Raw genomic sequence first — 60,948 nt, 5'->3', positions numbered from 1 at the left:
CACTAATTATTTTTTTGTTAGAATTTGGTAGAATTTTTTTACATAATTATAATTTTATACAAAATCAGACACTTGAACGGTTACTGCTGTTTACAAAATAGAATATCCTCACTGTCCAATGAACAATAAGTATCTACAAAACAGCAACTTTACAGGAGAGACAAAAAAAAACTTCTAAAATTTTAATGGAAGTCAATGTAAAATGGGTTAATTTCAGGTCATTTTTTAAGTATTTCTATTGGTCTATTTTAGGGGCAGTTTGTCTGTTCAAATTATGTAGTAATCAAAAAATCGAAAAAACAAAAAATGGAGATACTTGTTTTTCATTGGACAGCGATGATGCATGAAATGAAACATGAAATAGAACTTAAGCATTAATTTAGTTGCAGTAACACATTCTTGAAATTAATGTATATTTGTCAGTGTATCGATATCGCAATATTTAACGATGCACTGTCAGTATTCACTTGTATCATAAACAATATCCTAAAAGAAATATTGTGATAATATTGTAGGGCCATATTTCTCACCCATATTTACATAATGTGTAACTTTTTACCCTTTAGGAATCAATCTAAGAGTCTCTACATTGATCATCAGCACTCACTTACAACCTGTTGCGAGTCGGGCTGTTGTGTCTCTAAGTGCAGGTCAGGTGAAGGTGAGGCGTCATATGTTAGCTGTTTGTGTAGATAGAGAGTATGGCTGCAGGGCTAGACAGTAATTAGTCCTGGTAACACAAGCATGGGCACCAGATTGTGGCAGTAAAAGTCCTCCCCAGGAGCTCTCACAGCACGCTTCTGACCTCACGCGAGCTCAGAAAGCAGTGGCACAGTCTGCTGTGCACAGCTTTTACTTCTCAGCCCTCTCAGCTTTTGTTTTGGTGGCCTGGTCTAAGATGCTGCAAGAAGGGCGCAATATCGGACAGCTATTTCTGCTCACTAAAGATACACTGAATCCAGTTTAATGTGTGTTTGCTAAACTCATAGTCAGCAGTTTGGCAAAGTTTGAGTTTGAGTTTTTGAGTCAAAAGTTTACAGTCAGGTTTAGAGCTGTACAATAAAAAAATAATGAGGAGTAAGATTAGAAAAATATTTTCCACAATAGATTCTGGGTGGATTTATGACAGAATTTCATCAGTAAAAGTTACTGTATAACATGCTTACTGAAGTATATTTTAGTTGTTGTATCTTAGCAGATTTTACCTAAAGAATGTAGCACGACATGAACCTATTAACCCAACACATACAGCTCTGGAAAAAAGAAGCAGAGCTTTCAGACCTCAAATAATGCAAAGAAAAGAAGTTCATATTATAAATTTTTAAGAGTTCAGACATCAATATTTGGAGGAATAACCCTGTTTATTAATCACAGTTTTTATGCATCTGGGCATGTTCTCCTCCACCAGTCTTGCACACTGCTTTTGGATAACTTTATGCCACTCCTGGTGCAAAAACTCAACCAGTTCAGCTTGGTTTGATGGCTTGTGATCATCCATCTTCCTCTGTATTATGTTTCAGAGGTTTTTAATTTGGTAAACTCAAAGAAACTCATCATTTTTAAGTGGTCTCTTATTTTTTTCCAGAGCTTTACTTTAGTGTGAGTTATGTTTAACATGTTTTGCATGTGGTTGACTGTACTCATTCTTTTTAGTACATAAAGTGCACAATGTTTAACATCATTCCTGATGTATGTTTTACTAGTGAACATGAGGCAACCCAATATTCTACCCAGTTGCTTACTCAATGTTTTTGTGTTATGTTAAACAATTTACTCATATCATATTTACTAATTTAATGCAACTTTTAACATATTTAATATGGAACATAATTTAATATGGAACATAATTTAATATGGAACATAATTTAATATGGAACATACAGAACACATCATGACGTTAGAGGTACTTTCTGTAAGTAGTGTAGTATTATATGTTTAAAAATATGAAGACACCTTCTAAATTTTTTTTTTCAAGTATTTAAAATAGAGTTTATCTTGCTTTGTTGGAGGAACTGCCTCTACTGTCCAGGAAAGGCTTTCTACTAGAGTTTCTCAGCTCCCCAAGTAGAATTATTATTTTATATTTCGTCGCTGTCCTATGAAAAACACTTATCTCCATTTTTGTCGATTTTTAGTTTACTACATCATTTAAACAGACAAACTGTTCCTTACACTGTGCCAACATTTCTTGATTAACTTTTGGAGATAAGTGTTTTTCATTGGACAGCGACGATTTGCTCTATATGGTCCTTATTCTACTAGCTAATACTACTCTATCAGGACTTGACAAGCTTTGAGGGGTCATTAAATAGATTGATCAGGGTGAAAATTATGTAAATCCAATGATATGTTCTTTGGAATCACCACCTACAAATTAATGACTGATATGATGATGATTAAACTTTTTTTAAACTGGATTGCACTCTCCACCACCATCATCGTAAAAGTGTTGGCTGTTCTTTAAACCTTTTTTGAAAGAGATTATTTGCAGCACTTGCCTTGCCTACTTTTGTTCATTTTACCAAACATGCAAAAAACATCTGTGACTTGTCAGGATGCTGACAGCAATAACATGTCACATGTTTAAGTGATTGATTAGGGTCTTCTTTATTACATACACTCCTTTGATGTCATTAATGCGCAGGCCAATGTTGAATTAATGATAAAAACCTGTGTATTGTGGAGCACTACTTGATATATTCTGTAACTGTCTGCAAAAAAACATTATTTTTATTTTTGACATTTATTTTACATTTTGACATGTTGAGAATATGGCAGTCATGCTTTACTCTGTGTCCAAATTTCATGATGAATGGACCAATAGAAATGCTCCAAAATTTTGTCTTTGTACAGTGACTTCCACTGAATTTCTCCAGGACAGCTGTTTTTTTGAAGATACAAGTTTTTAGCATGAAAATCATGATATGAAAGTACACACTTCTTTAAAAAAAAAAAAAAAGCTGCGCCTATAAGAAATCAACCAACAGAAATGTAACTTAATGCTAGACCATCATGCATTTATCACTTTCTGTTTAAAAAATAATTCAGCATGTGTTCCTGTATAGCTTTAGTGTCTTCAATATTACATTTACATAGTAAAACAAATATACAAAAAGAATGAGAAGGGGTGTGTCCAATCCTTTTACTGCATGGGTGGATTATCACAGAAAACCATTAGGAACCTCTACAACTTTAATTCAAGATGCCAAGATGTGTTGTATGTTGTGTTAAACATGCGTTACACGCTATTTCTGTATGTGCATATCAATAAATATGACCAAAAATTGCACATATAAGTCTACATCTTTAATTATTTACTGTTTCTCTTTCATCACTTCATTCTGAATATTTGCAAGTATTTTTGCTGCTATTTATTTGATGATGAGTGAATATTAAAAAAAAAAAAAAAAGAAATCTTTGCACTTCACTCTTTTTCCTCTATTTTTTTTGTCCACGGTAAATGGATGAAAAAGTACTCTAATTAAAACGTACTCTGAGCGCACGCAGATACAGGTCAGATAAGCTGTAGTAGGGTAGAAAGGATAAAGCATTGCCTCCAGCCTTCCCAGGTTTCAGCAAATTGCAGTGAGAAATCCTCACAATTAGAGAAAGGGATTATTTCAGGAATGTGCTCTCTTTAATGAAGGTGATTCCAGTATTTGCCAAGATGGTGTGGTGAACTGTGAAGAACCTAATTTAAATAAGACTACTGGATGTGCACCGGTGCGCACTAATGTGGCCTTTCACTCTGCGTGCTCTGCTCCTATGTTAAAAGCTTAAAAGAATACAGGGCCCTGTACATGACGCACTCGCAAGAATGCAGATTACAGCACAGCGGAGGACTTAAACAGGCTTTAGGGACATGGAAGGATGTTGATACAGGAATAGAGAAGCATAATACATCTATAGAGATATACAGCACTGTGCCAGAATCCCTGGCATCTGAGAAAACAATAGGTAAAGCTGTTGAAACGGACAGTAAGCATGTTATTGTTTCAAGAACTCATCACATGCCATGGATGTGTAACCGACAGTAGATCTCTCTTAATAGCTGTTTTCTTTAGACAATATATTGTTTCTGAAATAATTGTGATACACAATATTATTGTCAAGACCATTTCATAGCTCTTATATAGTGATATACTGTATATACTAATGTCATAACATAATGCAATGACTTATTTTTGAGGAGCATTGGATTTATTAATAAAAAATATTTTTAAAATTTAGGACCGTATTTTAGAGATCTGTAGCACACTGTGGGCAAGGCACTCCTGAATGTCTAAAATAGGATTGGTCAACTGACTGTTGACTGTCGTGGTTTTAATCAGTCAGTGGCGCACCAGTATTTCCTGCCGCCAAAGATGGAAACATGCCAGAAATGTACCTGAATACTCCTCACTTCCAGACTACCATGCTCATCAGTGTAAATATATTACTTAACTACAACACTATTGTAACTGTGTGGGTGGAAGGCCTTATACAATATACAAAATTGTGTAAAACCAGTTCTGAACATTACAATTAACATTCTTAACGTGTTCAATCTGTCAAGTTTTCTGGAGATCTATCTATCTATCTATCTATCTATCTATCTATCTATCTATCTATCTATCTATCTATCTATCTATCTATCTATCTATCTATCTATCTATCTATCTATCTATCTATCTATCTATCTATCTATCTATCTATCTTTATTCAGAATAGAATACATAGAGATGAACAATTTCTTGTGATTTGATGTGTTTTAGCTTAAACAGGTCAACACCCATCTTGTTACAATACAATACCTAGTTTATTTAATTTTCAGAAAGAACATAAAGTGGCTATAGTGTACCGAGTCACAAACCAGACCAGGTCTGTTTAGATAGTTTTCTTAGTTTTTTTATTGTATTAACACTGATCAGCCAAAAAATGAAAACAAGGGAACATACAGCTGAGGAAGTTGACTTACTGCAAACAGGAAAATTAGACCAACCTAAGAATCTGAGAATATAAGATGCATGTTATAGCTAATCAGTGAATTTGTTTGTATATTGTATGATGAATTGATAATATACTTAAATATCTGACAAAAAAAACTTAAATATCTGACTGAAACAACAATTTTTGGAAAGTAGAACCAGTTTTGAATGTTCTTCTACATTCTTAACATTTTCAATCTGTTAAGTTTTTGGGTGTTCTTATTTAACATTTCTAAATGTTCTGGTAACATCATTGCAATGTCATCACAAGCAAATGTAACAAATGTAACATTATTACAAACAAAATGTGGATTTGTTTGTAATGAGGAGTATGAGATAATGAAAATATAATAACTTTAGTATTATTAATTTTACCACTAAAGTTAATAAATCTTCCTGAAATGCCATTTCTCAACCTTCACAAAGCTACTGGCAGGTCATGGCCATTCTTTACTTGAATAGAACTCCATTATTTTGCTTTTCTTTTACTGCAATTTAACCGAATAATAAGCCTTAGTATAAGGATGGCCGTGAAGTTTTAAGGTCAACTTCAGACTCGCTAACTTAAACACCTCGTGAAAAGCGTTGAACAATGTGTATTCACAGCTTTAGGCAGAAGGTAGGTGTATAAACAGAGCCGGTCTCTCCCGCATTCTCACCATCAGACTGACGTGATGAGTAAAGGTGACTCGTGTTTGGGAGACAGTAAACTGGTCATTGTGACCGGAGCTGCAGCGTGTCCTCACTCTGCATGCAGCCTCTCCAGCCAGTCTCCAGTGAACGCAGCCTACTAACCAGCACAGCCACTATTCATTAGCGCTTGACCACAGGAGCTCTGCTCATCAAAGATTAACACCAGCATGCTGAATTATTGATTCATCAGGCCTACTGATACAGCAGCTGTGCGAGGCTTCCTCACAATGAGGGGCATCAGTGAAATCACAAGATGCAGCCCTCGTCCCAGGTACCCCGAGCACAGAAAAAACACGGAAGAACCTGTAGAAGTAGGGTGAGGATGTTGAATGATTACTACCCCACCCCAGCTCATCCCAAACTCACTAACTCATCCCAAAGGTAAAGGGTTGAACAGCAGCATTATTTCCACAGCTCCACTGACTCTAACAGAGATTAATGCTTGGGCATTAATGGTGTGCATTTTCACACCTGTGTCACCAATGTATGCAATGTTAAGAAGTGGAATAATGCAATTATTAGCTGGGGTATCCACAAACATTAGGATATATAGCGTAGTTGTTCATTACACCAAATATTTAGAGCAAATTACAAAGCAAAGATGCCATTAATGTACATTATAGGGCAGCAGGCAGCACTAGGAGAGTTTTCAGTAGGTAAATAAAAGAATTAAGCATTATTACATATAACATCGGAAACTATATAAGCTGTCTTTTACTGGCAGGAGAATGACACTATTTTCTTTGTTTTTAAACCAGCACTAAAATGCTTATTCAGAACTAAATGGAGGCTAATGCTAATGCTAATGTTAATAGACAATCAAACTATAAAAAACCCAAATCAAAATGCTTTTACCTCAGTATACAACAATCATTTCATATAAATAGACAGACTTCAACCTAGAGTGTGTACTACTACACACACATAAACACAAAATAACTTGACTGCAGTGTTCTAAAATAACTGGGAGCTGAATTGTAAAGAAGGAGATTTAGACTGGATTATAAACTATTAAACACACTTACAGTACCAGTCAAATATTTGGACAGACCTTCTCATGCAATGTTTTTATTTACATCTTTTTTTCCTAGTCTTGTTTCATCCAAACTATGAAGAGACACATAAGGAATCATGTAGCAAGCTGTAGCAAATTGTTAAACAACCCAAAATGTGAATGATGTGAATCATTTAGGTGGGGTCTTATCTGGGGTTGTCACACCTTTCTGAGGGTAGTGCCTCAAAAAGGTAGTGGGATATGGAAAAAAAATACGTCAATACTTCAAAAATACGTCAATACTTCAATACTTATACTTCAACCAACCATACCTGTGACAAATTCGAAAATAAAGCCTTAAATAGGCTACCACTGGTCTACCCAATCCAGCCAAAATCAAATATTTTTCCTCTGCAGGGGAATACACTACTACACAAACAACCATAGGCCACAATCCCATAAAATAAACATGGACAAAAGGAATAATTAAAATATTATAGCCCCAAATAACTCCCCTCTAAATGGTATGGCCCAAAATGGGGCCTATTCAGCATGCCTCATTTTGCCCAGGCACTATTTAAGGGCAGCTAAAACTAATTTTGGGCCCTTTGCCAGACCAGGAAGGGAACACAGGAGCACAGGTGAGCATGTAAGTGTGATTAATTGTACCTGCAGCTATTAAAAGAGAAATGTATAACCCAGAACCATACCTGTAATTGTAAAATGTGATAAATGTTCCAAGCTGGCAAAATGTTCAACTTTTTAATTGGGATATAATATTAACTGAGAAAATAGCTGAGTAAATGTTTATGCACTGAGCTAGTAGAGAATGGACAGAACAGGACTGAAAACTTATTTGCTAGTTCTGCCACAAGAGTGCTGTTAACTCTGATGAACGTATCCTGTGCAACAGAGGAAACTCTTTGTCGTCCTCTTCTGGGGTGGTCCTGATGAGGGCCAGTTTCATCCTAATGTTTTTCCTGGTCTTTTTTTTACTTCTTGTTGAGTAGTTGAGTTGAGTAGTTCCTGACATAATATGAATTAAAGCATAACTCAAAAAGGGCTATTCACTGTACACCAACTGTATTTACAACACAACTGATGCTCTTAAACACTAAAAAGGCAAAAAATGTAAGTTGTGAAACATTATGCAAGAACTATAGAAGCTTTACTTCTATTGGTAGCATAATTTGGTAGGACACAGCATGGCTAATTGACCCCCAATGCTGGACCAAACTGCAGTGACCCCTTTTGGCACCTTATTTGCCACAGCTGGTTGATTAGTTAAATTTAAATTGGTGCAGAATTAAATATTAAATGTTTAAATCAAGTTTATTTGCATTGCACTGGCTGCAATATACTTCCATTAACTGCGTATATAGTATTCATGCTAAGCGTAGATAATAGTCACACAGTGGTAGGAAGTTCTAAAGTTTCAAAATCCGTTTATCATGTATTCAGATGTAGCATATTTCCAAGTTGAAAGTAGACTAGATAAAACTGAAAGTCTGTATGTCGTAACTGACAAACCATCATTATGTGCAATGATCTGCAATGCTACGCTACATGCGATATGCCCAAGCGCCTCTTCAGGGCTGTGGGGCTAATATGGCTCCTGTGGTGGGCTAGTGCAGACCCGGAGAGGGTCATTAACTTCTGGAGGTGACCCACAGAGAGGGTCCTAATCTGGCTGCTCATGCTCAGAGAGAATGTGTTGTGCTGTGCTTGCTCTGTTGCTTTTGTCCCTTAGCCTCCTATAGGGAGGACATCTGTCCGACCAGCTGCCTTCACTTCTTTTTTTCTCCAGCACATTACCTTCTCTCAGTGTGTCTAAACCACAGCCCCTGCTTCATTAGGGATGTTATTGCTGTATGCTTTAACAGCCCACACCGGACCTATAAAACACAGCGTCTACCTGTACAACCTGATTAGCTGTATGCTTTACAGTAGATTCACATTTATCTTTAAAGGTTCTGTATTATGAATTATTTCTACCACATTAGATATCACACTATAGAGCACTATAGAACATTTTACACCAAAAGTAATGTTTCATTTTTACCCACACACTTCCATTCAACCACACCTCCCTATAACTTGTAATATTGGCACGTAGGCACGAGGCGGTGCCAATATTACATGTTATAGCTTGAACCTCGAGTGTATTATTGTAATTATACCTCAGTTTCAATATCGCTGTTTATTGTAAGATTTTGAGTTAAAGAGGACGAAAAAATGATCTGTTTGGTTATAAAACTCTGCAAGTTTAAGTCGTTTCATTGCTGCTTTGTTTGTAGCTGCGATGTTTGGTTTGTAAGCGCTGCATCATTGCTAGGTTACCTGTATGTGGAGGAGTAATACATGGAGAGCTTTGGTTAGAGTGCATTACCGGCTGATAACGGCACTCATAAAGCGCCTGTCAGCCAATCACATTGCAAGGTCAGAACTGTGGTATAATTACAACTTGTATAAACAGATTTTTTTTTCTTATTATAAAGCACTATGACATATGAGCACTCAAATGATGCTTTGGGTGTCTTTGGAATCTGTGTTTCAATTTTTTAAAGGTTTTGTTTCTGTTTTAATGGTCTGATAGATGTTTTGATGTGGTTGGCTGTGTGTTCTTGGGTAAAAATAAAATTATTTGCTTTTATGATGGTAACAGCATTGTGTGTTTGGAGATGGGTCTGCATGGGTTACCTTAATATTAGTGAATCTATATAAGAACTTTATTTTATCATCTTTACTCTAGAGATTTGTATTGTTTATCCCTTTCTTGTTGCGTCTTAAAACAGGGGGTGCCAGAAAATGTTTGTAAAATGCAGATGTTTTTTTTTTTACAAATGCCATCAAATTAATCTTATCCACTTTTTTCCCAGCTCAGGGCTTTAATGGGTCCAAAACCTGGATCCACAATGCTGGAATACTCCTGGATAGGGCACCGGTCCATACACGCTCACACATAGGGGTGAATTTAGGTATGGTCCATTTACCTACCGTGTGTACTTGGGAGGTGGGAAGACACTGGAGCACTTAGAGGAAAAATGAAAACTGGTAAATTGGGAGAAAACACCTGAAAAATGACAGGATTGGACCTTACACCATTTCCAAGCTATCAGAGAATGCTTTTTAACTAATGTTAGGATTCTTTATATAATTATCACTTGTATTATTATACTATTTTCTGCTAGTGGATTTTTGTTAGCACTAAGCCAACAGTCATTCACATTTACTCCCTCACTAAATAACTTACATTATTGCAGCTGTGGTTTAGATCAAATAATCTAATGGTTGAAAGACAATGAAAAACATTATTTTCTGTATACTGCAGCTTTATAATGAATTCTTTGGGAAATATTGGAACTAGTAACCTGTTGGCTATTGATCAGTTACAGTATTGTCCAGATACAAGACTACAGCCCAGATTATAGTATATGCATGTTGTATAGACATATATACTAGTTAGAGGATGGTCATGTGATGTAGTGTTTACGTCTCATAGAGCCCAGAGTAGGCGGGGCTTAGAGTGAAGCTGGGAGAAGGAGGCTAACAGCAGCGGGCTACACAGCAGCCTCACGTGTATCTGTGCTTGTAAAAAATAAAGTATTAAAAACTCACAAGCTAATGCCTACAAGAGGTCTCTCTGTGCACACCACCAACAAAGCAACATATGATACAGATAAACATATTTAAATTGTTAAAGCGCATGTTTTTTTTTTTATACGTATGTTTAACAGTAACCTATACATTCATGACATCCTGCTGGTTTGGGTTTTCTCTCCTCCAACAAGGCACACAAAAGCACCACCTTAGAGCTCCTACACCTGTGCAGCACATTACAGCTGTGTAGCATCTTAAAACATATTATTCAGTAATTATTACAAATTATTATAGTACCTACTCTAAAACTATATACTGTACTTACAAGATTTATTACAAAATTGATTCAATTTTAAATCCTAATTGCATTAAGCTTATGTTTAGCATAAATTCCATGGGCCCTAAAATAAAACCTACTTAAGTAAACAAATGCATTCCCACATTATTTTAATGGATTCTATGTGAGGACTAATGTCTGATTAAATATCCTTTAGGGATAAAAGGTTAAATACATGTTTTTTCAAAAGTCAGAAGTTTCAAAAGTAAGAAAACACCTATATAAAATAAAGTTTGCCAAATATTAATACATATTGAGACAAAAGGAAACATGGGCTAACGGTTTTCCTCCTTCAGCCACAGCTTATGTCTGAAATTGGGCCACCATCTGGCAAACTGTTTTATTTTATATAGGTGCTTTCCTATTTTTGAAATTCCTGACTTTGGAAACAATCTGTACTTAACCTCTTTAACCCTGAAGATTAATTATTTAGTCATTTGTCCTTGCTTAAAACATTATAAATTATTTAAAAACTGTTTAGCTCCATAAGGTTCTATTTTAAGGCACATTACATTTATGCTAAATATGAGAGTAATGCATCTGTAAGCATTGCAGTATTTGAAATTGTATTGTGGTGCTAAATTCAGGGTTTAATAGATCATTTAAGGAGTGTTTGTGCCCATATATCAATTTTAACTTTAAATATGTTTGTTTTCTTATTTTAAACCCCCCCTCTACAGTATACTGCAATGAATAACAGTTGATTATAACATTTTTAAACCTTTTTAGTTAAATCACTGTCTTTCACTTCTTTTACTGTCTTTTCTTGGACTATCATCAGCAGGGCTTTACACTCTGTGCTTCACAGTGGACTTGACTGTAGTGCAGTGAAGCTCGTGGATGAAAGATCAGCAGCACAAAAGGGTGTGAGGTGGTTTTGTCTCTGTCTGAAAGTGTGAAGGCGTGTGGGAGTGGTTTGGTGTGCTTCTGGGGTCAGAGAGAGGAGAGGAAACAAATTCCCCAGGTTTGGCTCCAGCCTCTTTGATAGTGTCACTCTTTTCTCTTAGTGTGAGGAGCACACAGAGAGCCGCAGAGATGTGGGCTGCAGATACATCCTCAATAGAGCGCTGCAGTCACAGAGGTAATGGGGAAAATGTCACACTGGAGAGGAGGCTTCAGGACTAGCTTCCCTTTTACTGGCTAGCTTTTGTGAGTGGAGGCATTTACAGAGATATTTTATTACACTAAAGATGATTTAAACAAAGGTGTTCTGTTTATAAATTTACAATTCCTTTTGTTTTGTTCAAAATAAATCTGTATATGCGGCATCATGAGTCATGGTTTTACTGTGAAACATATTTCAGAATGCTTTTTATTCTTAATGCAGCAGTCCTTCCAGATTTATTTCATTTGAATTGAAATGAGTAGTATTTCTAAGTGTGAAGGGGGAAAATTCTGTTTAATGGTATCAGTGTCACAACCATCCCCTTTCCCTGCAATATATATATATATATATATATATATATATATATATATATATATATATATATATATATATATATATATATATATATATATATATATATATGGATGGTCCATTTTAAATGCCTAATAGATGCTAAACTTACATTCAACGAACGTTGATCTGTGTATCTATTAAATGCAAATGAACTCTAAAATAAAAATGTGACTGATTCTCTATAGAACACTTAACATGAACTCTAAGCCTAACCTCAACCATATAACCAAACCCTACCTCTAACCTTAAACCAAACCTTAAATGTAACCTTAGACCTGACCATAAAATGTTTAGAAAAGATTAGAGTTTGGATTAGAGTTGGGTGTCAAGTTATATTCTATAGAAAATAATTTACTTCCTAATTTAGTTTATATCTGTGTGAAGTTTACATGTTCTCCTTGTGTCCCTGTGTGAGTTTCCTCTGGGAACACCGGTTTGCTTCCACAGTCCAAAAATATAAAGATCAGGTAAATTGGGTACTCTGAAATTACCCCCAAAAATTGAATGATTAAATGTATCTTGTCTGTGTTATGTTATAAGATTGTGTGTGTAAATGCATGTATGACTGTGTGCCCATAAATGGATTGTCACTCTGTTCTGGATAAAATTCTGTAGTGCTCAATGCAGTGGATGGTTGTTTCCAGGTGAGAGTGCACTGTGTGCTAAAAAAAAAAAAAAAAAGGTGCTATATAAGTATAACTTCAATTAATGAACAATTAATTCATTTATTAACATTAATCTGCAATAAAACACTACTACTACTGTATGTAGTTTTAGAATTGTCTTGTATTACAGCGGCTCTGGTTTAGTTACTTGTGTTTTTGCTTTATATTAAAGACACGACAGGGTATGAGATTCTCAGTTTGTCCAGGTACTTCCATGCAACGAACTGTCATTAATTAACTATGTCAAGAAAAATACAGGTCACATTTAATATGACATATTTCAGAGAGCATGGGAATGTATAAATGAGAAATTATTGTGTGCAGGAAGTTTTACAATCTATCAGGATTTGACTGAATGGTGAAACGAGGTCATTTCAAACATTTTAGACTGTAAACAAGATTTTAAATCACAGTGATTGTGTCATTTTGCACAAAATTAAAATCACAGTAATCACATGGCCTTGCTGGGATTATTGCTTTAATTGATGTCTGAATAAACTGCAGGAATAAATTCAGCTAGTTCGGGAAGTTCGTAAAGGCAAAGTAAAGCCTTGGATACAGTAAAGTCAGAGCAGATTATAAACAGCCTGAATGTACAGTGCAAGTCAAACGTTTGGACATACATTCTCATTTAATGTTTCTATATTTTTTATTTTTCTACACTATAAATGAATACTGAAGTCATCCAGACTCTGAACACACAAGTATTAAACAAACCAATATACTCTGTGAAGCATTTAGGTGCTCTTATCTGGGGTACTGTTTACTTGTGGTTTCTGAGGTTGGTAACTCTGATAAACTTATTCTGTGAAATAAAGGTAAATAAAGGTTTTCTGGGGTGGTCCTGATGAGCGCCAGTTTCATCATAACGTTTTTGATGGCCTTTGCGATTGCACTGGAGAATAATTTCAAAGTTTTATTTTTTTGTCATTGTTTGTGCTGCTATTTGTGTAGAAGCAAACAAAAAAAAAAAACTCAGAAAAATGTTGGGTAAAGTTGTGCGTTGCCAGATGTGGTCATCATCATGTTCTCTACACATTGCATGAGGAGCTGGATGTAAGCAAAACACTTGGCAGCTATAAGTGTTGCAACAGTAGAGACTCCAGCTGCTGCAATCGTGCTAACGTTATGTGATTAAATGAAAATACAAGAATAAAATAAAAAAAAAAGCAATGTAATCCCTTGTAATCCATTTATTACAGATAAATGGTTACTTCTCTAATATAAATCATGCATCTAGCAGGATTAATGTCTATGATTAGACCATATATAATTTTACTTTTGTTTTGGCTGGTTCAGAATGGAGTTTGTGAAGAGTTTACACTACCAGATCCTGTTGATAAAATAAATCACACATTTCTCACATAGTCAACAACATACTGATTAAATGTACAGTTTTGTACCAACTCCTTGGAGCCCATCTCAACTAAATATTGATCATGCTAAATATGGATTAAGATAAAATACTGATTATTAATTAAATTGAAAATAACACAATGTACTATAGAACAAAACATCCCTGTAATTTCAATCGTAAGCGAATTTTGGGAAATATGAGTCTGCTAAATGAAATTCATTCAGTTCACAAACACAAATGTGTTTTTTCAGATGTGCTTACTCCTGCCTTTTCACTTCATCACAGGAGAAGTAGAATAAAAGAGCAGAAGCACACTGATCTGTCAGGCCTGCTGATTGTGAGGGCCGTGCCGACTGTTGCAGAATCCGAGTGATTGGTTATCTGTCAGATCTGATGAAGCTGGAGAGATCTCGGGGTTCAGCATAAGGTACAGTGCAGTTCATTATCCTGCCGCTTAATATTTAATTCTGCGATCTGAAAGAAATGATGTAACATTTATGAAGCGATCTGTCTCAGAGTTGCACGGACACATTCATTTTCATGCGCAGCGCTCTCCTCTGATGTGGAGAGACGTTTCCACCACTGAAGCTCCATTTCTGCTCACATCCAGATGACAAAAGCACTGGCCCAGTTTAGCTCTCGGATGCTGAGCGTGACACATAACAGTGGACAACACAGAACAAGCACACATACAGTACAGTATACGATGCACTGAATGTCTTTAACCTGCAACTTTCCACTTAATATTAAACACCCAATCTTAAAGGTGTTCTACTCGAGCATTAGCATTACTCAAGCATAAGCAACTACAGCAGAGACAATAATCATCATGGGGATCAGCCATGTGAGATTAGCGTGGAGGTAAACTCTGAAAGGTGGTCCAGGACAAGGAATGACCATCTCTAAACGTCTTCAGAATCTCCCAATCTCTCCAAAATGTAAATAAATTTGACTAAAGTCAAGCCCATAAAGTTGATACTAGATGGGTGGGACTTTTACCGTTCACTGATACACAGTGTCACAAGTGTGCCAGGGATAAATCATAGGCATTACCACCCACAGTGGACAGTACAGATGCATGGGACCGGCGGCTAGAATGGCTGGCTAGAAATGTCTGGGCAAACAGAAAAACAAGTGTTAGCTTATCTTTTTTAACGTTACTTCCATATTCTACTAGTACCGATGCTTTCATTGTTCTACCTATATGGTTTTTGCTTTATAATGCAGTCACAACAGTGTTTGAGGTTTAATGTTTGTGTCGTCCATGTAGCAAACACTCATTAATGAACTATGTCTAGAAAAATACAATTTTTATATTTTCTGTATTTCTTCAGGACTGGGAATGAGGACTTTTGGACTACTCCAAGGCTCCTTTTGGAGTCCCCAGAATCCCTGAACCTCTCTTTCATGCAATAAAACCAACCATGTATTATTTACATTGCTAGGCTAATGCATTTTAACAGATTAAGTGTTGTTTAGTAAGGTAAATGGTTCTCTACAGTCATGTACCTAGGTCCTGGATATTGGGATGTAGCATTGGATCTTTCCATTTCTTTTTTTAAGATTTATTTCTACTTTTCTCAAATTTTTCTCCCCAATTTAGCTAGGCCGATTGTTCCTCCCATTTTACTGCTAGTGAGCTGTATATCCTCCAACACAAGAAGTGTGAAGACTAGCACATGCCTCCTCCAACACGTGATTTCAGCCACCGCCTCTTTTCCAACCGCTGCTGATGTAGCATTGTTGAGTAGCCAGCGTGTTTGGAGAAACTCAAACGCACAAGATTGACATTACCCTAAGAGTGATGAGGGGAAAAACCACCATCTACCCACCCAGAGAGAGAGCAATTGTGCTCTCTCAGGGCTCCGGCAGCTAATGGCAAGCTGCATGACTGGGATTTGAATCTCCCAATCATAGTGGCAGCGCTTAAGACCACTGGACCACTTAGTGGCACATTGAACTGGGTCTTTTCTAACACCAAATTCATATTATTAGATTAGGTTTTGGGAGAGGGAAGTCTTTTAAGTTTTTATGATATGACTCTTGCATCACAGAGAATCACAGAAGAGCTGCAGTGTAAAGATGCTAACCTTTAAAAGTAAAGTAACGTCTGCTGTGTTTGTGTGCTAGTTTTGTGCTGCATTAGAGTATTTCTGTAATGTGGGTCATAATGTTTATTTAGCCTGTTTGTTATGCTAGAAACTCTTAGTCTCAGTCTCAGACGGCTTGCCCATGCTCTGTAGTTGGTCATCTTACACGTCAAGTAAAAGGCTCTGTACACTGAATCCAGCCAAATTGTGAGAACTTTACATGAGTATCATATGTATCATATCATACCTCTATTACCTTTTGTAAAATGTATATGGAAATATGTCACTTAAAGGAAACAGCAGCAACCGGTTGGATATATTCATTGTTTCCTCTGAAATTAAGGGCATTAAAAAGAGTTTGTCCTGATTTCGTTTGAATTACTGTCTCTAATCTCCAGTGAAGGTTTTATTTTACTATATTTTGGAGCATTATTGTAAGTATGGACAGGATGTGGGATACCATCAAATCACCTCTTCTTCCCCAACTCATCCCAACCAGAAGTAGTGAATGGAGCATCATAATTGCAGAGAGCTCAGTTCCACTTTTCCGCAGCTCAGTGCTGTTTTTTTTTTTTAACAACTCTGACCCATGCCTGACATTATGCATGGTGTCAGTATGTTCATGTTTATCTGCTTCAGAGAGTTTTGTATGAACATTTGATGCAATATAAAGAACAGCCAGATACAGTTCTATCAGTCTATAAAAAAATAGATTTTTCACAATATGTTGCCAACAATGATGAAGATATTACAATACTGTGATGCTGCGAAATTCGATGTATTGCCAGACAATTCTCTATGATACTGTACAGCACCTGTGTTATTGAAGAGGATAAAATAGAAGACTTTTGGTTTTAGTTGACAACCATATATTAACGTATAATAACCAATATTCTGTACCACAGGTTTACTTTATTAATTTGATTTGCGCAGAAATGTGGATTAATGAAGCAGTAACTTTAGTACCATAGATCTAATTGGGGGTGACTCTTAAGGAGTTCACAGCATCTATGTTTTAATAAAAATATAAATATTTGATGGCACTTATTGATAATGTATCAAAAAGAAAACTATGCGATATATAGCTATATTGATATTTAGTCCCACCCCTAACTGCAACCATTTATAGATTTATACATATGAAATTAACATGGGTGATCCTATATCATTGCTGTCCAATGACAAAACCTTCTATACTTTTAATGGAAGTCAATGTAAAAATAATTTATTTCAGGTAATTTTTAAGTGTTTCTATTGGTCCATTTATAAATACATTTTGGCACAGTGTAAAAGACCGTTTGTGTGTTCAAATTATGTAGTAAACTAAAAATCGACAACAATGGAGATACTTGTTTTTCATTGGACAGCCACAATACATATATCTGATGAACTTTCCTTCATGCTCGTCAGTTGGGAAGCATGTCTGACCTGCTGTCAGTGTGTGTGTGGAAAGCATATGGCTAAATTGATGAGTTTGTTTCAGAAGGCTAGTTCTCACTGATCGTGTGTGTCTGTGTGTGGGTCTGGGAGCATGTGATACTGTTCTCAGGTCTCAGATGTCCACTCGGCGGTTGTCCGCAGCGTCACTGCTGTATCCTCTCATCTGAGAAAGTCACTCACACACTTCGGCACACTCGGCTAATTAAACGGGCTAATTACCCTCTCTCACTGCGCGCCTCTGGCCTCCGCGGCCCTCGCGCCACGCCAGCGTTTCATCCCTTCTTCCACTCTTCCGTCTCCTTCATTTCAACCAGAGCGAAAGGAAGGCGAACAGAGTCAGTGCACTCTGCAAACTCCAACTTTAGATCAGAGTCAGAGTGTGTGAGGGGACCGGCCTCATCAGCGCTAATGTGCTAATGTGAGCGGAACACTGGGGGTCTGATGAAAATCTGATTTCGGGGCTGTTTATCTGTTTCCAGCTTGGCTCGTCTTCCTCTCTTTGCAGAGTGATTATAGGCCCTCCTGTTATGGATTTAGGTGGATGGCAGTGAAAGCGGGGAAGAGCGCATCAGAGGAAACGTTCCAAACTGACAAGTGTCCAGTTATCCTTGTGAGTGAGTCAGTCACACACTCGTAAACACATACACACACTATGTAAAGCTTGCCACGGGTAGTGCACATACTAATATTGACAGTTGGCCTAGGAGTTGCAATGTGTGTTCCCCCCCCCCCCCTTTTTCTCTATTGCGTTAATTGAATTGTGGAAAGAACTCATTTAACATGAAGTAGCATTCTTTCAGAATAAGGCAGTTATGCTTATTCAACATTTACTACAATAATTTCTACAACTTTTTTTCTAAAAATATATATTTTTTTTCCACATGCAGTTTAAGCAACACTAATGGGCGGAGTATAAACTTCCATTACATATTACATTTGGCTGAATGAGTCGAGTCAAATCGTATCCACAAAGGGCAGCCGACTTTCATTCCAATCAAGCTGGAGAACACCTGATTCCATTTGTGTAATCAATCGGTCACAGTCTTCAAGCAGTTGATCAGGTGTGTTCCTGCACTGTAGGATGAGATTGGCCACCCCTGGTCTAATCAATCGCTTTAAAGTCCATATCCATATTTTAAGTGGGGTCAGGAAGGCTATATTCCAAAAATAACAAGGTTCCTCTCTCAGCTTGAACAGGACAACTCAATATGATACATGCACTCCAAAAACTACTTGTTTAAAAAGTTACTACTGATTTTTTTTTTTTTTACATCTGTGTGGTGACTGTCTTGTGCAGATTAAGAAATCTATAAAAACTCCAGATCAGAGGATACATATTTAAACAGGGCTTTATCTGAATAACCTTTCCAAAAGCCATAACACATGGTAGCTATGTTTTCAAGGTTCTCAGTAAAGCTCTTGCTATTGCTATTATAGAAGACCATGCCAATGTAATTCTACCACAACAACTCTAGTGACAAAAATAAACATTTTAATCTTAATAGGTTATAACAATTACATATACTGTAGATTACAATTTACTTTAAGTTAAAGTCTTTGGTGAGCGTACAGTAATCCTGCTGTCCATGGATGACACGGACAGAGCCTTCCATTAAATAAATGATGGAACCATCCTGGAGCCTTCCTGACCCTATTTAAACATAGGTATAGACTATAAAGAGAAGGAAAGAAAAATGAAATGTTGCATCAGAAATCAGTATAATGAGCATGTATGTCACATTCTTTTTAATGCAGGTGGAAGCTGATGATTTGTTTGGAAATGAGTGAGGTAGTATTAGAGTCTCCTGGTAGAACTTTCTAGGTCTAGTTTCTAGTTTTCACAGTGCTTGGCAAGACTCTACATTCACCTTTCTCTTTATTGGGAATAAATTGTTAGCTGCTGTGGAGAGAGGGGTCTGTTAAATTCTGTAAAGCTATAAAATTAGTGGCAGTCTTTCCCTGTGTCTTTGTATAAATACTCACTAATCTACAGCTCTGGAAAAATAAGATCACTTAAAATTGATAAAAACATCTGGAATATAATCAAACGAAAGATGGATGATTACAGCCATCAAAACAAGCTGAACTACTTGAATGTTTGCACCAGGAGTGGCATAAAGTTATCCAAAAGCAGTGTGTAAGACTGATGGAGGAGAACATGCCAAGATGCATGAAAAATGCAATTAAAAACCAAATATTAATCTTTTGAACTCGTAAACCGTTATGAATATGAATTTGTTTTCTTTGCATTATTTACGATCTGGAAGCTCTGTATCCTTTCTCATTTTCTGCAAATAAATGCTCTAAATGACAATATTTTTATTCGGAATTTGGGAGAAATGTGGTCTGTAGTTTATAGAATAAAACAACAATGTTCATTTTACTCAAACATATACTCAAACACAAACTGATTCAGAAACTGAAGTGGTCTCTTATTTTATTTTTTGAACAATCAATGCAAACCTATCAAATTCAACCTATTAAAAGCATAAGTGTCTGTATACTGTAATTTTTTTCTCATTTTAATAAAAATAATTTTTACTCATTCATCTTACCTGCAGTCCGTCTATAAGTCCTCTCTTTCTCTCTCTCTGTCTCTCTATCTCTCTCTCTCTCTCTCTCTCTCTCTCTGCTAGCTAAGCCACTCAGTGTGGAAAAGCTGACCTCTCATGCCTTTGTGAAGACTCAAGCTGCTCGGCCTGAAAAGAGCCTCTTCAGGGCGGAAGAAGAGAAGGGCCTGAATCCTTCTTTCCCTCTTTCCCTCCTTCTCTCTTGCCCGGCTCTGCCAGCCTCCCAGCCCGGCAGTGCTGGACTCCTTCCTGTCTCAGCGTAAGCCCACAGTGCAGTGAGTGTGCAGTGCTGTTTCTCTGGAGATATCTCCTCAGTGCTCCACTAAAACACTCTCCATTTCACACACACACACACACACTGAGGAAACACCACACCAAGGCTGCCCTGAGTAATTTATTGGCATATGGAATCCCATGGGTAGTTGAAATGCTGCTAAAATGGATGATTGATGGCAGGGTGTGTGAGGAAACAGCTTGTTCACTCATATTTAATGATAGCTGGACTGAGTCAATCATGCAATAATAGAGCGCTGCATAAAAAAGGCCTCTGTGGCAGCGCGCGCGCACACAGATGTCACTACTATATCCTTTGATGGAATAATAATTAATATCCAGCACTATTTTGATTGATTTCTAATAAACTCAGCACTTCATTATCAGCTCTGTGCAAGGCTGGGCGGCGGAGGTTTCATTTCCTGTGAAGTGTCAGTTAGACAAAGTCAAATCTGAAGCGTTTTATGAATTTTCTCCTGTGTAATGCAATGTGAGATGACAGACGAGGGGCTTAACTCAGTTGGCATGCGTATGGCTCAGAATGGGATTGTAGACTGGCACTGGCTGATACAATGTGTGGCCGTCCGCACACTGCTAAAAGAAGTCGTAAATCATTTATTTTTTTAACATGTATTTGTCTTTTTTTTTATTATTTAAACATAAATAAATTATAAGTTTACATTACATTACATTACATTTGGCAGATGCTTTTGTCCAAAGCGGCTTACAATATTCAAGTACAAAAGTAATAGAAGTTAAAGGTAAAACATCTTTAGATAGGGCCTAAAGGAGGTCAAAGGGAATAATAGGGTAGAGGAGTAGATGAGGGGAAGAAGGAAATGAGGTTAGAAGTAGTTAGTGTGTTAGAGGTGTTAGGAGAGTAAGTGCTCTTTGAAGAGCTCTGTCTTCAGGAGTTTCTTAAAGATAGTGAGAGATTCTCCTGATCTGGTAGTGGAAGGTAGTTTGTTCCACCATTGGGGAACTCTGTATGAGAACAGTCTGGATTGCTTTGTGTGAATGTTTGTTTGGCAAAGTGAAGCGACGTTCATTGGAGGAGCGCAGTGGCCGGGAGGTGGCGTAAGCCTTCAGGAGTGAGTGCAGGTAGAAAGGAGCTGTTCTGTCATCACCTTGTAGGTGATTTGTGATTGTAAGAGCTTTGAATTTGATACGAGCAGCAACTGGTAGCCAATGGAGCTCAGTGAGCAGTGGGGTGCTTGAAGACCAGACGTGCTGTTGCATTCTAGAGCATTTGGAGTGGTTTTACTACATAGGCCGGGAGGCCAGTTAGTATGGCAAGTTGAACATAAGTTAAAAATAATAATTTGTAAATGAAATTTAGCAACAAGCAGAAAGCAACAAATCGATTGATTGGACTTAGTACAGTAACATTTTAGCAAATTCTTTGGACCAATCATAGACATGGTTAGATGTCAATTTCTGCTCTCTAAACTTTTGGTTCATACCAGCATTATGTTCCTGTTATTAAGTGCGGTTTTGAACATGAAAAAGGGACTCATAGTCTATTTTCCTTCTTCTCTGTTTTTTTTTTTATGACAATGTGAAGAAAAAATTAAGCCTGGAAGAAAGTTACAGATATTTTTGGTGTTTTTGGTTGATAGATTAGTTCTCAATTAAATACACTTGAATTGAGAATTGAAGGGAAGTGTTTATCACTGTTATAATTTGTATTATTTTATGTACTATTGCATGTAAGTTGGAGTACCATTAAATGTGTATCAATAATATGAGAAATGTTTACATACTGATGTAGCCTGTATACAGCATTACACCCACATTGTGTTTCTGTTTGTTTTTGTGTGTTTATCTAAATGTGATAGTTATACATTGGGAAATTTAATAAAATACACTCCATGTTTGTAAGTACACCACTATGTAATTTATTGTCTTGAAATGCCTGCATCTCTATAATACCTGATTATTAGTATTATCTGTTTGTTAAAATGTACACAGCCTGCATTTACCTCCTTGAAATACCCCTTTAATAATCACAAAATATGTCTTTATAAAACACATTCACAATTTAAAATTCTAAAAAAAAAAAAAACAATACTGGGGGATATTAACACGTGGGTAGTTTGTAAAATTTGCAGAACACAACTAGCAAAGAAATACTGGCTGTGTCATTTTAAATTAAAGCTTTCTTTCTGCTCCGTTTACTTACATGGGATTGGCTCAGGTTAAAAGCTGTACTGCAACCAGCCACCAGTGTGTAAAAAACATAAAGCTTTTCCAACCACCGTCATCCAGTCCATGCATTAGCAATTTTACCTCCTTTATTCATTATTCGTTTAGTACATATTGTTTCTTCATGACAAAAACAAGGCCCTAAACAGTAATAATAAAGCTAATAAATCTACCTGAAACTGCGGAACGTTCATCATGATGACAGCTTCCCATCATGCCCTTAGATTGAGGAGAAATGTTGAGATTTTATAGGAGAGAATTGGGAGGACTCCTTTTAAATTGCCTATGTGTGCCGACCTGCCTGGCTGTCACAGTTAGATTATCTCATATCCCAGTACACACCATTAGAACTCATAAGCCTGCCTCCATCTTCTAAACGCTCAATTGAAAGCGTGGGCTGTTTGTTTCCGAGATGGCGGAGTGGGACGCCAAAGGCACACGCTGTTTCCTTTGGAAAGCAGAGCAATATCATTGGCATAAAGCATTTAATAACATTTTAATCATCTACTCCGGACCCTGCCAAAAACACTTTCACAGCTGAATTTAGTGCAAAACAAAGAGGGAAGCCTGCTTTAATCAACATAACAAACCTGTGAATAATCTGCTTAATCTGTCATTAGTAAGATATATTATTTAATATAGATATATTTGAAATATTATACATTTGAAAGATGAGAATGAAGACATGATCCAAGCCAGATGTTGTTGCTTATGATACACCCAGAGGTGGATAGAATACTCTGGACAATGTAGTGATTGATGAATGCAGAATACACTCTCCTGTCAGTTGCTTTAATGTTACAACAGATGGTATATTATCTCTCTCTCTCTCTTTCTTTCTCAGCAGTCGGTTCTTGAAGTTGATGAGTTGGACGCAGGAAAAATAGGCAAGCGTAAGAATCTGAGCCACATCAACAAGAGCCAAATTATAATGGCTGGACAACTGAGTCAGAGCATCCTCAAAACTTCAGGAAGGTCCTGTGGAGAGTTCCCAGTATGCAGTGGCCAGTAACTACCAAAAGTGCTCGACTGAAGGAGAACTGGTTAACTGGTAAAACAAGGTAATGGGTGGTCAAGGATCATCAATGAGATCAATGAATGCTGTCAAACAGGAAGGATAAGAGGATGGACGTAAATGCAGAAATATAAATTTAATATAAAGAAACAATATAAACAAAAGCAAAACAGAAAACAACTACCAGAAATGCAAAATACACAAACATGAGACTAAATAACTAAAACTATCGAAACTAAGAAACCAATAATACTTGAATCAAAGACAAACCTGATACATACACAGCAATGTAGCACACAAAAGACTCCAGACAAAACACTAAAACAGAAGGGCTTAAATACACAAGGAGGGTATAGAACACCTGGGACCGGCAAACGAGGGGGCGGGGTTACAAACAAGACACAAGGTGACAACACTAATGGCTAGGGCGGGGCTAGGATAAAGACAGAAAAACAAAAACAAGAAAAACAGCAACAAACAGAGACGCAGTAGAAGGACTGAAAAATACAAGACATAAAAGGCTTAAGGGGGTGACAGAGGCTCTATTTCTATAGTTTACTTAATGAAAAAAAAAGAGGTAGCGGGACCTTTACATCAAGTCCAAATGTTTTTTTCCCTTCCCAAATAGCATGAAAATACAACCTTATAATCAGCAACCAGAGGATTGACAAAAGATGCACTGGACACTTTTTGATTTGCAATATTTTTGTCCATAAAACGAAAACTATGTTTGAAAAGGAATTTAACTAGGTGATTCAAATATTATGACTTATTGATGAGGGAAGATTGTATTTTCGCTTACTTACTGCACTCCACTGGTTGGAAACTACTGACAGTAGTCCAAAGGATACATTAAAATCATGAGACAGAATCCAACTGTGCAAAATAAGCATCATTTCGGTCGGATAGCACCAAACCATATGATATATACCATACGAATATATGATACATACAGTAGTGTGCAAATGTTTTAGGCACCTGTGGGAATTTCAGTAAAGAATAAGTGTCTTATCTGTGCAGTAAGTGTTTATTAGCCCAGTAAAACACCAGCATTGCATTCGAGTTATTTCTAGTTCTCATCATATCAGCACCTGGTTTGTTAAATAGGTAATTTGGTAAATCAGGTGAGCTGCTGACGGAACTGAACATAATATACACATGCTGGCTGAGGAGCATCCAGGAAAAATCTGGAACTACACTTAGTTCTTCAGCTTGGCTCACAGAATACAACATACTTAGTTAAAAATGAGAATTCCTTGTTACATTTTACTGTATGTATGTTTATTTGCATCTGTTCAAATCATATGTGGTGCTTTTTTCAGGTAAAAACACTCATATTGCTAAATACATGGATTAGTGTAATTTGCTTTGGTGCCTAAAACGTTTACACAGTACTGTATGTGTCAGATAGAGTTTAGTCTAGAACCTTCTGGACTTTTACTTAAATGTAAGAGATTGGCACGCATTTTATTCCCTGTTAAAGTTGTTCCATTTATTATTTTCCATACTTTTCATTCAGGTACATGGTTCTTACATAACCTTTATTCATTACTCAAAAAACAACCCCACAACACACACATGCACATCCACCTACCTCCCCAACAACATGCTATCAATCATCCATGGTGTTTGTTCTAGTATTTTCCTATGAGATACGCTGAGCACCATATGCTGAGCGCTGAGGGCATTACAAGCATTCACAATCTGCAGGATGGGCTTTGAGAAGCTGAATTGCTTCAAAATATTCCTAAAATGACCTTTATACCAACTTATCTTTGCTATATCATCTGAGGAGATATTCTGAGCATTTCTTTTATCTACTTTTACATTGGGAGAGAATTCTTAAAAATGAAGGTGTTACAAAGGGTGTTCGAGCAAGGCTATAGAAAAAAACATGTTTGTAACAGAGATGCAAAGATGTTTATAGATCCTTTACATCATGTGAAATCCATCATACCTCTTGGATCCACAAACTCACCACACATGCATTTTTATGTACTTTTATTTCTTTAATTTGAAAATGATTGGATCTTATAGTGGAAGCTGCAAGGCTAAAAAGAAGGATTCTCAGATAGCATAAAGAATCTAGAAGATTCTAGAAGAATTGGGCTAGAATTGGGTCTAGATTTAAACTGGCATTGGGTGAATGCAACACAGACTCTTCACATGGTTTTCAGAACCTAGAAAAATGACTAGAATGATTTTTGCTTTCTGGGTTAAGATGGGTTTCTATGGCACTCTTAAGAAGCAAGTTAAATTGGAAGGCATTCCCCAATTCCACAATCGGTAGACATTAAAGTAAGTCCTTAGAGATTTCTTAAATGTTTGTTGGTCAGTTTCACACAAAAACTAAAATTTAGGAATATTTTGGAGCAATTTCACTTTCCAAAACCCATCCATTAGCATGTGAATCATTGTTACACCCATGGTAATGGTCCTACCTCCTTGGAAAACTGTGCAGGGTGATCCACTGCATCTTTAAGACCTATTTGCCACATTTCTCTTCATGTTTTAATGCCATTTCCTCTTGGTTCCAGATAATCAAAGCATGCTGTCCACTCATATCAGCTCCACATTTCCCCCATTAGTCGTCTTTCTGCTTTATTCCATTCTGTTTCCGCCTATGGCAACACTGGGCATCAAGCGAGCTTTCAGTCACGTCATTATCTTATCTGGGACACCATATATTAAACATCTCAGATGTTCAGCGCTGGAATGGCATGTCTTCAGATGGAATCATCATCATTTACATAAATAACAGAAATGCTTATCCAATTTGAATAAAGCTCAATCTGGCAATAATGAAAGCAGATAATGCGCTCAACACGAGTAGGCTATCTGTGATCGCTGAGCTGATCCTCGCATACTGTATTTGGTGGCTTGTTGAAAGAGACATCTCTATTATAACAGTGTGCTGATGATTATGGGACATTTGCACTGTAGGCCTAGTAGGATGGTTATCAGGGTTACACTGCACGAGCAGCTCACACTGAGGCTTCACTGGACTCTGTACAGATGTAATAATATGTGTATTTGTACTGAACTGGAATGACATGGTTGCTGTGGCTGTATGTAGAATACACAGTACCCATTAAGCTAAAGAGCCATCAAAGGAGGAGAACATGAACAAGATGACTGTGATTAACTGTGATTATTTCACCAAATATTGATTTCTGAACTCTTAAAACTTTTTTTTTTCTATAAAATAGCCTTATTTTGTGAAATCCTGGTGGATTAAACAAGGCTGTGAGCCAAATTTTGTTGGGCAGTAGTAGGGCATATTTGCAGAAATAAGCTAACATGCTAATGTATACACTTCAGGCTGAACCAAATAACTCAGAGGGTGCTATGTGAAACTGAGGCTGGTCACACCTTGGTGATTTGATCACTTTTAGATTTTACAAGACAAAAAAACAAAAAAGTATTGGGAACAGATTGAATTACAATGGCATCAGTCAACCCACATTTAGAGTTGGTCCAAGCTAAATTTCGACCACATTTATTGCAAGTATAAACAGAATGTGGAAATCAACTACTTCATTGTGAAACCATCACCATTCTTCTAAATCTATAAATCTAAATTGGCGGCACGGTGGCTTAGTGGTTAGCACATTCGCCTCCCAGCACTGGGGTCTTCAAGTCCCTATCTGGGTGGAGTTTCCATGTTCTCCCCGTGTCTGCGTGGGTTTCCTCCGGGGACTCCGGTTTCCTACCACAGCCCAAAAACATGGAGATCAGGTAAATTGGATACTCTAAATTGCCCAGAAAAGTTGAATACTCTAAAAGTTTGTGTGTGTGTGTATGACTGTGCCCAGATATGGATTGGCACTCTGTCCTGGGTAAATGCTGTAGTGCCCGATGCAGTACTCCAGGTGGACGGTTGTTTCAGGTTGAGAGTACGCTGTGCGCTATTGGCTGCCGCTTCTCACCAGTGTGTGGATGAGTGTTAATGTGTAACGTGCTTGTGTGTAAAAACGTGTAAATTGTAAAGTGTCCTTGGGTTTCTAGAAAAGGTTTCTAGGTTGCTATATAAATTGAACTTCATTATCATCTATTAATCAATAAATCGATCAATCCTCTAAAGTTGGTAATGTCTGTTTTCTGGGAACCTAAAACATACTTTTCAATATTTCAATTTTTTACACTGAGGATGCGTTGTTGTGAATAGTGTAAACAGAATAGGCCAAACTAGATCTAGATCCTATTTGGATATAATAAATTGCATGTTAATTAAAGGTGTGAACAGGCTCTGTGTCAAATAAACTGGTATCTAGACAACTGCCTGTTTAAAATAAATGAAAAGATTTGAAAGAAAAATTGGTTTTCTGTATTTGTGCCTTTTTTTTTTGTTGTCCTGAACTTCTACCAAACCATGTTGTGAACCGAACCCTGACTTTAGTGTATCATCACTCCCCGAGGACTCTGTGGTCACTTAGCTTGTGAAATGGACTGGAAAGCGAGAAAGTGTGAAGCCCAGGTATACTGGCCTGCAGTTCTGTCCTTGAGCAAGTCACCTATATCCAGAGTTGTGCTGTGTTTGCGAAAAGCCCTGGATTAGAACAAAAGCCTGAATCACCAGTGTCCCATGTCCTCATCCATGAGTCAAACTGCACTATGAAACAGGGTTATGTGCAAATACATCCAAACACTGCTAATCACAGTTTAAAACCACCAATCTGACATGCTTCCGCTGCAAAAAGTAGAACAGAAAATTACTGTGTGCTCCAGCTCTTTTTGCGAGATACATACATTTTAGTGTGTATGTTTTCCAGCGTAAGGAGAATTTTTGTGTGTGTGTGTATGTGTGTGTGTGTGTGTACACGTGGTCCTTTTTGAGCGCGAGTGTGCGTGGGGGTGTGTAACTAATCGATACAGAGGGAAAACGGCAGCTCGGCATCACTCTATGCAGTGATAAATCTCTTCATGGCTTCACACTTGAAATGCCTGCTATTCATGCGTCAGTGGAGGCTGCCCAAGCTTACCGAGACGCTGATAAGCAGGTGTGTGTGTGTGTGTGTGTGTGAGAGAGAGAGAGAGAGAGAGAGAGAGAGAGAGAGAGAGAGATCGCCCACAGGAGACCCAGTCAAACAGCTCTTAAAGTGCTCAGTGGGCGAGAGTGAATAGCAAAGCACGAACAGCCACATAAAACATCAACATTGTGTGTCACATTACTGCACATAGCCTCTCGCCCTGTCACTTCACACAGTCTCTCACTCTCTCTCGCGCGCTCTCTCTTTTTCTCCCTCATTTCTTTCAGACGTTCTCTCGCCTCTTTCCGTCTTTCACTTTCTTTCTTAGCTCTTTTTGTTTCCTATCTCTTCCTATATCTGTGAATTTCCTCTGTGAATCGCTCATCTCAATCCACATTCAGAGGTGGCCAGAGACACATCTCCACCACATTTAACACAAGTAGGCTATGAACAGAATGTGAGAACCAACTACTGTTCCCCCTGCTTGTGGAACCCTTAATGATGCTCCATATCAATCAATCAATCAATCAATCAATCATTCAATCAGTCCTATTTATCTATCTGAGTCAAAAAACCTGTGTAAGAAACCGTCAGTTAGTTATTTTTTTAGGCGGAGTAAAACAGAAAATTACGTATACTAATAATAGTAATAATTATACTAATTATAGTAATAGTAATAGATACTGGTCTATTGTGGATGCCCCATAGATGCTCAACTAACATTCAACCAAATATCCATTTAATGCAACTCACTTTTTAGTTTAATGTTAATGATTCTCTGTTTAATGTAACCCTACCCGTTACCCATCCTATATTCTAACCATAACCCTTAAGATTGTGGTTGGTGTGGTGCAGTGGATAACACCACCGCCTGCCAGTGAGCTACCATGTGGGAGACTGGGGTTCAATTCCAGGTCTAGGTTACTAAATGCTGTGCTACACTAATAACAGTCATTGAGCAAGACTCCTAACATTACATTGGCTCACCTCTGTAATAGAAATAAATAACCATGTAAGTCACGCTGGATAAGAGCATCAACTAAATGCCGTAAATGTAATGTAAACATGAAAGAGTTCGGTTTGGGGTTAGAATTATGTTTTAAATTATTGTTAGGGTTAGGATTTAGGGTTGATTTAAGGTTCGGGTTAAGAGTAGCATAAACACTAAAAGTAATTTACATTCAGCTGAATGGTAAGTTACATTTACTAGATCATTTTTTAAGTTTTAAGTTTTTAAGTCAAATTTAAGTTAAAGTACTAGTTGAATGTCAGTTGAATGTTAGGTGAACATCTATTAAGGACCATCCACATAAAGCGATACTAGATATTCCTTTTATGCTGGAAAGTAGAAGGAAAGTAGATTATGATCTTTTCTGTTCACACTGGGCATGTGTTTAACTGAAAAGTGTAAACAGATTCAGGCCAAAGTAGCTCCAGATCCTTTTTAGGTATAAAATGAACGTTAATGCCAATCCTTAACAGGATCTACTGTATGAGGAACAAAGCGTAAACCAGTCTTCTCTATGTTTTTCAATCAATAACTTTTCTCACTCTATTTCTTTCTGTCTCTCTGTGTGTTTCTTTCATCCTTTCTCAAGGCCCCTCTCTCATTTTCTCTTTCTTTTTTATGTACATTCATTTATCTGTTTTTCTCTCTGCTTCCCTCTCTCTATTCTTGACTCTTTCCCCTACATTTTTGCCTTTCATCTCTCTCCATTTCTTTTTTTCTCTTTATATTATTCTATCTTTCTGTTATCTATCTTAATTTTTTTCTTTATCTCTCTTTCTCTCTCTATTTATTTCTCCTCTCATCTCTCTTTCTGCTTGTGTCTTTCTCTTTCACTCCTCTGCTACTTTCCTGTTTCTGATCTCTCTCTCCCAAACTCTTTCTCTCTTTCTAAATCCCCCAGATTTTTTCTTACTCTTGATCTCTGTGTCTATAACACACACACACACACACACACACACACACACCTTTTTCTTTTTGATTCTCTCTTTCTCTCTCTCTTTCTCTCTCTCTCTCTCTCTCTCTCTCTCTGTGTGTTAGCCTGCAGCAGTAGACCTGGCTACAGAGAGCTGTTAAATATTTGTTTTTTGCCGACGCTCTCTCTGCTATTTTGGTGGGCTGTGTGGAAGCAGTGTGGGAGTGACTGATAGTGAGTTAGTGAGTCAGACAAGCAGCTCATACCCCAGTGATTTGTTCCCTTTCTCCTGAGTGTGTGTGTGTGTGTATGTGTGCATGGTGTCGGCTTTGAAAGGCACACTGGGTGTATTGTTTTCTGTTGTCTCTCTCTTGTTTGTGGATAAACAAGGGCACGGTCAGACTACTGTATCTGCTGGGTGGTCTTCACTCTGCTCCAGAGGGAGGTATGGATGAAGATAGATAGATAGATAGATAGATAGATAGATAGATAGATAGATAGATAGATAGATAGATAGATAGATAGATAGATAGATAGATAGATAGATAGATAGATAGATAGATAGATAGATAGATAGATAGATAGATAGATAGATAGATAGATAGATAGATAGATAGATAGATAGATAGATAGATAGATAGATAGATAGATAGATAGATAGATAGATAGATAGATAGATAGATAGATAGATAGATAGATAGATAGATAGATAGATAGATAGATAGATAGATAGATAGATAGATAGATAGATAGATAGATAGATAGATAGATAGATAGATAGATAGATAGATAGATAGATAGATAGATAGATAGATAGATAGATAGATAGATAGATAGATAGATAGATAGATAGATAGATAGATAGATAGATAGATAGATAGATAGATAGATAGATAGATAGATAGATAGATAGATAGATAGATAGATAGATAGATAGATAGATAGATAGATAGATAGATAGATAGATAGATAGATAGATAGATAGATAGATAGATAGATAGATAGATAGATAGATAGATAGATAGATAGATAGATAGATAGATAGATAGATAGATAGATAGATAGATAGATAGATAGATAGATAGATAGATAGATAGATAGATAGATAGATAGATAGATAGATAGATAGATAGATAGATAGATAGATAGATAGATAGATAGATAGATAGATAGATAGATAGATAGATAGATAGATAGATAGATAGATAGATAGATAGATAGATAGATAGATAGATAGATAGATAGATAGATAGATAGATAGATAGATAGATAGATAGATAGATAGATAGATAGATAGATAGATAGATAGATAGATAGATAGATAGATAGATAGATAGATAGATAGATAGATAGATAGATAGATAGATAGATAGATAGATAGATAGATAGATAGATAGATAGATAGATAGATAGATAGATAGATAGATAGATAGATAGATAGATAGATAGATAGATACTTTATTGATCCCCGGGGGGAAATTCTTGGCATCCAGCTGCAGGTTACACAATACACAAAGTTAAAAAAGATAAAATATAAAGATACATATAAATACAATCAAATAAGAAATAGAATATACAGTGTAAAGACGGAGCTACTGGAACAGGCAGCCACTCGCGTCGGCGCCGGAAGTAGTAGGAGAGCAGAGGGCTTCCCTTAGAAGTCATACTGAAGCGCTGAGAGCTGACACTGTGAACACTGATGAGTGTGTTTTTTAACCCTCAGAAGTCAACGTACCATGTTTCTCGCTGTTAAATTGACAATTGTCAATTTACATAACATACCCAGCCAACATGATCATGTGGGGCTCACATGGGTGGGACACGGTGAAGGCAGATTCTAGGTTGGGTTGGGTTTTCCCAGTTGGGTTTCCCAAATGGACCATATCTTTACAACCGACAATAACCTCCTGGTCCCATTCCTAATCTTTGTTGGATTTCATAATTGGCATCAATGTGTGGGGCCAATATATAGCAAACTTTCCATACACAGCAAATTGTTGGAGTTTGAAAATCTGGAGTTTGAAAATTGTGTGAAAGTGCTAACTTGTAATCTAACTTGGAAAATAAAATCAGAAAACTTGAGTTGAGGGGAACTCTTTGGCGGTGTAGTATTTCAGGAATTATTCCAAGGTGTTGAGGAGCATGACTGAGCAGAATTTATTTGCATAGTGGGTGTGTCCCCAATCGTAGTTTACCATCAGTGTGAAGTCTTGCCCACCAGAGCTACCTTCAATTGGGTATTCCATTATACTTTATATAATGGTTGTTTGCCTAGCCAATGTGTTGTAAGCTAAAGGAGCAAGTTACCATCTTCTGTACTGTAAAGTGTGTCAAAGTGCTGGCAATACACTAATGCACTTATATTTAATAAAATAAATACACTGGCATACACTTGTTGAGTATACACACTTAAAATAAGATGATATTAACTCTCAGGGAGTTTATTTTAAAAAACAAATTTTGGGAAAACTTTGATTCCTAGTTAGCCTACCCACCCTAACCCCACATATGTTTTCTACATGTCATCTATCAAAAGAATGATACACTTGCTGATTCAGGTGTATCATATGAACTCAGGTGTATTAATAAAGAAGTACTAACTGTCTCTACTGTTCAGTGAAGACTTTACTAGGATAGGGTTTGCTTGCAATCAACCTTAAAAGCATTCCCAAATCCTCAACTCTTCCCATTGAAAAGTACTGGATGGAGCACCATCATTCAAGAGAACACAGTTTCACTACTCAACAGCTCATGTCTGGCATTAGGCAGCCTGTATTTCTAATTAAAACCAGACAAATCCTAGACTTATTTAAGGCTTAATGAAATAACCAATCAGACCTCACCAGTTACAAGTAAACCACCAAATACACCAAATAAGCACCTACTTAGCCTGCTAACAGTTTCCCAGCACTAGCAGTGGTGTGAGTTAGTTGGAATTCAGCAGCCAGCAGGCATGTTCACACAGTCGCATGCGTTTGAGTGTGTGCTTCAGTGTTCACAGCGACGGCTGCAGAGGGATCAGACAGCCAGAGCAAGACAAGCTGCACACCGCTCTGTCCAACATTACATACCCTCCAGCCTGTCTCTCTTTCTCTCTCTCTCTCTCTCTCTCTCTTTTCCTTTCTTCTTCTTCTCTCTCTCTCTCTGCTTCACACACACACATGCACTCAGAGATAAAGCGCTGGACCCGACTCTTTCATTAGGATTGTGGGCTGCAGCCACCTTACTTAACACATCCCGAAGAAGAAAAATCAGTCAGCAGTTCAGGAGTAAAACAACTTCAAAGATATTCCCAGTAAAACCATATGACAATTATTGATACGGTAAAAAAATATAAAGGAATGGGTGCAATAATTCTATAGTTTATCAGCAGCACAAATAGTTCTTTGAGTATTGTCATACTCCAAGTTTTCATTTAAAAGAAGGTTCCTTAAGGGTTCTTTAGCAAAGGTTTTCAGTAATAGTATTCTTCAGGAATTGGACTGGAGACCAATGGGAAAAATTGATCTATTCAGACCTGAAAATAGATCCGAACTAGACTCTAAACCAAAGTTGATTTGTTTGTTACTTCGTATTAATTTTGGTTAATTTTGGTTTCACACTGCAGTTTATTGCGTGGCGTAACCCTTTCAGACCTGAATTATCTCCAGTGATGAGGAAAAAATGTAAGAATGCTGTTCTCAGTCTGTGATGCAATTAATGTTTTTTTTGTATTTGTATTCCATTGTATTGGAAGCCTGTGTATAATGCTTTACATTTCATATTGACATTTTTGTTTCTGGCATATCTGGATTGTATTATAAGTGATTATTTTTGGTAATTACATTTTTTTTATTTTAGTTTAAACAATAATACAATGGTACTGACAGCAATGGGAAAATCTAAAACAAAATATCAATATCAAAATATAATTTTGAGTATAACAGTCCCATTTGTCCCAGCTGTTTTCTCCTGTCTCTATTTAAAGGCATATGAAATAGGTCAACATTTCTATAGTGTGAATAAAACTGTACAATAAACGTGCAAATTAAAGCACTAAACAGTATTAAATTGTTGAGCAACTACTTATTAACTGCCACTATTTAAGACATTATTAAAGATTTGTACAATCAGCCAAAAGTATTTTCAGTACAGCAATATATATATATATATATATATATATATATATATATATATATATATATATATATATATATATATATATATATATATATATATAATCAAATGATATATCCATATTAAAACCAAGGGTCTTAGGAATTAATATATTGTCCAAAAAGAATTATATTTTTGGACAATACCAAACTCTGTGAGCCTGACCCACCTCCAGTGAAACTGATGTGCTCCAACAAAGGAAAGGAGTTCCAATTTTCATATTTTGTATAGTGTGGACTGTCAGAAACCACAAGAAATATGATTTTTGCTAATCATATTCCAACCATATTTAACAAAATTTGTATCTATGTTTGAGGAAGTTCCTGATTGTTATGGGTTAAAATATATGTATGTCTATATGAAAGTCTATGTTAAAGTCACTTTTGCAATACTAATAAATACACACCTTAAGTCTCTGTAGTTAAACTGAAATTCTGCACACTGCTAGATTTAAATGAACTATATTCAGTGTATTGTTTAGAGTGAACTTTTCACCCTAACCTACGATCTAACTTATGTTCAGCTGGTGCAACCGGCTCAGCAATGGGGATCCCATTAATTGAGAGGCATGCTGGTGTTTCCTGTCCTCTATCACACGTGCTTCAGCTGATAAAGGGCTTCATAATTATCTAATTAACTGAATCATCTTCATTAGATGAGGGGGAACTGCGGAATGTGCGGGACGTGTGCTCCCCAAGACTGACTTAAAGGAATGTAAGAGGATGAATGTGAGTGTTTGAGTGTGTGTGTGTGTGTGTGTGTGTGTGTGTGTGTGTGATGGAGAAAGTGAAAGAGTGATGACGTCTGCTTCAGAGAGCACTGGATCACAGTGGCTTTAGTCTAACGAGCAGGTTCGTTATTATCCAGGCCGGAGTCTGATGCCCTGCTGACAGAAATGACTGCACATAATGGCACTTTTCTCCTCATCGCTGTCTTCATATTAACAATTTAAACTCAGCTAATCATTAATCTGGCTAGCTGCTTATTAAGTCTAATATTTATAAGGCCCAATGTGGAAATTCATATTTCAAATATGACTCGTTCTCATCTCTTTGACTGTATTTTAAATATTTATGTTATGGCATATATGTGACAAGGCTTACATCAGTGATAACAGCCTTTCTGAGGAGACTTTCTTTTCAGCAACTTTTGAAGGACTTCCTCCTTTGCTGACTTGCATCCATATCAACTGGGGGCTTGCTGAGTTTGCTCCAGGTAAGGCTTGAGTATGGCCAGAACTTCACAACTATACTGGGAACACCATTGTTGTTTATAAGCTTGTCTGAAAGCTTGTGAAAGACATTAGCACATATTTAACTTTGTGGGCCATACCTAGCAATGGTAATTGCTATCTTACACCCCGCAAATAGTCTATTTTCACGCCTTGTGCCCATACCGTTAAATAAGTGATATATATATATATATATATATATATATATATATATATATATATATATATATATATATATATATATATATATATATATGCTAATGGTGGTCTGGAAATGGGGTGTGTTCAGATAAATTTATGGTGTATTGCTATCTTGGCAACAAAAAACACAGGTGTACCACTGACTGATACAAGCCTAGACAACAGTCAACCCTGCTTGTTACGCACACAAGAACATTCAACAGTGTATAGACCCAACTTTTACATAAACAATAAACATAATACAAAATAAAATAACATTGCTGTTCTTGTGATCTGCATGAATGCCACAGGTCAGTTTCCTCAGCTGAGAAGCATAGAAGTGTAGAAGCACTGTGCCGTTAAAATACCAATCCCACAGTTTGGTGAGGTAATCCTACAGTTTGGTGAGGTTATCCCATGGTTTAGTGAGTTTCCTGCTCAAACACATCTGAAGTAACTCATTAGGTAATATCCAGATTCAGATTTGGTGTGTAAGAGCAAGGAAATCATCAACAATGTATTCACCTTATATTATTAGACAACATTATTGTGATGGGCAGTGCTGCACCACTGGCCACCAGCAGGGGAGCTGGGCAATGTATGGGAAAAATAAGTGGAGTTGGGTCCCAAAACTCCAACTCCCAGAATCCTTAGAATCCCCGGCGTAATCAGTGGAAACCAGCCGCACCTGTGCAGCACTCTATAAAACCCCCAGTCAAATCACTTATTCTTGTCGCACCTTTGTAGAGGGGTGACCAGTAACAAAGGGTGCATGAAAAAAAGAAAAGAAAAGAAAAATAAAGCCAAAAAAGAAAAGATCTCAAAAGAAGCAAAAGGCTCACAAAAAGAAGCAAAGAGATCTGAAAAGACAGCCATAAAAAAGATATAAAAGATCTCAAAAGAAAGCAAAAAAGAGTACTGTTTGTTTATACATTTTGTGCCATTTTGTGGCATTACCTTTGTTCTGTTTCCCACCTTTTTTATTGCACCTCTTCAGGGTTCTGTTTTGCACCCATTTTCCAGTCTCCTCTGTGGAGAACCAAACAAAGTTCCATAAGCACACCCTTTTTAATATAAACACTATTAAAACATATTCATAAATAATTAATCAAATAAACAAATGATTATAAATATACCTGAGTAAACATACATAATTAGAAATAAATGCATAAATAAATATCTATTATAATACGTCTATTTTGCTCTGCACTTGGATCCAACACCTCCCTCTCACATACCAATTATTTTATTACCTTAATAAAACTTTAAATACTCGACATAGTCTACATGGCATACAGCAACACATAGTAGTTGGGATGAAATGAGCTGTATGTGGGAACAGCGTGTTTACGAGGTTCCTGTCGTACCTTCATCTTCCAAATGCCGCTGTATTGAGAGGCAGACAGCAAACCCCTGAGAGCAAACGTGCATGTAAAAGAGAGAGAACGAGAGAGAGAAAGCAAGGGTCCGGATTTGGTGGGTAATTGGGGGTCTGGAGAGGCTGTGTTTGTAGGTTTAAGTAGAGGCCACACACACTATAGTGCTGCACAGTGAGCTGGAGCATGGGAACTGCTTCTGTGTGTATAGCCCCTAAGAGAAGCCCACCTCTACAGGCCAGTATCACTCCAGTACACAATAGCCCTGCCTCTCTCAGAGCCCTTCTCCTCCAGGCCGTCTTCAAATCCCACCACACAAACCAGCGCCGGTGCCAGCGGCCGCGAATACCAATGTCCAGATTAGAGGGAGCAGACCCTGTCCAGAAGTGGACTCATTCAGGCCACAGTTTAAAAGCACAATCTTAAACTTTCCCAAATGCTTGAATGCATGGCTCTGTCGAGATGTAAAAGAATGTTTTCTTTCTCCTCTTTTTTTTTTTCGTATTGTATGGATGGATGATTCACTCCTGCCTGCTTTCAGCACATCGTGGGACCGCAGGGCTGTTGCCGAGAAGAGTTTCTCTTTTTTTTATTTCCTGATCCACAAGTTTTCTCAGAGTTTTGTATAGAGGAGATATGAATAAAACTTCAAGCAACACAGCTCTTACATAATGTCTGCGGTTTTAAGACTGAAGTTCAGGCCCTGCTCTCTGAGACAGGCAGAGCTGATATTTCTTAGCTACTGTAAACAGAAAATCAGCGGGAAAAAAAAAAGCTCAAGTACATGCAGAAAAGAAATCCAGCTCGAGCAGAAGCAGTTGGAGTACATCCGTGTATCCATAAAGGGACTTTTAATTGTCAGGTGGAGGCGTTCTCTATAGGCGCTGCATAGAAACTGACATTAATCACTTAAACTCAAAGAGAAAGTCAGGGAGTCCAGAATTCAATCTCATTATTATGTATCTTTTGCTGCGTTTTATTTGCCTTAGACATTGGATGTCGGAGCTGGGAATTATGTCACACTCGAGTTGACTGTGTTCCAGTTAAACAATCAGTAAATTGTACATTCAGACAGCTAGCATTAGCAAAAGACTTTGGGTTTTGTCTAAATAGTCTAACAATCAATTGTTAACCAGTGTTTTGTGGATAATTCAACTAAGTAAAGTCTATTTTTTTGTTTGTTTGTTATTTTTGTTTTTTAGTTTTAATTGATTACAAGGCATTATGCATTTTTTTTTTTTTGCAAATCCAAACACCATAGAGACATCTCCACAGAAAGATTTTGGACAGTACAGTGTATTAAATTGACTGATGATTAAATGACACACAATCAGATAGAAGATACATAGTGCTAAGAACTTAATCAGTACTGCTGCTTTTAATACTGTTAATATGTGGTGCAGCCATCATAAATTCTAAACTTGGGGTTGGAAAAGCTCTGCAGACTTTCCAAAATTAGAATTTTAGGGGGATACAATTAAATATTTTTACTTGGAATACTGCGATAGATGTCTGAGCAGCACAGTGATTTATCCGTCTACTTAGGCTTTAGTAGAGCTCAGCAACCCTGTGATAATTAACTGATGAACACAATGATTTATCAATTTACTCTGGCTTTAGTAGAACTCAGTAATACAGTGATAATTAACTGATCAGTACAGATATTTATCAGTCTACTCAGGCTTTAGTAAAACTCAGAAACACTATGATAATTCACTGATCAGCACAGTCAGGCATTTATCATCTACTCAGGCTTTAGTAAAGCTCAGAAACACTATGATAATTCACTGATCAGCACAGTCAGGCATTTATCAGTCTACTCAGGCTTTAGTAAAGATCAGTAACACTGTGATAATTCACTGATCAGCACAGTCATTTATCAGTCTACTCAGGCTTTAGTAAAGATCAGTAACATTGTGATAATTCACTGATCAGCACAGTCATTTATCAGTCTACTCAGGCTTTAGTAAAGATCAGTAACATTGTGATAATTCACTGATCAGCACAGTCATTTATCAGTCTACTCAGGCTTTAGTAAAGATCAGTAACATTGTGATAATTCACTGATCAGCACAGTCTTTTATCAGTCTACTCAGGCTTTAGTAGAGCTCAGTAACACTGTAAAAGTTAACTGATGAACACAATGATTTATCAGTCTCAGGCTTTATTAAAACTCAATTAACTGTGATAATTGACTGTTCAGTTGCTTTACAGCCTACCAATCAACATATTGAAGGAGATGCAATGTGTTGTGCATATGTAGCATCACATATAGGCTGAAATATAAATAAAGTGTATATTTACATTTTTTTCATTACTTCACCTTGTTAAACTTTATCTGTAAGAGTTATATTTGTAACATTATGTAAGGTGTTTACTGCTTTGAAGGGAGCTCTTCTCTATATTTCAGCACATTGTGAAAAATGATCAGATTACTTGTACATATGTGTAGATTAATCTGATTATTGAACTAAGATCCATTTGTCTTTAGCAGATTTCTCATAATATGACCATAATATGATACATTACAACATACTCTTCTGTTCACATGAGCAACTGAATAATCCAGTTCACAGTTAAATCAGATAAGGAACATTATATTAGTGTTCTTGTTACACGGATGTTGTGGTAAACAGCACTCCTGTTATATTATAGCTGAACATATTGTACAGAAAGGGCAGGAACAGTTACGTAAACAGCATTTAAATGTATGGCATTTAGAAGGCACTCTAGAGCGACTTACAAAGGTGCTTTGTTGATATCCCTAGCTAGTGCAAAAAGGAGACTAAAGATACCCTTGAGAAAAGATACTGCCAGAAATGAGAGTCAGTACTGATTTCTACTGTAGATCCAAACAATACACAACACTGCAGCTCTGAGACACTTCTTAAATACATTTACAGACATTTTAATGAGTGCAAAATTAGTATTCATTTGAATGCTTTTCAAAGAGATGGGTCTTCAGATGAGGTTTGAACGCAGTGAGGGACTCAGCTGTTCGGACACCCAGGGGAAGTTGGTTTCAGCACCTGGGCTCCAAGACAGAGAAGAGTCTTACTGCTTATTTTCCATGCGTTCTGAAGGTTGCGTGCCAAGCTGAGCAATGCATTGTTATAAATTAGTGTGCTACAAATGTTTTGTTGAGTGATGCCATATAAGCCTCATTTTTGTTTCAAAAAACATTCTAAGAAAAAGATATCTTATTTAAGACATTTTTGCAGGTTTCATGAATATTCTGGCATTCAGAAATTTAATTTACCGCATTTTTCGTACTATAACGCGCATTGTATTATAGGGCACACTATCAACGAACGCCTATTTTCATACATAAGGCGCATTTTAAGAGACACTTTAAGGAACTATAAGGTCTTACCAGGTGGTGGTGGTGGTGGGGTCTAATTTAAGTAAACAAAACTGTAATTCTTAAAAAAGACTTTCTTTTAAAGTCAAATGAGCGCTAGATGTTAATCTACACACATTTCTCTTCTGAAAAATGTTTATTTGGATAAGTAAAGTGCTTCCATTTATTTACAGTAGGCTTAGATTCCTAAAGCACTAAGGCTGGAGCATTAGCATTAGTGGCTAACCGCTAGAGGTTAGCGGCTAATGTCATATGACAGAGCTACACTGAGCAACCCTGAGTGTTCCTTTAAGCCAGGGTGATGTTAGCTAGTGGTTCTTCCCATGTAGCTTGGTATAACGTGGTAAATACGCAGACTACAGGCCGATATACACACCTCTATGTGAAGAAAGTGCTAATACGGTTAATAATACTCACCTCTGAACAGGGAAAAAAGGGTTGCCGGCTAATTCTTATACTGCTCTAGCCAGTGCTATAGAAATAAACTGAAACTCCTGTATAATTATGTACTTATAGCAGAGTGGCTTTACTGCTACTTACAGCCTGACTGGTAAAATTCATACATAAGGTGCACTGAATTAAAAGGTGTACTGATGATTTTTGGGAAAATGAAAGAATTTTAAGTGTGCCTTATAGTGTAAAAAATACATATATTTTTTTTAATATCTTCAATTTGTTAGATTCAGACTCAATCAGATAAGTAACATTTCAGATAAGGAATTTAAGAAAATTCTCAGATAATATAGGGGAATGCTGTATTGAAAAAAAATTATTAATGATTGTGAAACCTTTAACCTTTATAGAACTGAACACTAAACAGAACATTTCAAAACACTCCAGCTCTACCCTGAACATTCCTTCCTAAACTTGAAGCTGGGCTGCCAGTTTGAGGACACTGAATCTACATATACAACCGCATAATGGGTTCAAACTTTTCACATTTAAGTCATTTTTGGTATATTTTAGTCATACTGCTAGGTGTCGAGGTAGTTTACAGCTGTGTCCTGTCTGCTCATATGTTGTGACTGCTAGCAGTTCACATTAGCCTGTTGTATCATGGCTGCTTTAGCCAGCACTAGTCTGTATCATTTTACCTATCTCAAATACTCGCTGCCTGGAAAACTCAGCTGTATGGACCACTAAGTATAAATGCAAGCACTCAAATGTTTAAAATACTTTAAAAAAACATCTTTACTAATGGTTGCAATAACGTATCTAGCTAAGGTTAGCTAATCTTATTTGAAGCTCAGTGCTTAACTGATCAGAAACAAATTAGCAGCTAAACTGTCTCTATCTAATAAACGCATCACCAATATTTACATTTGTTTTACTATGCCTCTGTTAATAAATTTTCTTTTATGTATTCTGAGACTGTAGCAAGTTGTGTTCACCTGCTGTTGTATCCCATACCTGGCAACCTGTAGTGTGGAAATTGGACTGGGAAATGAGCAGTGGGTTCGATCAGAGGCTAAAACACAAACTGATTTTCACTCTGTAAGTATTGAAAATCAAGTATTATTGACCAGTAACATGATCACAGTCCCCTAAATGCACAGCAAAATCTATCTTATAAAGATCCCACCGCATTTTAGTTTGAGTCATTCGTGAGGAACGTTGGTATGGGAGTTCTAATGGTGATGAGTGTATGCAAATCACTGCAAAATACTCTCTGAATCAGCTGTCGACTGCAGAGATACAATATGACCTACTTATACCCACTTAAACAAGACATTCCACCTGCACTCAGCATGTATTTACACTCCTAACCTTTCATGTAATCTCGCATAAGTGCAGTTCAACAAGACCCTTCACATTATAAATTGAGACGTTTGAGTGCCGGGACGGGTGGGAATAAGGCATTCGGGCAGGAAAAGCATTTTGTCTAGACGCTTTTTTAAAAGCACATTGTGGAAAAGGTCAAGTTCACGCTTCCTAAAGCACGGGAGCCCTGAGCCTAGCAGCAGCTGCCTGGTTTCACAATGAGGTCGTGAAATATTCACGTGCTGCAGAATTGTGAATATGTATAAGTTTTACAGTAAAATAGGCTGCCTGACGATGATGTTTTTAGGTCAGTGTGGTTTGGGGCACACATGCTTTCCTCAGCATCCAAATGGGGTTATGTACTGACAGCATTCGAGAAGCCCTGGAGAATCCCGAACACACTCCACATTTGTACACACTGTACTGGAGGTAGGCTGTAGTAAGGTACACGAATAGCTCAGCTCTGTTCTGCCATTCTGTTGTTGTCAGTGTTGAATTGTAATGGACTGATTTCAGGAAGAAATGCTTAATACTTCAGATTACAAGATTACCCTTGAATTAATACTATTTCAAGATTGTATTTCTGAATGATACATAAATATTTACAGAATATTTACTATTCAAAATTAAGTCTTTATATAATTTATGTCATGCAAAAAAAACCTATATATCCAAAATGTCATCTTTACAGGAGATGGAAAGACATAACTTTAAGTTAAAGTGTATAAAGATTCCAAGTCATTTTGGAGCATTTCTATTTGTCCATTCATCATGACATAATGCCACACAATTTTGGTACAAAACAAAGAACAAGTACTATTTTTGTATGAAGTCAAAAAGTAAAAAACATCAAAAATGGAGATAGAAAATTGAGAACATTTGGTAGCAGCATGCTTACATCACTTAAAAGTGCTGTAAGCAAAAAGTGAAACCAACTAGAATTTTACAGGGCAAACCTAGCGGTGTGACTAAAACCCCTACACTGTAAAACCTGATAAGTTGACTAAACTCAAAACTTTTGTTGTAACCGATTCATGCAATATCATTTTTAAGTACAGTGAACTTAACAAATGCATATACATATATATTTAAAATTAATATTTTCCTGAACTTGTATTTAGTCTTCTTTCTGGTTTCATTCAACTATTTTTTAAATACTCATAGAAAAGTAGATGAAAGAAAACAGTAAAGAATTAAAAGTACTGAGAGCACAGCGAGAACACAGAGTTACAGCAGCTCAGTAAATGATGCTTGTTCTACAGCCAATAACACAGAGAGTATTTAATTATAATAGGTGATCTACAAGTTTACCTAACCTAGCCTGGGAGGAATCACTACACACTGATAGTGAGTGCCAGAAACTGTTGGACACACCCAGTATGCAAATCGATTGTGACAGAAGCCAATGGAAAAGAGGCTGCCAATGGCAACAGACTAAACTCAGTTATTATAAGTTGGTTCCACTCAAAGATCTCTGTTTGAATGTATATGTGCCCACAAATGTTCATCTAACTCAAAATAGTTGAGTAATGTTTAGAAATCTCCAATTTTATGTAAAACAACAACTTCTGGGTTTACAGTGTAGCAACCAGCCTCATGGTAGATAAACAGAACAATTAAACAATCAACCAAAATCCAGCTTACAGTAACAGTGACTGTACTGTATGTCATAACAGTAAACAACAATATGCTCACTCTTAGTAGAGCAAGAACACTGATTACCATAATCAGCCATGATTTAGCATGAAGAGTATGGCCGTAAGTGCACGACGGCACAGGAATACACCACGCTCCACTGAATCAGCTCTTTATTGTTCGTTTAAAAACAAAGAAAAATGACCCATCTGCTGCCAGTAAAATTATTTTTTTTTCACAGCAGTTTGACAGTTTTAGATATTAGGTGAAATATTTATATCACCTTCCAGTGTAAAATAATTCCACACTGCAGACACTAAGTAAACCCTATTCATTTACCTTCTGAGAACTCTCCTCAGTGATGCTGACTGGGAAATCATAACTTGACCATTAATGACAGCTTAAGGACATCAGATGGTGCTCTGAACAATGTGGTTAGAGCAAATACTCTCAACTGGATTGAGACATAATAGCAGATACCAGATTCATTCAAATTTGCCTGGACATGATCGTGAAATTTTTATTTTATGTTACATCTGATATTCCTATTATATGTTACATAGATATGTGGTTTCGTTTTTTCAAGAATGTGAACAAATCAGACTTTACAGATCTCAAAGCAAAATTTGTATTTATGGCAGTGGTGTAAATGTGCTATTTATATAAATTACAGTCCACAATTCCAAAGGGAGTCCAGGAAAAAAATGCAGTACTGACTTAATTGCTTACCCCTAGACAGGCTGATTGTCACCCACACTATTTTTTCATGTGATTTCCATTGTGTTGCTGCTGTCTGAGCTTCAGGGTTAATTTCCTCCTCCCTTCTACGTTTTTTTCCAAGAGACGTGTGTTTGGGTGTCTTCATCCGACATTAGTGATAGAGAGTAACATATTTTATAGGTGTGATTTACCACCTTTGCTCCTATTGGACCAAAGACCAAGTTCCCAGCAGCATTATAATTTTTTTTGTTAGGACATCACCTGTTAAGAATTACCTGATTTTCCAGTATTTTTTCTGCTTTTCTATGGGGTCATCCATGATACCTTTGTATTTTATGTGATGTTGTAAGTTGTGAAATTAAAGCAGGGTTCCAATACTTGTCATACATTGTATACCCAACGTAAGTGATGCTGTCACTAATTGTAATGTTAGTGTTCTAGGGTTAATACTGCTTTAACTAATTAAGTTACGCAAAAGAATTAACCAGTTTGATCACACTTAAAAGCAGAAGAAATCATATTACTTGATGGTAAAATATAACATCTCAGTTTATATTAGTAGACAGGTTTATATTCAGTTTGTAATCAGTACAGGATCACATTTCCCAGCTCGTACACCGTAAGCTTGATTTAATGATTTCGTCTCTTCTCCATTGTTAGGCATGTAGCCGACTCCGGGAGGAGCCGCTTTCCAGCAGGTCACTGTCCCCAGCCACTGCGGCACAGGTGCCTTCTGCTCAGCCTGTCTCTCAGAGCGTTTGAACAGAGATGAAAAAGACACATCAATCCCTCTCTTTTCTCTGCTCTTCACTTTCCTTTTTTTCCCTCCCTCTTAAACAAAGCAGTGCACACCCCGGCATATAACAAAATGGAGCAAACTGCAGACAAAAGAGAGATACTGTGAGTGTGTGTGTGTGTGTGTGTATATATCTGTGTGTATGTATATGCGTGGGTTGTAATTGTGTCTGTTATCCAGGAATGATTTCCTTCTGCAGTCATTTATCCCTGACCTGAATAAATCTTTCTGCGCTGTATGAAGAAGCTGTCACATTGTGTACCTTCTCCTCCACAACCTTGAAAACCTCCAGAGGTGACCTCGTCTTCTTTCTGAAAACATTTCTGAAAGACTGTCTTCAATTTAAATGTTATTAATTTATATAACACCACAGTGGTCAAGGAAAAGCTCTTAAGGGACCCCTTGATCTGCAGCCTTTACTGTATTTAACAGGAAACATTAATGACCAAGTACTAAACTAAACAAGTAAGTTTTCAAGATGTCTAGATTTTGAGATTTTGAGTCTCAAACTGCACAATGAATTCTGAAAACTAATAAGAATCCTGGGTCCCACTTTATAATAAGTGTCCCTAAGTACTATGTAGTTACACCTTAACAATCCATGTAACTACAGTGTAACTACTGATGAAGTACACATTGTTACAGATTAATTACAGAGGTACAGGTTATGTAATTACACATGTGTATTAAGGTTAATTTTGACTTGTGTAAGTACACATGTGTACCAGGGTGAGTGTACTTACATAAGTAATTGAGCAAGTGTACTTACACATGTGTAACAACGTGTGTGTACTCCATTAGCCCTAATTACATTCCAGACAATAGCTGTTGGATAAGTTTATACTCAACTTATCACACACACTATTACACATGTGTAAGTACACACACATTGTTACACATGTGTAAGTACACTTGCTCTATCACTTATGTAAGTACACTCACCCTGGTACACATGTGTACTTACACAAGTCAAAATTAACCTTAATACACATGTGTAATTACATAACCTGTACCTCTGTAGTTAATCTGTAACAATGTGTACTTCATCAGTAGTTACACTATAGATACATGGATTGTTACCGTGTAACTACATAGTACTTAGGGACATTTATTATAAAGTAGGACCGAATCCTGTACTCTGTGATTTAAAGGAGAATTCTGGTGTGAAATGATCTTGGGTTGTAGTGAAACACGATAAAGAGTACTAACTTTTGTCGAATAGCCCACATTCTTTTGGCCCAAAGAATCACGTCTGGTGCTGAAAAGCGCTCCTGTTTCTCCCACACTCAGCTCTAACGGAGGTTCTCAGTCTACCAACTACACTACCCAGAACGCAACACCCGCTGACATCACACACACACACACGATCACATGACACATCACCTGCTTCCTCCAGGAAGTCCTGAGTACTGATTACTGCCACTATATAAGAGCACCTCACGCACACACCTGTGTCGAGTATTGTTGGTTCTACCTCATTACAAAGCATTACTATTCTCTAGTCTCTGTTTTTCCGTGTATGATCTTGTTCTTTGTTTTTTCGACGCAGATTTTTGCCTGCTCCTCTGTTATTGGATTTACCGTGTTTGACCTGGACTGTTTATCGTTTCTGCCTTTTTGTCTACCCCTGCTGCTGGCCTTCCTGTGTATGATTCTCTGGACTGTTACGTTTATGGTATGGTTTTGTCTATGTGGCTCCTGTCTGCTGATTATTTACTGCTTCTGTTTTTGACTACCCCTGTACCGCTGTATTCTTTAATACAAAAACAAATCTGTATCTGCGCGTGTCTGAGTCCTGTCCTCACTATTACACAAGAATTTCAAAATACAGCACTTTTAACTGATGCTCCCAACAGGCTTTCAATGCCAGTGGTAGGGGCATAATGTTGCCCATGCAAAGAAATGGCTATTTTATATCATCGTCAAGCATAAATCAGCTCCACATTTCATTGGTACAATTCCTAAAGCATGAACGAATAGGTAGGATAAAGGTAACAGATTGCAAAATTAATGCATTGAAATTTCCACTTCCACTTAAATCTGTTCCACTATCCTACCTATTTGTTTGTGCTAATAAGTCAAATTATTGTGACTTAATTTCAAGATTGCAGCATCCAGAGAGCTACCTTAAGGTACTATGCGTATAAACAGCATTTTTTTTACTACCTGTGCACTTTCAAAGTTCTCAGTTTTTTATTTTTTAATGTCAGGGCTCTCAAAATTCTACCAGTGAAGTGTGGAGCTACTTGAGTTTGTTAATGGTGTAAAAATAGTGATTTCTTTGGATGGCCAATGCATGAGCAACCCTATCACTAGCATTGTAAGCCTGTTGCCAGCATCAGCTAGAAGCACTGTATTTCAGAATGCTGAGGGCAAAAGAAGGTGAAATAGGAGATCAGTTCTTGCAAATACTCAGGAGCAAGTACATGTAGGGTTTTAAATATTAAAATGTTATGGTCAATGGAGAATTTAACTAGAAATCAGTGCAGTGCTGATAGTTCTACCAGGAAAACTCCAGAGGCAAGCGTGTAATAATAATTCAATAGTATTAACAATGTGATAGAAGTCTTTGGTAAAAAGCCCAGTATTAGTCCAGGCCTGGAACATCTGGACCCTCACAGATCCTGCCAGACAGAAACAGCAAGTGGTAGAGCAAAACTGGAGCAGGGGGAAGAAAGAAGGGAAAATAAACAGCTTCTAAAAGCATATAGGCTCTTAAAAAGACAGGTGAAAACTGGTGATTGGTTGAGGCATTTGTGATATACATTTGAGTGTACTGATAGAACTTGTCCTAAACCTTCCATGACTGGGAGAATGTGGTCAAATGTTCTATTTTCAGTTGAAGTTTATTTAGCTTTCTGCTGGAACATGGTGACAGAAGCGAATTACAGTTATCTGAATCAGTTACAGTATTACACCATGATTGTTAACTAGTGCTATGAACCAGGTGTGACAGGTGTGTTGCTGATGTTTATTGCTATCTTACACTCCGTAAACAGTCTATTTTTACTCCTTGCACCCGTGCCATTAATATAGCATCAGAGTTTAGGAATATATTTATGCCAATGGGTGTGGTGGTCTGGAATTGAGGTGTGTTCAGGTCAATATCAGGTGTGTTTCTATCTTGGCAGTGGGAAATTCAGGTGTGCCACTGACTGATTTAAACCCTGACAACAGTCAACAGCCAGACTTCCAATCGTATCTGAGCCACGCAGGAGCATCATGCGCACTCTGCACCCTCAGTATAAAATAACAATGGCTCTTAAAGTGAATGACAAGTGACACACTGATTGGTTTATTTCACGTTATGCCCAAAACATACCCATAATTAGTTAAAAAAAATTAGTTCTTGCCTTTTAAGCATTTCAAGCCGTGCATTTTTGTGTATTGTTTTGCATCCGTACAATACCAAAGACACAATTTAAAAATGTTTGAAAGACATTTTCTGTCCTTGCTCACTCTGACACGCTAAGAAGTCACAGAATGTGAATGTGTTTCTGGAAACCACATTCCAGGACAGCATCCCCATCTGTGTTAGCGGAGGCCAAAGATCACTAGGACATGGTTAGAAGACGTAGCCTTTAGAACGCAAAGGTTAAAGGAAGCCTGCAGGGATTCCAGGCTTGCTGTGGATAAATGGACTATATGATGCATTACCCCCTCTTATCCACTCTCTCCTGGCTGGCATGCAATCCATTAGGCAATATGCAAATTGGCCTGTTTGTTTGGAAATGTGGAGAGGAATAGCTCGTAATTGGCCAGGATTTTTTATTCCATTGACTTAATGAGGCACTGTTAGGCCAGCGCATCTGAAGGGATGTGAAGATGGGGGTTAGAGCGGGCTACAAGAAAGCTGCTCATTAGTATGTTGTTGTGTCATCGCTGATATGACCCAGTCATATCATAAAACACGGCGAGAGGGTAAAAAAAGAAGGTTTTTATGGCATTAAGTTTGCCCGGCAGGATGCTATTTAAATCTAGAAAATTAGAAACACAAGCAAAACTGTCCAAAGTACAGCGTGTAGCACGTGATGAACCGAGAGCGGAATTCTTTGGAGGCTTCTCAATGTTCTCAGCTTGCAGTTTCTTCAAGCAGCCATAGGGGGCCTCCGGTCTCGAGTGCTTTAGCTCCAGTCTTGCTTAGCGCTCACTGTGGCCTATTTACTTGGGCTGATGTTAGGTAGCAATTATTGTCCGCCAGGCAGCGATTATGTTTCAGATCACAAAAAAAACACATCTTTATTTCCCCCTGCAGTCTCCTTTTGTAATTTGTTTTCATGGTTATTTAATTCACTCCTGCACGACGTTCACCTCTTCTGAACCACTCCTTGCCCCCATTCTGGTAAAACATGAAGCGGCTTGCCGGAGTGGAGCTGAGATAATGCGATTTTGATTGTGCTGAACTAATGGAGAGAGGGGCTCGCTTTCAGCCGCAGTCTGCTGACGAGTCGAAGCGACCGGGCTGGGGACGGGGAGGTGGACTGCTAGCTCTGCACTGAGCCCAAACCACTGAACCAGTGCAGAACATCATAAGACAGCACTGTATAGCTTTCAGATCATTCTGAACATCGCAGTGGCAAAGGCAGAGAGCTCAGCGAATCACAGCGTGTGCTTTAATACAGTATTCTGATCTCAGTGTATTGGGCTGGATGTGAAAATGATCTCAGTGATGCTATCTGACAACGTGCCTAATGTGGTTTTGATGATGAGTGGCTCAAACCAGACCCCATCACAACACACATATAGAGAGAGAAAGAGAGAGAGAGACAGTCTCCATCTCTCTGTGTCTCATTTAGTCTGTCTGTCTCTGTCTTTATTCTTTCTCAACAATACAGACCCAGCTGCAACATTTGGAACATGGAAAAAAATAAAAAACTACAACAAAAAATCGAAGCAAAACATATTTTCACTTGCTAATATGGTGGCAGTACATCAGTCAAAATGTCCGCATTATGAATTCGTTTTGAGTCTCCCGGTGACCCGGCCTCCTTTGTGTAAGCGCATTAGTGATGACCCGGGCCGGCCCTGCTGTTTTAATACGGATACTGATCTCACATTAATGCATTACCTGGGCTAATCAAGGCCGGCTAATGAAAGACAAGCCTATGATATGCTAAACAGGAGCGATCTGCAGCTGGACATCAATTAGCATGGTCACTTACGCTCCGTAAACGAACCCTTATCTCTATTTCTAGTCTCTGTTTCCACTGGGGGGGGCAATTTCAGATTCAGAAAAACAACAGCACTCGAGGGCTTTCGTTTTGCGTTTCAATACAGCTGCAATGCTAATATTGATTAGCATAGATATCTGTTTTCCATGTTTGTCTGGTCGAGTAGCCTCTCATGTCTGTGAAAAGTAGCTCTATTAGCTGGCCGTTGAGGTAAGGAGCTCATCAGGACGAATGCAGCAGGTGTGAGGTTCCTGATCCTTTCAGAATAGAAAGGGCTATTGTTGTGAAATTAGCATTGCGAGGTGTTGTTGTTCTGAATGTGTATTTTTCTCGCTTTTTTTGCTCAGATCTGTCACCTGATTACCAAATTGTAATGCATGCATGATTTTATAAAGTACTTCCATATTTAGCGTCCATCATTCTGTCTTCTGTTCTTGCGCTATGTGTGTGAATGGAACAGATACAGCAGTGCTGCTGGAGTTTTTAAACACAGTGTTACAGGATGCTGCCCACAGGATGCTTCCCACATGACATTGTTGGCTGGATATTCCTGGTTTGTGGACTATTCTCAGTCCAGCAATAACACTCAGGTGTTTAAAAACTCCGACAGCACTGCTGTGTCTGATCCACTTTTGCCAGCACAACATACACTAACACACTGATCCACCACCATCCACCATATCAGTGCCACTGCAGTGCTGAGGATGATCCACCAATCAAATAATACCTTTACTTTGTGGTCTTGTGGAGTCCTGACCATTAAAGAACATGGTGATTGGTGAGAGACTGATTATGATCTGTAATTATAAGCTAAAAAAAAACTTTCTTTATAATCATTGAAGCTGCCATGGTAAAACAGATCACAGACATGTGCAGATGTAAATCAAAATATACTTTATTGATTAAAGTATAAGACAAAAGAGAAAACATACCAGAAACGAAATATAGTCCAGAGGTCATAGACAGCAAGGCAGTGTCAAAGGGAAGGAAAGAATTAGGGTAGGTAAATACAAACAAGGTCGAAAACGAGAAAGCTAGCACAGGTAATGGGAAATGTGTTGTACAAGGAAAAGTATATTAATACTCAGCAATGAGAGTGAGAGTGAGAATGGAGTGAGTCCCTTAAATAAGGCCAAGAGCAGGTGTTGACAATATTCAGGTGATAGGCTTCCTGAAGGTGCTGTGCGCAGTGCCATGTGATCGGGAATAGAAGTGATGTCATCGCAGGCAGAGCTGAGACACCAGGTGCAACATGAGGTGACCATAATATTGCAATGTACTGTGTATACTGGCCCCTTGTTTGTCATTTATTTAATACATTTGCATTTTTCTGCTAAATGTATTACAAAATAATGTAACTTACTAACATTGATCAATATTATTAATGAATTTGGTTGATTCCAAATTTATGGTTGATTCAAAAGCTACTTCCAGATTAAATTAAAATGTATTTAAAATAACATTAAAATGTAAAAATATTTAAATGTGCAGCAATTTAGCGTTGATAGATTGAAATCAATTTACCGCAGCCGACATGTTCACTATGAGTTCTCTGGGCTTTTCAGACTGTTAAGCTTGCTAACGATTTGTTAGCCCACAGGTCACTGCATCTTCACTGGGTTTGGAGTAGTCCGTTGGAAGTCCACATATATAATTCACTCATCACACCCCATTAAAATACACCACCAAATGGAGCCAGGCTTTCTTAAAGAGAGCGTTTCAGTAGACACGCTTGTATTTCCCACATCAGAGCAACGGTATACTGGATTTTTTAGAAGTCAAATATGGGATAAGATTGCCCTGCTAATTAAGCATTGCACAAATGTCTTTACCCATAATCCAGTGCAGGCGATGCAGCATAAATTGGTATGCATTTAATGAGTGCGAGGCCACGAGCCAGCTTTGTCCCATTACAATTATAGTGTACTGTCTATAATGGGTGTAGTAGCCATACTGTGTGCCTTGTTTTACTACAGGCAGTAGATAAGGCAGCCTGGTCCTTGTCAATCTTAACGTCCTCTTTCTGTTCAGTAATCTAAATTGGATCAGGGCACAGGGCTGAAAGAGCATGATGGCCCACTGCCCTAATGTTCCTCCAATCGATTGATAATGGCTGTCGAATGGTCGCGAGCCGTGCCTTACTGGACGTGAACAGATACTACATGGAGAAAGATGCTAAAAGGCTGGTTCTGATAATGGAAGAGTTGATCAAATCTGATTACATAATTATGTGCAGGCTATGCGATTGTTCCTACACTGTAAATTAATGCTGAAGTCATCCAGACTATGAAGGAACACATAAGGAATCATGTAGTAACTTAAAAGTGTTAAACTGTAAAGCATTTAGGTGGCTCTTATCTGGGGGGTGTTTCTGAGGTTGTTAACTCTGATGAACTTATCCTGTGCAACAGAGGTACCTTTTGGCCTTTCTTTTATGGGGCGGTCCTGATGAGAGACAGTTTTATCATATCGTTTTAAATCTGTGCCAGAATATTTCACTTAAGAAAAATGTCATTTTTTTTTCCATTTTCTCCTCAATTTTATACGGCCAATTACCCAACTCCCTCTATCACTAGTGATGCCCCAACACCAGGAGGGTGAAGACTAACACATGCCTTCTTCAGATACATGTGTAGTCAGCCACCACCTCTTTTTTGAACTGCTGCTAATGCAGTATTGCTGAGTAGCATCACAGCGCGCTCAAAGGAAAGCGCAGCGACTCCGTTCCGATACATCAGCTCACAGATGCCCTGTGCTGAGTGACATCAATCCCCCCAGAAAGAGCAAGGCCAATTGTGCTCTCTCGGGGCTCCGCTAGCCAATGGCAAACTACATAAACAGAATTTGAATCGGCGATCTCCTGATCATAGTGGCAGCGCCACTTGAAGCCCACTTTCTTGAATGTTTTCATATTGACTGACCTTCATTCCTTAAAGTATTTTTTTCTTTACTTAGATGAGTAGTTGTTGCCATAATATGGATTAGAATTCCAGGTGACTCTACCTCATAAAGCTGACTGAGACAATCCAGCCAGTATGTGTAAAATGAAGAATGTAAAATATAAAACATATTCTGGGTTACTGAAAAAAAAAATTGCATTCAGTGGCAAGAACGTTAGTGAAGTCATGGATGTTGGATGGTCACCACTCCATCTTATTCCCAACTCCCCGATTCATCCCATCCCAAAGGTATTGGATGGTGCACCATTATCCATCATTCCAGAGAACACAGTTTCACTGCTCCATTTCAGTGGGGGAGGTTTTTTGTATTGACAATACTTCTCTACACAGGGACTAGACAAGCAGGGTATGTGTGTGGATATTTTTGTGAGAGCAATGGGCAGAGCTTAAAGTAGCTGAATACATTCATAAGAGCAACTTAGGTAAAGGTATTAGGTAAAAAAAATGTTTCATGCATGTTAAAGCAAACATATTGCTGTATTACTCTATGTTGTTTTTGAATATTTTACTTTTTACTATAATTCATTTCATTAATGAATGAAACACTGTCCAAATGTAGAGAATAATTACTTCTAACAAACCTACCAGACCGTTCTGTTTTTAGAATGAATATATTACACATGACATGGATGGTCATGGCAGGACATTGATTCCTGTACTGATAATTAGACTAGTGTGTCTTCTCACTATTTATGAATACTACTGCTTTTATTTGAATTTAAAAAAAAAAAAAAGACTAATGCTTTAAAATACAAAGTAAATTCATTCATTGGCACATTTCCATTCATAAGCCATTTAAGGTCATTTGCCTGTGCTCCAGATTGTGTTACAATCACTCAGCATGTAAAGTACACACTGAAATCGAGATCGTTTTGGGCCTTACCCAGCGAAAAACACAGCAAAGCATAGCTCTCTGAGCTGTACTCTCTCAGAATCACAGCAGATCTTTTCACACTCCTGATCTGAAACTTCTCGTGGACTCTAGCTTCATTTACTTTTTACATTTACACAACTGACAAGAAGATGTATTGTTTTATCACTTCTTCTTCTCTTTCTTCTTCTCTTCCCAGATAACCGACACACTCAGGCTATCTGAACTGAGACCAGAGACAAATGACCACACCAAAGTCCTCGTCCGGATGTGTTTGGTGAGTGTGTGTGTGGTGAATGTAAGTGTGTGTGTTTGTGTGTGTGTGTGTATTAGCAAGTGGGATGTGGACACTGATCTAACCCCCACACCCCAATGCCTGCCTCCATTACACAGCCCATTGCCCAGAGCACAACCCCGCACCTCACAGGGATGTTTCCTATCTCAGGTTTGGGCCTGACCTGCGGCAGCTGCAGCTCAGGATGTGGGGGAGGAGCTTCTACAGCTGAAAGGAAAGCTGGAGGAAAGCGTTACCCTTTCAAAGAACATCCCAGCATATTAAATATATAAAAAAAGAACCGTTAATTTACTTGTGTATGTAGGCCACTAATCTCTTTTTGTCCTTTACGAGACGTGCCATTTCATTCTTTTGCAATTCCAGTGTGAACGGCAGCATTAAGTGTGGAATGGCATTTCCAGATAAATAATAAAAAAAAAGTTTGCTCATCTGTCTAATTCGTTATTCTGGCAGTGACAAATTCAGCCGTTCAATCCCAAACCTTTTATTCCAGTTCACTGAGCTCTTAAACTATTTCAGCCTGAATTCTGATTATAGCGCAGCTTATTTGCAGGAGTTTCATTAAATCCAGTGTCTTCTTGGGGATTTCGGGGATATGCAGTTAACAAGGGGCCACACAGTGATGTAGCGGGTCGTGGTGTGTTGCACAGTTCTAAGGGCATGAGGCTGCAGGATCTATCTTTACTAAGGTTACTGTCTGTGAGGGTTTTTGTGAGGGTGTTTGTTCTGCTTATGTGGGTTTCTTTAGGAATTCTGTATTGAAATGCATTTAAAAACATGATACATTTGTTTCTCCACAACAAATATACTAGAAGCAATTTATATCTGCTCAATTTATTATTTATTTCATGGCAATAATAAATAGAATAGATAAAATGAGTGCATTTGTAATACAATGTCCAGTTGATACATCTAGGAATTCTGGTGAAATTCGGTTAAAAGCCAGATACACATGTTCTGGACCAAAGAACCAAAATTGTAGTCTAAACAAAAGAGTGGTGTCTGTCTGAATCAACTGAACCACAATCTGGTTTGTTTGCAGTGTAAAAGCACTTTTTCAAATATTTAATTTTCAAATTTCCACAATTGTCTCCAAATTGAAACAGCCAATTACTGAACCCACTTATTAGGACTCCCTCTATTACTAGGGATCCCCCAAAACCAGGAGGGGGAAGATTAGCACATGCCTCCTCTGATACATGTGAAGTCAACCGCCAACTATTTTCAAACTGCTGTTGATGCAGCATTTCAGAGTAGCATCACAGCTCGAAGGAAAGCGCAGCGACTCGGTTCTGATACATCAGTTCACAAACACATTGTGCTGCAGACATCATGATGTGGGGAGAGAGTGTATCTACCCACTCAGAAAGAGCAAGCCCAATTGTGTTCCCTCAGGGCTCCGGTAGCCGATGGCAAGCTACATGAACAGGATTCGAACCAGCATGAAAACACTTTTTTTTTTAAATGGTCCAGACTTTCAGACCAGTTAGAGAAAGCTGAGTGTCACCATTAAACAATAGAAGAAGAGAAAGAACTGGTTTTGTGCTGAAAATCAGCAGTATGGGTGCAAACACTTAAATTGGTGATTACTGTATCTACTGTGACTGTAGATTAAGCCTTATTTCTAAACAGACACAGTAGGAATAAGAGTGTAATCTGTTACACTGACTCTATGTCTGAGTCAGATTACATCAGAAAGTCAGATTCAGTGCAACGCCTGGTAAGACAACTCCCCAGAACTTACAACCTTCCACAAACCAATCAGTGTGAAGTATATGGAGATTCAGTCCATGTAGGTGATGACCCAATGTAACAGGATTTTATTTAGTATGCCAAATAAAACTGAAGTGTGAATCAAAACTACCAGACACTAGAACCTTAACTAGGAAGAAACAGATAAGAAGATATCTGAAATGAACTGGATCAACTGCAGTCAACACATGAAAGATCATGTGGCTATAGTTTAAATTTTCCTCTCTCTCTCTCTCTCTCTCTCTCTCTCTCTCACACACACACAAACACACACACACTTTCTTGAGGGTCACAAAGTGGTGTTACAGTGTATTGGATTTGGATTTATTCCTGATTCCCAAATTTGCCTGACAGCCGTGTTTGGGTTAATAATATGGATCAGCTTAGTTGAAATGACGCAGAAAATTTGAAATGATGGCAAGAACAGAAAAACTGAAAAGCTTGTGTTATGTCATGGGTGTATTTAGTAAGTGTTGTGCAAGATAAGAAGCTCGTGAGCAGATGTGCAACAGCTACACCCAGTGGTCTTAGAATGAAGGACCTCTATAAGAAACAGTGAGAAACATTGGTCTTTGGTTTTTACAGGTTTTTATATTGAATGATTTCTGCCATTTCAGAACTTGCCACTTTAATGAACACTTATTACAAATAATTTCAATATTTTATTAGCTTCTGCATTGATCAGGTTGTGCTCATGGTCTATGGATGATTCACTACTATTAATACATATATAAAATGAAAGCTGTGAATCCACTGCACTAGTTTAAAGCCTCTGTAAAGTCTCTAAAGCATTTGTACCTGAACATGTTCTGCTTCTAAAAGAGAGATTGTTTTGATGTGAATCTCAGGGTATTCTGCACATTTGAAGGACCTGAGTAAAACCAAACACATTTTCTATCTATCAGAAAACACCTACAACATGTAAAATAATGTACAGATTTCCACAAGAGGGCAGTCTTGACACGTTATATTTTTAAGGGCCATACAGGGTGAAAGTACACACTATAAAAAAAACAGAAATCACTCAGCAACTGGTGTCTATGTATAGACTACGGGTGAATAAAAAGCATGTACTAGGAAATATGCTTCAAATATATACCTAGACTTATTTTGCAGTTCAGGAAAATCTCAAAAGGATGTAGATACTTTGCATTTAATAATTTTCACCCTAGTTTCAACATTGTGGTGGTATAAAAAATATTAAACTATCCATACATTAGTCAAAATTAATTAAAGGGTAGTTAAAAAAGCCTTAGATCGAGCATCAGAGATTTTAGTAGACAAACAGTAATGCAATTATCTGCTCTAAATTTTAGATTGATCAGCAAAAGGAAATGAAGAACTGAAATTTACATGAATATAAAAAGTTCAATTGTAAAACGTGAAATTTGTAAAATTGTTTAATTGTAAATTGTTTAATTTGTAACTGGAGTGACCAATTTCACCTGGAGAAACTCATTCCGGGCTCACCCATCCCATCCAATCGATTTTAGGATAATGATTCACTTGTTTATTGTTGGTGGCCAGCAGGGATGGTACTAATTTCTGTTGTCAGAAAACTAGAAATGAAATGATCAGTGTAATGTCTGGTTTATAGTCATATTTAGCATAAAAAAATAACTTTATAAATTCAGTGCTTGTATGGCCTTTCCAGAAGCTTTAGGCAAGATCCATGGTCTATGCAAGAAAGGTTAAATATTTTTAGACTAATGTTACTCTATGTTTCAGAGAACAAATGGATTGTGAAGGCTGTCTAATTTGCTGCGAAAACGCACTTTTAAAAAAAGATATATTTCCCCCTTTGGCTATCCAATTGTCCCACCCCTTTGTGTGTCCCCATCACCAGTGCCGCCTGAAATACAGGGGTTGGACAATGAAACTGAACCACCTAGTTTAGACCACAATCATTTATTGTCCTGACGGACAGTTCTGGTGGAAACAGGAGAGTTGAGGTGCACATTGAATTCTGCTGTGATTTGGGCAGCCGTGGTTTTATATTTTTTGGATACAATCTGGGTTAGCACCCGAACATCCCTTTCAGACAGCTTCCTCTTGCATCCACAGTTAATCCTGTTGGATGTGGTTGGTCCTTCTTGGTGGTATGCTAACATTAGCCTGGATACCGAGGCTCTTGATACATCACAAAGACTTGCTGTCTTGGTCACAGATGCGCCAGCAAGATGTGCACCAACAATTTGTCCTCTTTTGAACTCTGGTATGTCACCCATAATGTTGTGTGCATTGCAATATTTTGAGCAAAACTGTGCTCTTACCCTAATAATTGAATCTTCACACTCTGCTCTTACTGGTGCAATAATGTGCAATGAATGAAGATTGGTCACCAGGCTGGACCAATTTAGCTATGAAACCTCCCACACTAAAATGACAGCTGTTTCATTGTCCAACCCCTGTGCATGACCTGAAAACGCACTTGAAAAATAAACCCGTTTAAACAGTTTCTGTTTGTTTGTGGCATAATTACATTTTTGGGTGGGGCAAATCTACTTCTTCGCCAGTGCCAGTGTGTATTCCATTGTAAAGTGTCCATGTTACAGAGCTGTGTTAATCTGTTAGTCTGTTAATATATAATCTTATTTAATGCAATGCTGGTACATTGTGGTTTCAAAAAACACTGTGTATGACTTTTACCGTTGCTGACTCCGCTCCACTCTCCTCTGCAGTGGATGTATCTGCAGATTGTGTGTGTGTGTGTGTGTGTGTGTGTGTATGTGCTGATGTAGCTGATGAGTGTATGTTTCTGAGGCTCCGGCTCTCGAGGAGATATAGGAGCTTCTTTTGTCTGCAGCGGGTCAGGAAGCCGGGCAGTGAAGGCTGCAGCAGGCCGAGTGTCATCAGCCCGAGAGAAAGACATACAGCTGCTCTGCTGTACTATAAATCCACTAAACAGCCGACGATAGTCTGTCTGTCTGCACTGCCCCGGTCTGCTGCCTGCATTACAATCTCACTTCAAAAGTATACACACACACACACACACACACTGTTCATACACACACAGACACTGCCTGTCTTGTTATTATACAATGTCAGGACAGTGTGCCATAGCCAGTATGTAATATACAGCTCTGGAAAAAATACAAAACACTACTTAAAAATTATTTCTTTGATTTTACCAAATGGAAAACCTCTAGAATATAATCAAGAGGAAGATGGATGATCACAAGCCATCAAAACAAGCTGAAGTGCTCACATTTTTGCACCAGGAGTGGCATAAACTTATCCATAAGTAGTGTGTAAGACTGGTGGAGGAGAACATGCCAAGATGCACGACAACTGTGATTAATAACAATGGGTTATTCCACCAAATATTGATTTCTAAACTCTTAAAACCTTATGAATATTAACTTGTTTTCTTTGCATTATTTGAGGTCTGAAAGATCTTTTTCTTATTCCCGACATTTTTGAGAAATGGCTAAAATAACAAAAAAGATGCAGGGCTTTCAGTCCTCAAATAATGCTAAGAAAACAAGTTCATATTCATATTGTTATAAGAGTTCAGAAATCAATATTTGGTGGAATGTTTTAATATCAGTTTAGTTTGTTAGTCCTAAAAATGTACAAAAACAAACACACATACACAAGCACACACTCTTCCCCATGTGCGGATGTGGTAAAATGGTGATGATGCGGCGCATGAAGGTAAGTAAGTCTCAGATTCATGGCTGCAGCCTCTCCTCTCTGCCCTCCTGCTGTTTACAGTAGTTTACTGAGCTTCAGACGAGTGAGAAGATTTAAGGTGACTGTTCCCTGTATCCTATGGTTAATTTACGACTAACCCCACAGCGATGCCTACCATATAAGAAGCACCATCTGTCTGGATACCGCTTCCATTTCCTCTCAAATCTTTCCTCTTAATGGGACTTTTCAACATTTTTCTTGATAATGTAAACTTTGTGCATTTTACTCTGGATGCAGTGTCTTCCAAAGGTTAAGGAAATCTGGTTGACCTGGCCTATTTTATTGACTTTTAGCATAGTCGATCTGATTTATTGATTCACTTAGAAGAGAAAAAGAGCCCTAATGGAAAGCTTTGTGGGTTTTAACATAATTAAACATATTCAGATTTAATTTTTAAGTATTAAGACTAAACACATACAACTAAATAAAGT

The 60,948-nt window shown here is 37.6% G+C and overlaps 1 long non-coding RNA gene across 1 annotated transcript; it reads left to right on the top strand.

Annotated features, from left to right (window-relative positions):
• Window positions 1-9,536: 9,536 nt before the first annotated feature.
• LOC125804620 (uncharacterized) lies at window positions 9,537-11,859 on the top strand. The gene is made up of 2 exons (XR_007440754.1): window positions 9,537-9,632; window positions 11,599-11,859. It is a non-coding gene; the product is annotated as an uncharacterized LOC125804620 (long non-coding RNA).
• The last annotated feature ends 49,089 nt before the right edge of the window (window positions 11,860-60,948 follow it).

This window comes from Astyanax mexicanus, chromosome 9, assembly GCF_023375975.1.
Source record: "Astyanax mexicanus isolate ESR-SI-001 chromosome 9, AstMex3_surface, whole genome shotgun sequence".
Lineage (NCBI taxonomy): Eukaryota > Metazoa > Chordata > Actinopteri > Characiformes > Acestrorhamphidae > Astyanax > Astyanax mexicanus.
This window is presented reverse-complemented; position numbering and strand designations above follow the sequence as displayed.